Source organism: Macaca thibetana, chromosome 10, assembly GCF_024542745.1.
Source record: "Macaca thibetana thibetana isolate TM-01 chromosome 10, ASM2454274v1, whole genome shotgun sequence".
NCBI lineage: Eukaryota > Metazoa > Chordata > Mammalia > Primates > Cercopithecidae > Macaca > Macaca thibetana.
This window is the reverse complement of record NC_065587.1, coordinates 11,561,382-11,631,627: the sequence shown is the minus strand read 5'-3', so window position 1 is coordinate 11,631,627 and position 70,246 is coordinate 11,561,382. Positions and strand designations below refer to the sequence as shown.

General features: G+C 51.4%; 1 protein-coding gene and 4 non-coding genes across 6 annotated transcripts; all 5 read right to left on the bottom strand.

The window, feature by feature from the left end:
• Positions 1-34,135: 34,135 nt before the first annotated feature.
• RPL3 (ribosomal protein L3) lies at positions 34,136-41,055 on the bottom strand. Of its 2 annotated transcripts, XM_050806290.1 has the most exons (10): positions 40,929-41,055; positions 39,802-39,994; positions 38,794-38,962; positions 38,036-38,171; positions 36,670-36,856; positions 35,988-36,148; positions 35,400-35,501; positions 34,892-34,987; positions 34,442-34,561; positions 34,136-34,236 (listed from the first exon to the last, which is right to left on the bottom strand). In XM_050806290.1, the coding sequence occupies exons 1-10, from the start codon at positions 40,929-40,931 to the stop codon at positions 34,192-34,194; spliced, it is 1,212 nt and encodes a 403-aa protein (XP_050662247.1). In that variant the 5' UTR covers positions 40,932-41,055; the 3' UTR covers positions 34,136-34,191. The 2 variants fall into 2 exon arrangements, with proteins under 2 accessions (XP_050662247.1, XP_050662248.1); XM_050806291.1 differs by lacking the exon at positions 39,802-39,994 and having other exon boundaries at positions 40,929-40,990.
• Positions 35,092-35,184, bottom strand: LOC126929929 (small nucleolar RNA U83B). The gene has a single exon (XR_007717361.1). It is a non-coding gene; the product is annotated as a small nucleolar RNA U83B (small nucleolar RNA).
• LOC126929930 (small nucleolar RNA U83B) lies at positions 36,514-36,608 on the bottom strand. Its single transcript, XR_007717362.1, has one exon. It is a non-coding gene; the product is annotated as a small nucleolar RNA U83B (small nucleolar RNA).
• Positions 38,172-38,226, bottom strand: LOC126929938 (small nucleolar RNA U82P). Its single transcript, XR_007717369.1, has one exon. It is a non-coding gene; the product is annotated as a small nucleolar RNA U82P (small nucleolar RNA).
• On the bottom strand, positions 40,380-40,443 carry LOC126929912 (small nucleolar RNA SNORD43). Its single transcript, XR_007717344.1, has one exon. It is a non-coding gene; the product is annotated as a small nucleolar RNA SNORD43 (small nucleolar RNA).
• Positions 41,056-70,246: the final 29,191 nt, after the last annotated feature.

Below are 70,246 nucleotides of genomic sequence, written 5' to 3'. Positions count from 1 at the left end.
CGGGCATCTCACAGCATCGCCAGGAGGAGTTTGGCACCCCATTGACTCCTCCTGTGAAGAGACCAGAGAGATTAGACCATTACGTTAAAGTCACACAGCCAATGGGCAGGAAGATAAACTGTGCTGTTATTCAGAACCACTTAGACCTGCTTTGGGTTATAGAAGAAATATGCAAATGGGGCCGGGCAAGGTGGCTCACAGCTGAATCCCAGCACTTTGGGAGGCCAAGATGGGCAGATCAACTGAAGTCAGGAGTTTGAGACCAGTCTGGCCAACATGGTAAAACCCCATCTCTACTAAAATTACAAAAAATTAGCTGGGCATGGTGGCGGGTACCTGTAGTCCCAGCTACTTGGAAGGCTGAGGCAGGAGAATCGCTTGAACTTGGGAGGCAGAGGTTGCAGTGAGCTGAGATCGTGCCACTGCACTTCAGCCTGGGCGACTGAGCAAGATTCCATCTTGGAAAAAAAATTAAAATAAATAAATAAATAGAAAATAAAAATACAGCCAGGCACGGTGGCTTACACTTGTAATCCCAGCATTTTGGGGAGGCCAAGGCAGGCAGATCACGAGGTCAGGAGATCGAGACCATCCTGGCTAACATGGTGAAACCCCGTCTCTACTAAAAAATACAAAAAAATTAGCCGGGCGTGGTGCAGGCACCTGTAGTCCCAGCTACTCAGGAGGCTGAGGCAAGAGAATGGCGTGAACCCGGGAGACGGAGCTTGCAGTGAGCCGAGATCGCGCCACTGCACTCCAGCGACAGAGCGAGACTCCGTCTCAAAAAAAAAAAAAAAAAAAAAAAATGGAAAGAAAAATACACAAAAATTAGCTGGGCGTAGTGGCGCAGGCCTATAATCCCAGCTACTCAGGAAGTTGAGGCAAGAGAATCGCTTGAACCCAGGAGGCGGAGGTTGAAGCGAACAGAGATCGCACCACTGCACTCCAGCCCGGGTGACAAAGCAAGATAAAAAAAAAAAAAAAAAGAAGAAATATGCAAATATGGCAAATCCATTCTCACTGGAAAGGAGTCATACTATGCAGATGAGGCTCCCCACTGCTCTCCATCCTCCTCCCTTGCTTCACTTTGCACCCCAGCATCTACCCCTCCAGATGTGTCACAGGGCTACATGTGAATTACTGTCTGTCTCCCGTGAGACAAGGACGGTGTCTGTTGTGTTACCCACTGTGTTATGTTCCCAGCACCTTGAACATAAAATAAGGAGATCATCCTGGATGTTTGGGTGGGCCCAGCATGATCACAAGAATCCCTGGATGTGCAAGAGGGAGGCAGAAGAGCAAGTATCAGGGTCAGAGGGAGTGGGAGCCGCTGTGCGACTGGCTTTGAGGGGAGGAAGGAACCCCAGGCCAAGGAATGCGAGCGACCTCTAGGAGCTGCAAAGGCAAAGGAGAGCCCGTGAAGGCACGGGCCCTGCCCACACCTTGACTTTAGCCCACAAGACCCACTTCAGATTTCCGACCTCCAGAGCTGTAAGGGCTCACATCCGTGTTATTTTAAACTGCTACATTTGTGGTCATTCCTCATGGCAGCCATAGGAAACTGATAGGAAACTAACGCAGTTACAGTGTGGGCTCAAAAACACTTTCCTCTGAATTTACGTTTGTTTTGTTTTGTTTTGTTTTGAACTGAGTCTCACTCTGTCACCTAGAGTGCAGTGGCACCATCACGGCTCATTGCAGCCTCGACCTCCTGGGCTCAAGCGATCCTTCCACCCCAGCTTCCTGAGTGCTGGGACCACAGGCATGCACCATCACGCCTGGCTAATTGTTTTTGTTTTTGTTTTTTTTTTGAGATGGAATTTTGCTCTTGTCACCCAGGCTGGAGTGCAATGGCGTGATCTCGGCTCACTGCAACCTCCACGTCCCGGGTCTAAGCCATTCTCCTTCCTCAGCCTCCCAAGTAGCTGGGACTACAGACATGCACCACCATGCCCAGCTAATCGTTTGTATTTTTAGTACAGAGGGGGTGTCACCATGTTGGCCAGACTGGTCTCAAACTCCTGACCTCAGGTGATCCACCCACCTCAGCCTCCCAAAGTGCTGGGATTACAGGCATGAGCCACCACACCCAGCTACCTGGCTAATTTTATATATAGAGAGAGAGAGATGGGATCCTGTTATGTTGCCCAGGCTGGTCTCCAACTCCTAGGCTCAAGCAATCCTTCCACCTCAGCCTCCCAAAATGCCAGGATTATAGGCATGAGCCACAGCATCCAGCTTGAATTTACATTTAAAACAAATTACTTCCTGAGTGTGAGTTGCTGTTCTAAACGCTTACACATCTCAACTCACTGACTCCTTGTACCCACTCCGCAGGAGCAGCTGTAGTGAGCTCTGCTTTCCAGACGAGGAAACTGAGATACAGTGAGGTGAAGTCCTTCCCCCAGGTCAACCAGCCAGGATCCACAAGACTGTGACTCAAACCCAGGCCATCGGTGGCAGAATCCAGGCTCTTTGTCAGCCACGAAGCTGCCCTGCTTCTATGTATGGACACGTGTGCCATTGCTCTGTCTGTGTTGAGGTGTTTTTTCGTTGTTGTTGTTGTTACTGTTTTTGAGATGGAGTCTCGCTCTGTCACCCAGGCTGGAGTGCAGTGGTGTGATCTCGGGTCACTGCAACCTCCATCTCCCCGGTTCAAGCGATTCTCCTGCCTCAGCCTCCCAAGTAGCTGGGACTACAGGTGTGCACCACCACACCTGGCTACTTTTTGTATTTTTAGTAGAGACGGGCTTTCACTATGTTAGCCAGGCCGATCTCAAACTCCTGACCTTAGATGATCCACCTGCCTCATCCTCCCACAGTGCTGGGATGACAGGTGTGAGCCCCCGCGCCCGGCCGTGTTGAGGTGTTGGAAAGCATGCTTCTCCATTGGTCTGGAGCCCCACCTGGTCAGCACGGATCCAGCCCCCTCTTGTGTGTCCCTCTGTGTGGAGGGTGCTCACAGAGGACTGGCAAGCGTCCAGGACCATTTTTCCTCTTTCACTATGACACACAGTGCCACGAGTGTGTCCATGAGCACGAGGGAGGGTTTCCTAAGACCTGCCCAGGCCGTTCCTCACTGTGGGACCTCGGGGACATCACACCCCCTCTCTGAGCCTCAGTGTCCTCATCTGTTAAATGGAGCATCTGATGGTCCCTCCCTCACAACGAGCTCTCCCTATGCCAAGCTGGTGCCCTCTCCTCTCCTCTTGGCAGGGCCCTGCGGGGGGGCAGAGGATACAGCAGGAGCCTCCACCCTGACACTCAGCTGTGATCAGCGTGTCCGGCCCTGCCTGGCTTGCCCTGTGGAGCTGAGCTCCAGGGAAGGCCCAGCCCAAGCTGCACACGCACCAGGTTCACAGAATGAAAAACCAGTCATGGGTGCTTGGGCTGGGTCATCAGAGCCTCTGAAGTCAGGGGCTCCAGGAGGAAGGATCACAGTGGCACAGTGATGGGGACAGCAGGACATCGAGGAACAGCCTCCACTGGCCACCCCTTGGCTGGGGACTGTGAGCCAGTCACCATCCATGCCGGGCCTCGGAGTCTTCCCCTGTAAAGGAGAACAACAATGACCCCTCCTGGGGTGCTGGGGACCCAGCGAGGGAGCAAGATGTAAACAGAGATGGAAATGACACACTTCCTGGCCCTCAAGAAGCTCAGGTCTGGACACGAGTAAACAGGCCTTGACTTTGCAGAGAGGGGGGCTCCAAGAGGGAGCTGGGATCTCAGAGCCCCACCCCCTCCTCCATCCAGCCTGGGGAACCAGGGACAACTTCCCGAGGAAGGGGCATATGGAACCCTTGCGGCCGTGCAGAAGCCCGGAAATGCCCTTCTGCAGGGGTGGCCATCAGCCCTCCTGAGGTCCGGCAATGACCAGGCCAGGGCAGGAAGCCAGCCAGGGGACTCCAGAGGGGCTTTCTGGGCGGAAGTGGAGGTGGGGTTCCTCAAGGTGGAGAATGAGGTCAGGGCTTGGCCGACCCGGCAGGTGATTCCTCCTGGCCAGCCCCTGGCCTGCTTAGGGAGGCCGTCCCATCCCCAAGCCTGCCCCATCACCAGCCAGTGGTCAGGCCCGGGCTGCCTGATGCCCCCTGTGCTGACTCATGTCCGCCCGGCTGTCCCTGGCTGGAGGGAGGAGGCGGACCCTACTCCACACTTGACCTTATCAGGCCTTGCTGGTGTCCAGCCGCCTGGACGTGGGCAGGGCCTCGGCCTAGCAGGCACGACTCTGGACCTCCCCACCCACTCTCTGCCCTGGTTGGGCAGGGTGTGCATGAGCTCATGGGAGCCCCAGGCGGGGCAGGGCAGGGCAGGACAGGCAGGGCGGCGGCCCAAGAAGGGATGAGGCCAACAGCCTGGCTGGGGTGCCCCCGTGGAGCTTGCCCGGCGGCCCCCTGCCCGGCGGGACAGGGCTGGGCATGGGCTATTTTTAGTTTCCAAGTGGGCCCCAGATGTAGCAGCTGGTACCCTACATTCCTACCATACAGCCCGGCCTGGCACACAGGGCACGTACCCAGTACGAAGGCACACACATGTGGACACACCCATACACAGGAACACTCCTGCAACTGCACGAGCACACACACGATCGTGAACGTGCAGTGGTGTGCACATGAGCATGTACCCACATCTGTGTACAGAGACGTGCTCACTCCACCTGCGTTCACGCAGACACACCAACTGCTATTCACGTGTGTACAAACATGTGCACACCCACCTCCCACAGGCACGCCGATGTACACAGAGGCCTGCACATAAGGCCCACCCAGGTGTACACTTCGGGAGACACCAGCTGGCTGAGGGTCACTCAGTGACATAAGCAGCCCCCGGGCCCCCGCCTGTGTGGGCACACACCGAGTGCCAGCTTTAGAGACTTCCATTCCTTGCTGGCCCTGCTAATGATGCCCTCAGGGAGGTCCCAATCTGGCAGCTGTAAACAGGCAATGAGCACAAGGGAACTCTTGTTCTTTCAGACATAGCACAGAGGGCTGGAAGTGCCCAGAGGAGTGGCAGCCCAGTGCAGGGTGGTCAGGGAAGGCTTCCTGGAGGAGGGGGTCTTTGAAGGAACAAGCAGGGAAGGATCTGCCTGTTTGGATGAACCCAGCTTAGACTGAGTAATTTTCTCTGCTTAGGAAAATAACAACCATGGTGGTAAACCCTTGTCACAGCTCCCGTTACCACACACTTCCTCGGCACCAGGCTCCATGTGCGTCGTCGCATTTCATCCTCATGGCAACCTTATGAGGCGAGTCCTACTACAGTCACCACATGCAGATGAAGCCCCTGAGGCAAAGACGGGCCTTGACACATGGCTGGTGATTCTGACCCCAAAGCCCGTGTTCTTAACCCAGCCTGCAGGCACTGGTGGCGACTTTGTTGGTCATGAAGGGTGTTCCAGTTATCCATTGCTACACTGCAAATGATCCCAAAATTTAGTGGCTTAAAACAAGAGCAATCATTTGTTTCTCTCACAGATCTGCAAGTCAAGCCAGGTGCCACAGGAAGGCACAGCACTGCTCTATGGGGCATCAGCTAGGGCAACTTGAGTGGCGGCTGGAGGTCCCGTTGGCTCTGCTGGGGCTGACAGCTGGCAGGGGGTGGAGGGTCCTCTGTTCCTTCCCACACCGGCCTTTCCATGGGGCTGTTGAGCTTCCTCACAGCATGGTGGCTGAGTCCCAAGAGCTGGGAAGTAGAAGTTGCAGTTTCTTATGGCCTGTTCCAGAAACTGACACAGCCTCACTGGCACCATATTGATCAAGCAACCACAGAGCCCAGATTCAAGGAAAAAGGACATAGATTCCCATCTTTCAAAAAGAGGAGTGTCAAATAATTGGGGGGAGAGCATGTTCTAAAACCACCAGAATAAGAATGGAGGGGACTCCAAGGCAGGCAACCAATATCTAATGCAGAGCCTCCTGCCCTGTTCCAGAACTCAGAACTCCAGCCAGGGCCACGATTCAGCCTAGTGCAGACCACAGACCGTCCCATCCACCCCTGCTCATTCCCTTTACATTTTCTTTTCTTTTCTTTTGCTTTTCTTTCCTTTTTTCTTTCTTTTTCTCTCCCTCTCTCTTTCTTTCTTTCTTTTTCTTTCTTTCTTCTTTCTTTTTTTTTTGAAATGGTCTCACTCTGTCACCCAAGCTGGAGGGCAGAGGCACAATCTTGGCTAACGGCAGCCTCAACCACCCGAGCTCAAGCAATCCTCCTACCTCAGCCTCCCCAATAGCTAGAACCATAGACATGCACCACCACACCCAGCTAATTTCTTTTTTCATGTATTTTTTGTAGAGACAGAGTTTCACCGTGTTCTCCAGGCTGGTCTTGAACTCCTGGTCCCAAGGAATCCACCTGCCTCAGCCTCCCAAAGTGCTGGGATTACAGGCTCTGTTCACATTTGTGTGTGTGTGTGTGTGTGCCAAGCACAGAGGGGTCACTGTGTGTGGCTACAGAGGCCCAGCTGGCCTGGCACCTCGGCTGGAAAGGGGCAGCCTCTGGGTAGAAGAGCTGGGTGCCCAGGTGGGGAAGGCATTTCACTACCCACTGCCAGAGCTCCCTTGGAGCCCCAGAGTTCCAGGCTCCCGGGTCCTATCTCCTCTGCTTTCTCCAAGCCCATTCCAGGGAAACAGAAACCCAGACAGGGCTTGGAGGATATCACTCCTGGGTCCTGAAGTGAGACCCCAGAATAGATGTTCTCCTGAGGTCCCCTCTCCTAAAATTTTATAATTCTGGGATTGGAAGTGTCCCATACTGTAAAATCCAAAAGGCTGTTTCCCTACTTCTCTTTTACTTATTTATTTATTTATTTATTTTGAGATAGGGTCTCGCTCTGTCACCTAGGCTGAAGTGCAGTGGTGCAACCATGGCTCACTGCAGCTATGAACTCCTGGGCTCCCAAGTAGCTGGGACTACAGGCATGCACCACCACACCTGGCTAACTTTTGTATTTTTTTGTAGAGACGAGGCCTCCCTATGTTGCCCAGACTGGCCTTAAACGCCTGGGCTCAAGCGATCCTCCCACCTTGGCCTCCCAAAGTGCTGGGATTACAGGCATGAGCCACTGCGCCAAGCCTCCTCTCCTTCTTAAGATTCTGAGTTTCTGATTTGACTCAATTTAACAGCACCAGTCAAATCGCAAACGGGCTTACCCTTTGACCCAGCAATTCTCCTTCTAAGGAATCTTCCAGCCTCCGGAAATCATCAAGCACGTGCAGAAGAGATGAGGCAAAAGTGTTCACAGTGGCTTCTTGTGTAGCCAAGGAGAACTGGGAGCCGCCCCCACCTGCACCAACGGCCAGAGCCATTTACGGAACGTTTACAGAACGCCGCGTCTGGTATGTGCCTATGAAACTTCTGCATTCAACAAACAAAACTTCTGCATTCAAAATGCCACATTTCAAAACAAAACTTCTGCATTCGGCATGCCACAGTCATGTATGGAGAGCAGAGAAGAACCCTGGAGGGAGGAGCTGCAGACGGAGCAGGGCCGTGGGGCAGGTGGCTACTGGTTTCCTGTAATAAATTACCATACACTCGGTGGTGGAAATAACAGACATTTATTCTCATAGCTCTGGAGGCTGGAAGTCCAAAATCAAGGTGTCTGCAGGGCCATGCTGCCTCTACGGCTCCAGGACAGAATCTTTCAGCTTCTGGGGACTCCCGGGTTCCTTGGCCTGTGGTCACATTGCTCCAATCCCTGCCTCTGACTTCACAGGGCCCTTTCCTCTCCCGGGTCTCTGTTTGCAAATCTCCCATCCCTTTTTCTTGTAGGAACACTCTCACTGGATTTAGGATCCGCCCCAGCCCAGGATGACCTCATTCTGAGATCCATACTCTAATTACATCTGCAAAAATCCTTATTCCAAATAAGGTCATGTTCTGAGGGGCAGAATAGACGTGAATTTTGGGGAGACCCTGTTCAACCCACAACAATGTGGAAGGCCGACGTGTCTTCTCCATCATTTGGTCCTGCTGCAAGGAGGGTGTATTTCTGGACTTGTGTGTTATTTGTGTATCATTTCATGTATGCCTAGTGTTCCATTATTGGGAGTTATTTCTGTCCTACTGCTCAAGGTCATTGCCAAGGTCTGATTGCAAAAGTTTTAAAAATTGCAACCTCAGGCATAAACGGGTTAAATTTTTTTTTTTTTTTTTTTTTTTTTTGAGACAGGGTCTCTGTTACCCAGGCTGGAGTGCAGTGGCACAGTCATGGCTCACTGCAACCTGGGCCTCCTGGGTTCAAATGATACTCCCGCCGCAGCCCTGCTGAGTAGCTGAAACTATAGACACTCGCCACCACACTCGGCTAATTTTTTTAAATTTATTTTTTGTAGCGATGGAGTCTTACTATGTTGCCCAGGCTGGTCTCAAACTCCTGGGCTCAAGCAATCCTCCCTCCTCGGCCTCCCAAGTAGCTTGGATTTCAGGTGTGCACCACCACACTTGGCTAATTTTAAAAATTATTTTAGAGACAGGGTCTCACTATGTTGCCCATTCTAGTCTCGAACTCCTGGCCTCAAGCGATCCTCCCACCTCAGCCTCCCAGAGTGCTGGGATTACAGGCATGAGTCACTGTGTCTGAGCTCATTTTAACTTTTAAAAAGTTCTAAAATCCCAGAAGACAAGTTGTCTTCAAAGATCCTCTGCCGGCCGGGCGCGGTGGCTCAAGCCTGTAATCCCAGCACTTTGGGAGGCCGAGACGGGCGGATCACGAGGTCAGGAGATCGAGACCATCCTGGCTAACACGATGAAACCCCGTCTCTACTAAAAAATACAAAAAACTAGCCGGGCGCGGTGGCGGGCGCCTGTAGTCCCAGCTACTCGGGAGGCTGAGGCAGGAGAATGGCGTAAACCCGGGAGGCGGAGCTTGCAGTGAGCTGAGATCCGGCCACTGCACTCCAGCCTGGGCGACAGAGCGAGACTCCGTCTCAAAAAAAAAAAAAAAAAGATCCTCTGCCTCCCAGGGTCAATGTCTCCAGTTTTCTGGGAGACCCAGGGGGGCCCCTCGGCAATGGGGTGGAAATGAGCAGCATGGCAGAGTGGACACCCCTGACCCCTGCCCGGCTGACCAGGCTGGAAGTTGCCGTGGCATCCTCAGGCCTCCAGGTGGTAAGCCTCCCTGAGTCAATGGCAAGGTGATGGCTGACGTTCCCAGCCTAGCACTTGCTCCGGGTAGGAGCTGGGCACCTTGGAGCATGGCAGGGCCGGGGAGTGGGGGACAGTGGACTGTGGGTTCTGCCTGGCACCAGCAGCCCACTTGCCCATGACAGGCTCCTCAATGATCCTGGGCAGTCACTGATCCCAACCCCTCATTTTTGGTTTTGTTTTGTTTTGTTTTTGAGACAGTCTTGCTCTGTTGTCCAGGCTGGAGTGCAATGGCACAATCTCGTCTTACTGCAACCTCTGCCTCCCGGAATCAAGTGATCCTCCTGCCTCAGCCTCCTGAGTAGCTGGGATTACAGGCACCCGCCACCACGCCTGGCTAATTTTTGTATTTTTAGTAGAGATGGGGTTCCACCATGTTGGCCAGGCTGGTCTCAAACTCCTGACCTCACATGATCCACCCGCCTCGGCCTCCCAAAGTGCTGGGATTACAGGCATGAGCCACCACGCCGGGCCTCCAACCCCTTGTTTTATCAATAGGGAAACCGAGACTGACAGAGAAGAAAGGGCTTGGCCAGGGTCAACTCCTGAATTAGGAACCATGTGGCCTGTCCCACTGCTGCTCAGCAATGACCTCCCCAGCCTCCTCCACACCCGCTAGGGCAGCCCTGGTGCCTCCACCAGAGCGGCTCTTCACTCTCCCCAGCTCACCCTGCTAGGAGAGCAGGAAATGATCAGCCCTGTGCAGATGAGGGAAGCTGAGGCTCAGGCTGGCGAAGGGGCAGTCGGGGTCAGAACCAGTCAGCAGACACTCACTAGGCTCAGATCTCCCCGCCAGTGCCCCAAGGACACAGAGACACCAGACTCCCCCGTGTGCCGCCGCCGCAGGGTCCCACTGGGGCTGGGAGGAGCCCTCCTAGCCCGCCTGGCCTCTGGGGTTCTATCTTCTTTCCTGACAGTGCCTTGCCCCGTCTCCTGCAGGCTGTGCTGTGGCCCAGGGCCCAGGACAGAGCAGGGTTTGCTGGACCGATGACAGTCACATCCTCGCCTGTGTCTGTAAGTTTGGCGGGCCTCATCTGTGTGCCTCCTTGCTCTCACATCAGGGGCTGGGAGACCGGGGTACTGCAGAGAGGGTGCCCTGATCGCAGATACCAGGGGCACTCAACCGAATCCCTGTGGGTGTTGGGTAATTAATTAACCGCTGGGTTGTTTAACGATTAACAGCAGAATGGTGGGAGAAAGGCTTAACTCATGACAGGGGCACGGAAGGGGAGCTTTCCCTGTCCCTGTCGACCCCTGGACTCTGTGACACGGGTGAGGGGGTATGAAGGAGGCTGGCTCTGCACCCCCACCCCTTCTTTCCTGTCCCCCCACCATCCCCAGCCTCTCCTGGTCTCCAAGGAGGGGTTCTGAGCTCACAGCGAGGGGCTGAGGCGTAGAAGATGGGGCCAGGAACTTCCAGGAGCAAGAACCAGCCCCGGTTGGACTTCCCTCCACAGGCACTGGCTGGGCTGTGTGGCCTTAGGCGAGGCACTGCCCACTCTGAACCTCGTTTCAGAGGAGGACACTCACAGCAGGTGGTTGTAGACTGGAGGAGAGGATGTCCGCACTGTCCACGAGCTCGGCGCGCAGTAGGTGCTCAGGACTTCCTCCCGGAGACCCGACACCCCAAGTCTCCGCATTGTGCCCCACTCGTGTCAGAGTCACTCTCCTCCGAGAATAACAGCCAAGTTCATTCGAACCCGCAGGCAGGGGAAAGAGTCCCTTTCTCCAGGGCCAGGTGGGGAAGGTGAGTCAGCTTCCTCACCTGGGCTGATTCACACCCGTGTGGAGTGCGGTGGGGAGGAGACAGAGACTATTCCTCCCTTCACTCTGGGGCAGCCCATTCCAGCAGGCCTGAGCTGGGAGGGGGAGGGATTCGAGATGAACCAACACCCCCAGAGGGGTTGATATGGTCCCGAGGCCCAGAGAGGGGCCAAGATGGATGCCCTCGCACAGCACCCCAGAGGCAACACCACGGGCAGAAAGCCTCGAACCTGCCCCTTTCCCCAGCTGCTCCTCCACCGTTAGGTAACAGAGCCCAGCCCCACCTCCCACCAGCCCACCCTGCTGAGCCGGCCATCGCCCCTCCCTCCAAAGGTGCCCAAGGGGTCAGTGAGCCCGGGTGACTCAGGGCAGGAAAGACCCGTGAAGTCATCCAGCGGCCGGGGCCACCTCCTGAGGCTGTCCTGGCCTCTGGTCTCACCGGCCTGGGAGTTCCCCAGCTGTCTGTTCCCCTGGCTGAAGGACAGAGGCAGCCGTCGGTGTGGACGGAGTATGACCTCAGAGGCTCCCAACCCTTGGCTCGACCCCGTCGGCCCCAACGGCAGGCCTCAGAGGAGCAGGCCCCTGGCCCGCCCAGCGCCTTCCTCGCAGCCCCACCACAGAGAGGATGAAGGAGACGCCTCGAACGCGGTGTTGGCTCAGGGCCCAGGGCTTGGCTGGAGAGGGAGTCAGGGAACATTGTGATCATTTGTATGATCTGCGGGGCACCCACCTGAGCAGCCACAGCTCCATCACTGTGCTTATCAGAAAGGTGACAAACAGTGTTGCCCAGGACCAAAGGCCCCAGACATCGGAGGAACAGGGACACAGGCTCAAATCTGACCTTCTCCATCCTTGAGGCTTGAACCTCTTCACGCCCCCTCTCTGGGCCTCAGTTTTCTCATCTGTCAAAGGGGCTTGTGAGAGCTGCCTGGCCTGGTGGCTAGGAGGACAAAATCAGTGTCCCAGCAGGAAACAGACACGGGGAATGTGAGGAAAAGATCTTAGAGACCTGGTTGAGGGGACCAGATCCAAGCTGTGCTAATGGCAGGAGCTGTTTCCATCCCGGAGCCGAGGGCTCTGACAGCCAGCGAGGGCTGGAGGAGGAAAAAAGGCTGAGAGAGAGGGACTACAGCTGTAGGGGCCGGCTGGGATGAGAAGGGAGCAGGGGACACCCCACTTCGCCCCATGGCCCCCCTGTCTGCAGCACCTCCCAATGGCCGACCCCACTGCCCAGAGAGCCCACTTCAGGGCACAGCCCACAGGCAGGGGGTGAGGGTGGCGGGGAGGGACCTGATGGGAATGCCTTCACAGCCAGTTCTTACTGAGCACAGCCACGGCCAAGCTTCGTCCTGGGCCCTGGGGACACAGTGGTGCCCAAGAGAGCCCAAGACAGCCCGAGATGCCATTCCACAAGGAGAGAAAGGAGTGTGAAGAAGGTGAACTGGGCAGTGAGAGATGTTTTAATCCGAGGAAAACCCTACAGGGCGATCAGAGACCCCTTACACAAACGAGGCCCCGACAGTTGGTGGCACAGGGAACCCTGACACCCGTCCCCATCATTGTTCCAAGGCCCCAGAGAGGTTGCTCAGGCTTGCAGGGGGTGAGGACCCAGGAAGGCTCGGTCGGCCAGTGCCTCCCTGGGCCATTCTAGGCTCTACCCCGCGTGGCGGGGTAGACAGGCTGCCAGCCGAGGGAGCCATGTGCATTCCCAGACAGGCACATTCCGGGGCACATTCCTGCCAGGGAGCCACTCTGCCACCCGCGCCGCCCCGCCTGCTCCCCGCACACAGGGCTCATTGTCTGCCCAGACACTTTGAGCTGCCGCTGCCCCCGGCCTCTGCCACACCCCCACGCCTCCCATTCCCGGGTGGGGCTCCACAAGCCCAAGCACCCCTCTCCCCGTCCCCAGCCCTGAATGGGCACCTGCCATTTTTCTTGGAACCAAGCAAGGATTAGAGGAGGGAAGTGACTTGCCCCAAGTCTCGCAGGCCAAATCCAAATCCAAATCCAAATCCCTGGATCCCCAATTATTTACTGTTCCCTAAGAACCCTTCCTCCTCCTCACCCTATACCCCTGGGCTGAGGGGCACCCTGGCTCAACAGCTTAGACCTTGCCTCCCAAGCACCAGCTGTGGGCCAGGCCCTGTGCCGGCCCCTACAACCCTGCCTCCCTCACGGGTCCCAGCAGCCCTGCTGGGTGTGAATTTCCCCAATATCACACAGGACCAGGAAGCTGACTCAGGGCGGGAAGGAGTTTGCCAAGGCCACCCAGCGAGGAAGCCAGTGAGCCGAGATCCAGCCCGGCCCACGCGCTTTCCACCTCCTGCAGGGAACAGTGCAGGGCAGAGCCTGCCGGGGTGGGAGCGAGGGAGCATCCAGGGGAGAAAGTGGTGTCCAAACAAAGCCTTGAGGGAAAGGGTCCTGCTCCACGAAGGCGGGCTGATCTGCTGAAGCCAGGCAGGCCTTTGTTTGCTCATTCACCCAGCACGTGACTCCAAGCCCGTGGTGTAGACAAGGCACTGGGCTAGGATACAGGTGGGATACAGGTGAGGAGTCTGGACAGCCTGCCTTCAGGGAGATGGGTCAGATAATACGCACTCCCCAGGTCATAAAACCAGGGGGTTGGCTGGGCTCGGTGGCTCACGCCTGTAATCCCGACTCTTTGGGAGGCTGAAGTGGGTGGATCACGAGGTCAGGAGTTCGAGACCAGCCTGGCCAATATGGTGAAACCCCATCTCTACTACAAATATAAAAACTAGCCCGGTGTGGTGGCATGCACCTGTAGTCCCAACTACTCGGGAAGCTGAGTTAGGAGAATGGCTTGAACCCAGGAGGAGGAAGTTACAGTGACCCAAGGTCACGCCACTGCACTCCAGTCTGGCGACAGAGCAAGACTCCATCTCAAAAAAGAAAAGAAAAAAAAGGGGGGCCACTGAGTCTAAAATATCAAGCGCCCCTTCCTTCCCACTCCCCACCCCTGGTTTCCATCTCTCCTTAGCGCTCACGGGGCCGGTTCTAACCCACTTCCATGCCCATCGGTAGAGAGTCACTCTACTGAACTTCCCTGCTAAGAGGCTTTGCAGGCGCTGTTCCCTCCTACTGCCAACACCCTTCCCCCAGAGAGCCTCAGGGCTTCTCCCTCGCTTCCTTCGGGGCCCTGTTCAAACAAGACCACCCTATAAAAATAGCAACTCCATGCCCACCCCAGCACGCAGCACCCATCTCCCCCTCACCCCGCACCCTTCTTCTGGCTCTTCCCACGATCTGATTTCCCACTTAGTTACTTGCTATTCACGTTTAAGATCTGCCCTCCCATCACCCCCGCTAGAATGGAAGGTGTATGAGAGTTGGGATTTTTTATCTGTTTTGCTGTATGAAGTAGATGATGGAAGAATCAAGACTGATGATAAGATTATTTTAACTCAACATACCGGTAAAACCGGCTCCAAGATCAAGACAGAGAATATTTCCGGCCCCAGAAGCCGTCCTGGCTCTCCCTCTGGTCAGTACCCACCCCTGCCCCCAAGGGTAACCACTCTCCCGTCACCAGGAGCCCGCCCGGTCTGGACCTCCGTGTCGGTGAAACCGGCATGTGATTTTTTGCAGGCATGGGCTTTGTGCACTCAGCATGAGTTCCGCCCTTGCCGCTGCCTGTAGCCAGGGTGACCAGTGGGCTTTTACCTTAAGCAGCAGGTAGACAGTGGGGCTGGGGACAGCTGCAGGGATCCAGAGTTCTGGGAGGTGTGACGGACCAGCTGGGCCCAGGACTGGGGTTGGAGGTGAAAGTCAGCAAATGTCAGCTCATCGACGGCATTTCAAGCCATGGAATTTGAGTACTATTGAGCTGGCCATGCCACTGACGGAATCATTTCTTGCTGCTGCAAAATTGAGGGCCACATGCTACAGGTCCTCCTATCCGCTGTGAGGTGCTTGAAGGACCGGTTTGGAAACAGACCCCTATTTCAGAAGCAGAGTTGAGGCTTAGCAAGGGAGAATGACTGGCCCAAAGTCACTCGGCTGGTAGGTTTGAGCCAGGACTCCTCGCTCTGCACTGGAGACCCCTGCACTGCCCTCTGGGTGTGCCAGCTTGGCATGGGGAGGCCGGGCTCACACCCAAATCAGGACATAGCCTATAGTGAGGGTCTGGGTGAGCTGGGAGGTGTTCAGAATAGGAGAGCAACCCATGAAGGCTCCCGGGAGGAAGCAGGCCTGGCGCTGGGCCACCGGAGCCTGGGGCAGGGTAACCCCCACCTGAAGTCACTGTCTCCCCAGCAGTGACATCATTAGCAAGCCAGAATGCGCGGGGCACACAGCTGGAGGACCAGGCAAGCTGAGGCGGGGGCCAGGTGGGCGGTTGCAAATACATCACTAGCCCGGGGGCCAACCCCCATCAGCGACCAATGGCGTCTGGAAGATGGCTGGCTCTCACATGCCTTGGAAACCACAGCGAGAGGCCATCAGGGTGGGGAAGGCGGCCCATCACCTCCTGTCCAAGCACCTCATTTTACAGGTAGGGGAACTGAGGCCCGAGGCGGGTAGTGACTATTCCAGGATTACACGGCAAGTGAGGGGCGGATGCAGGAGAGGGGCCCAGGCCTCCTGCCTCCTAACAGTGTTCTGTCTACCCTCCAAGTTCTGTCTCACCCAGCCAAAGGCCACTCTGCTCCCACACTGCTGGGCTGGGGTGGTGGAAGAGACGGAAGGTGGAAGAAGGCAGGGGCTGTGTTCAGGAGGGGACCCTGAGGCTGTGAGGATGGTCCATGCCCCCAGGGAGTCAGGTTGGTGGAGGACAGAGGGAGCAAAACTCAGAACTCATCTTCCTCCCCAATGTGCTCCTCCCACAGCTCTATCTCCTCACCAGGCCCGGGAGCTGGTGCCTCAGCAATTGCTGCATTTTCAGGAATTTTGCAAACTGGCTTCGAAACACAGCCATGATTAGACATCAAAGTATTTAAACTTACAATTCAGGGCCCGGCGTGGTGGCTCACACCTGTAATCCCAGCACTTTGGGAGGCCGAGACAGGTGGATCACTTGAGGTGAGGAGTTCGAGACCAGCCTGGCCAACACGGTGAAACCCAGTCTCTACTAAAAATACAAAACAAAACAAAACCAAAAACTAGCCAGGCGTGGTGGTGCACACCTGTAATCCCAGCAACTCAGGAGGCTGAGGCAGGAGAATCACTTGAACCTGGGAGGCAGAGGTTGCAGTGAGCCAGTATTATACCACTGCACTCCAGCCTGGGTGACAAGGCGAGACTGTCTCAAAAAAACAAAACAACAACAACAAAAAAAAAACTTACAGTTCAATAAACATTTAAAACTCATCACCCCCCAATTATTTGACCACATTCTCCTATGTATCTATGTTTTTGAGATTATTTACATCTGTGGATCTGTGCTGGGAGATGTGCCCCTCTCCCCAACCCCCAATGCAGGGACTTTAGGTTTCTGACTTGAACTTACCCGTGGTGTGTATGTTTACACCACAGAAATTGGCAAATGTGGCAAGTTAGGGATCTAAGCCAGCCCCCACCCTGCCCAGAGAGCCAGTTGTTAAACATTAACCGGACGGGCGCGGTGGCTCACGCCTATAATCCTAGCACTTTGGGAGCCCAAGACGGGCAGATCACCTGAGGTCAGGCGTTTGAGACCAGCCTGGCCAACATGGTGAAACCCCGTCTCTACAAAAAATACAAAAATTAGCCGGGCGAGGTGGTGGGCACCTGTAATCCCAGCTACATGAGAGGCTAAGACAGGAGGATCACTTGAACCCCAGGAGGCAGAGATTGCAGTGAGCCAAGATCGTGCCATTGCACTCCAACCTGGACTACACATTGAGACTCTGTCTCAAAACAAAAAACAAACAAACAAACAAAAACACTAACCAACATGCCTCTGCCTTTGTCCTGTCCATCCACAAAGCTCTCCCTCTGGATTGTCTCCATAATCTCCCCGCTTCTATCCCGTCCTCCACCCTTTCTCACTTGGACTGTTGCAGCTGCTCCTGGCTCACCTCTCTGCCTCCCCAAGGCCCTTTCTCCATCCAGTAGCCACAGGGTCTCACTCTGTTGCCCAAGCTGGAGTGCAGTGGCATGATCACAGCTCACTGCAGCCTCAATCTCCCAAGTTCAAGCTATTCTCCCATCTCAGCCTCCTGAGTAGCTGGGACTACAGGTGCATGCCACCTTGCCCGGCTAATTTTTTATTTGTTTGTAGAGAGGGGGAGTCTCACTATATTTCTCAGGCTGGTCTTGAACTCCTAGGCTCAAGCGATCCTCCTGCCTTGGCCCTCCAGAGTGTTAGGATTACAGGTGTGAGCCACTGCTGCCAGCCAAGAAAGACCTTTCTAAACATAAAGAATAAATGACAAGGCCGGGCGCGGTGGCTCACGCCTGTAATCCCAGCACTTTGGGAGGCCGAGGCGGGCGGATCATGAGGTCAGGAGATTGAGACCATCCTGGCTAACACAGTGAAACTCCATCTCTACTAAAAATAGAAAAAATTAGCCGGGTGTGGTGACGGCCACCTGTAGTCCCAGCTGTTCAGGAGGCTGAGGCAGGAGAATGGCATGAACCCGGGAGGTGGAGCTTGCAGTGAGCCAAGATTGCACCACTGCACTCCAGCCTGGGTGACAGAGCGAGACTGCCTCAAAAAAAAAAAAAAAAAGTAATAGTAAATGACACAAAACAATAAAACAAAGATGTCGCCCCTTGCTTCAAAGTCCTGCCCTCTCCCTTCCCACAGCTACAGGGGGTCCTGGCTGATCTGTCTTCCTCCAGGCCAGTTCCAGCCTCTCCCCTTCTCCCTGGCCTCTTATTACACAAGCCTCCGCCAAGATGGCTCCTCCAAGAGACCCTCCAGATCCCTGCCGCCCCGCATCTCCCTGTGGAAGCAGCACCAGCCACTTGCTGACCCAGCACCCACTGGTTCGTGTCTTCTCATAAACCTCTCTGCACTTATCTTCCTGATTGTGTCTGTCCTCACGCTAGACTGGAAGCCCCGTGTGGTGTGGGCAGGGCTTCTCTCTGTCCCACTCACGATGTATCTCCAGCACTTAGTGCAGTGCCTGGCACATAGTAGGTGCTCAGTAAATACTTGAGTGAATGAGTCCTCTAGGAAGGCACAGGACTCTAAACCTTTATCATCTGTGCCTATGCAAGGAAAAGAAGGGTTGGGGGCATGGTCAGAACCCATCCCCCGTTCTCCCCCAGCCCACCCCAGCCTGCTCTGCCAGCCCCAGGCCGTGGCTCCCTCCCCAACTCTCCCTCAGTCCAGACTTCCAGCATGGGCCTGGTCCTTCCCACAGCAACCCCTTCCCTTGGGGTTGGTGGGGAACAGGCGGGAGGAATTCCTGGCCCCGAGTCAGAGGAGGTGCCCCGGCAGGCAGGCGGGAGGCAGCGCGCACACGCCAGGGACTGCTCCGAATTCCAGCTCCCACGGGCCGCTGGGAGCCCGCCAGGCAGGGCTGGGGAACGGCAGGAAGCCCCTCCTCGAAGGAGCCGGGAGGGCACCGGAAGCCTACAGCAGGGCAAGGGAAGAAGTTAGCATGGAGACAGGGCGGGAGGGCTGGCCTGATGGCCCACCACTCCCAGCACCCAGATGGCAAGACTGAGGCCTCCTGACAGCAAACTCTGAGCTCCTGACTCTTCCCAGGCCCAAGACCTGAGGCGGCCAGTAGTGCACGGGGAGAGGGTTGGCCATGACCAGAGACCAAACACTCAGGGATGAAGGGGGAGCGTTTGGGGGCCAATTAACAGGAGACCCATGGAAGGAGCCCCAGACTGGCCATGGGGAGTCCTGGGCTACCCTGGCTCTCAGTGGGACCAGGAGGAGGCCCCGCCCTTGGCTGTGCCTGGACGCCCCACTTGCCCAAGGGGGCCCCAGCACGCTCAGCCACTGGGAGTTCAGTGGGCAACAGGAGAGGAGTGTCAGGGGAGGGCAGAGCTCCCAGGAGGCTCTCAGCCAGGCCTCTTCTGGGTCGCCTTCCTGTCCCTGCCCCTCCCCTTCCTGGGTCAGGGCCAGGTGCGATGGGCTCAGGCAGCGGCCCCTCCCCAGCTGTCAGCACTGGAGCTGCCGCCAACACCCACACCAGCACACCTGGCCTGCCCTGTGCCACCCTGCCACCCGGCTGCCACCCCTTTCCCAGCTCCTCCCTGGGCCCCACCAGCTCCTGCGGCGCCCTCAGCCCACAGTGTGGTATCTGAACTCTGGACAGCTGGATCCAGACTTCCAGAACCACAGTGCCTTTGAACTAGAGAATCCTAGAACAACACATTCTTACAACCAGAAAATTCCAGGACCATGGACTACTGGGATATTTTCCATTCTAGTCCCAAGAACTCTTAGAACTAAATAATTTCAGGAATGCATATCTTAACAAACAAAGATCAGACCATGGAAACTAGGTAATTCCCGTTAATTACCTTCTTAATTCCCAAGTAACAATCCCGTTGTCCCAGCGGATAGGAGCCCCGTGTTCTTCACACCACCCAGACTAACAGACACCCAGGAGCAGAGCAAGGCGCCCTGGTTGGGGGCCATTCACAAGGCCTGCACTTTGTGAGCCTGCGCCTGGAACAGAGAAGGCGGGAAGGGGCAGGGGAAGAGAGAGGGCGCTTCTGAGCAAACTGGAGGTGCTGAGGGCCTCTCCTCCAGGACCAGGGAGGCTCCCTCCACCTTGGCCAACAGAGAGGAGCTGAAGAGAAAAACCGCAGTTGATGCCACAGGGTTTGGGCGGCGGGTGTGTGGTCACCGGGGGTGGCAGGAGCTCTCCCCTTCCTGGCGGGAGTTTGGAATTTTCTCCTGGCAGGAAGGGCCCACCCTCCCAGGAATGGAAAACAATCCTTGGCAGCTGGCCCCTGAGGCGTGCAAGGTCTTTGACAATCAAACGCAACTGTCCTCCCTGCCCCACCCCCAGCACAGTGCAGGGGAGAAACCGAGGCAGAATCTCCTCTAAATCAAGAATCTGAATCTTTCCCTGGCGGATTCCAGTCTTCCCCATCTGTGATCGTGGAATGTCAGAGCCCAAGAGAGACACAGGGGCGGGGCCAGGTGAGCCCCTGCCAGGGCAGGTGGGAGCTGAGACCAGAGATGGCAGTGGTTTGCCTGAAGTCACTCAGCAGGCTGAGGAGGTCTCTTATTGGCTCCACTGAGGCTCACTTCCAGGGCCTCTTCCAGGAAACTGAGGCTCACTTCCAGGGCCTCTTCCAGGAAACTGAGGCTCACTTCCAGGGCCTCTTCCAAGAAACTGAGGCTCACTTCCAGTGCCTCTTCCAGGAAACTGAGGCTCACTTCCAGGGCCTCTTCCAGGAAACCTTCACAGGCCACCCTTCCTCAGGCCCCTTTGTCCCTTAAGCCTTTCTCAGCTGCCGAGCCGGGTGCTCTGGCTTTTTTTTTTTTTTTGAGATGGAGTTTCACTCTTGTTGCCCAGGCTGGAGTGCAGTGGCACCATCTTGGCTTACTGCAACCTCCGCCTCCCAGGTTCAAGCGATTCTTCTGCCTCAGTCTCTGGGGTAGCTGGGACTACAGGTGTGCAGCCACCACAACTGGCTAATTTTTTGGATTTTTAGTAGAGACAGGGTTTCACCATGTTGGCCAGGCTGGTCTCGAACTCCTGACCTCAGGTGATCCACCCGCCTCGGCCTCCCAAAGTGCTGGGTTTAGAGGCGTGAGCCACCACGCCCGGCCTCAAGTGTTTGGTGTGAGTGTCTCACCTTCCTGGCCTGGGCTGTGATGGTGCCTTTCCATCAGCCTGGAACCAGATGGAAACCATAAGCTGAGGCCTCCAAGCCCCTGCTCAACCACCTCCCATGGCTCTGCGCTGCTCCAGAACAAAGTCCAGTGCAGCCTGGCACCTGGGGGAGATGGAACCTGTGGCTGCACTCCGGTCTCATCCCTTGGTCTCACTGGGCGTGGGTCTCTCCGAGTTTCTCACAGCCCTCACCCCTCCATTTCTCCCCCTGCAGGCTTGGCCCTCACTGCCCCGTCCCTGTGGCCACTTTCTCTTCTTCCTCTTTCCTGGCCTCTTCAGCCTCCCCTGAGACCGCCTTCCTCTGGACTCCCTGCCTGGGGTGGGACCCCTCCCCAGCCCTCACACCACTGCACAGCACTGACGGCCTCTCCCTCTGCCTGGCGCCCCCTCCCTGAGGCTGGCCTGGGTCTCACTAACACTGGATCTTAGACTGATGCCCCTGGTGAATGTGAGCTGAGGGCCGACTGTGGGTATCAGCCGCTCAAACGCCTTCATTCATCAAATCCTGGCAACAACCGGAGGTGGCCTCTCGTCTTAGCATCTCCGATTTTCAGACGATGAGACTGAGGCACAGTGTGTTTAAATCACTTCCTCAAGGTCACTAATGAAGCCGTGGAGCTGGGAATGGAACCCTGAAAGTCCGCTCCAGAGTTTACACGCATCCTGTCCCATTAGGTCACCCTGCCCCAGGGGAAAAGGACAGAAGCACCCAGCCCCACAGCTCTGGGGAACCCACATCCGGAACCCCTGGGCCAGAGACCACCTAGCTCTGCCCCCCGAGGCTCGGAGAGGTCCCTGGTTCCAGAATCCACTGCCCCCCACCCCACAACATACGTGCACACAGACAGACATACAGACACACGAGTCACACACAGACCCAGACACAAGCCCTGGGCCCCGGACTGGCTGCAGGAAGCACGCAGCTGCCTGAGCTTTTTTCACTTCAGCTTTTCCTAAATTTGCTTTGAGGAAGTTGCTGCCGCCTTGGAGTTCTCCCTGGTCTCTCACGCGCTCCAGACCACATCTCCCCCACCCTCCCTTTTCTGGAAGCCTGGAGAACAGAGACCCAAATAAAGGGCCCTGACCTAGCGGGAGTGGGGGAGACACGCAGTGACCATGACACAGAAATGCATCCTGCTGCCGGTGGCAGACAACAGTGCCTGGAACAGAGCAGGCAGAGCGGGGTGCGGGGTCAGGAGCCTGGGGCAGCAACGTTGCAGCTGAGAAAGTGGCCTCTGCAAATTTCTAGGGACGTGCATTCCAAGAATCGGGGAGAGCCAGTGCAAAGGCGCCCAAGGCGGCGGCCAGCCTGCGGCGTTGCAGGAACAGAGAGGAGACCAGTGTGGCCGTGAGGCCTGGGAGGAGCGGGTCCTGGGCACTGCGGTGGCCTGAGCTCTCACTCTGCATCCAGCCGAGCTATGGAGGGTGTGCAGCAGAGGCAGGGTGCAATCGACGGGGGTTTGTTCGACTCTGGCTGCCGGGTGGAGGATAGATGTGAGCGTCAAGAACAGAAGCAGAGCTGGGCGCTGTGGCTCACGCCTGTAATCCCAGCACTTTGGAAGGCCAAGGCAGGTGGATCACTTGAGGTCAGGAGTTCCAGACCAGCCTGGCTAACATGGTGAAACCCCGTCTCTACTAAAAATACAAAAAAAAAGTAGCCAAGTGTGGTGGCAGGAGCCTGTAATCTCAGCTACTCTGGAGGCTGAGGCAGGAGAATCACTTGAACCCGGGAGACTGAGGTTGCAGTGAGCCAAGATTGCGCCACTGCACTCCAGCCTGGGCAACAGAGGAAGACACCATCTCAAAAAAAAAAAAGAAAAAGAACAGAAGAGGGAAATCAGGCAGAACGCCAGAGGGGCTGGGGCACTGCTGTTCCACCAGGACCAGGCGGCCCTGACCATCTGGGTGACCCTGGGCGAGTCACCTCATTCATTCTTAGTTTACGTGTGCCTTCAGGGAATGGGTCTTTCAACAAACGTTCGTTGAACTCCTATGATGTGCTCAGCACCGTGCTAGGTGCAGAGGGTAGAACAATAGCAAGACAGACACAACCCGGGACCCAAGGAGGTCACCTCCTGGCTGAGAAGATGGACATGGAGCACAAAGTGGGGAGGGAGAAGCAGAGAGTGCAAAAGAGCAAACATCAGGCAACCCTGATGCAGGTGGGGGTCAGGGAAGGCTTCCAGGAGGAGGTGACATTGGAGCCAAGCCCAGAAGGGCAAGTTGGGGTGGAGGGAATGGCATTCCAGGTAGGGAGAATGGCCACACAGGAGCTCTGAGCATTGGCCTTCCGCTTCCCCAAGGGGCTTCCTCTCCTCTCCCTCCCCAGGTAGACGAGCCCAGAGGAGCCTGGCTCTGGAGCCCAGTTTCTTCTGTTAAATGGGGGTGACCTTTGTGCCTGCCGCCCCCTTCCCCAGGTGTGAGGAGCAAATGGACCACGCGTGACAAGGGCAGGTGCAATGCCTGGCTCATGGGGCACGACAAGCTATGAGATCCACTTCCCACGCCCACCCACCCATCTAGGATGGAGAAGTGAGCCCCCTGGGATGATGTCCGATGGAGGATCTCGGGGAAGGCCTCCCACAGCCCACCCACAAATCTCTCCCTAACTCACTGCCTGCTGTGCCTGAAGTCTCTCTCACAAACTCGTTCCGAGGTAGGAGGTCGGACTTGACTCCAGAGGCACAGCTCAGACACTGGACCAAATTGAGGACTAGCTAAAACAGGTCGGGGGAAGCACCTCCCCCTAAGACACGCCCACCAGTGTGCCATATCAGTTTACCATTGTCATGGCAACACCCAGAAATTGCCAACCTTTTCCATAGCATTGACCTAACAACCCAGAAGTTGCCCCCTTGTCCTGTAAATTTCTGCATAACCCACCCCATCATTTGCATATCATTAAAGTCGGTATAAATATGAGGGCAACCCTGCTTCTGAGCTGCTGCTCTGGGCCCACTGCCTATGGGGTAGCCCTGCTCCAGGAGGCGTGAGACCTCTGCGGCTACTGTACCTCTGCTGCTTCAGTAAAAGGTGCTGTTTATCACCACCTGCCCGCCCTTGAATTCTTTCCTGGGAGAGGCCAAGAACCCTCCCAGGCTAAGCCCTAATTTGGCTAGCCCTTTCTTGTCCTGCATCAGTCAATTCCTTGGCATCATGAATGTCCACCCTTCTTATTCGGGTTAGCCCTGGCAGGGCATCGCTCAGCCTTCACAGCTCAGCTCAAGCCCCCCTCTTTCAGGAAGCCTTCCCTGATTGCTAGAGCCCACAGCATCTCTCTTTGTCAGTCTTTTCGCTCTGCACTGACCTTTGGCCTTTGGAGTCCCAGCCTCAGAGCTGAAAGGGCTCTCAGAAATTGTGCAACCCTGCCCTCCCTGAGCCTGAGCCCTCATGCCACAGACAAGGAAACTGAGGCCCAGACAGGCCTCACCAAGCCTGCACCATGAGTTCTCAGGGGAGCTGGGACAGGAGGTCACCCAGTACCCAGCCCGGTCACTGTCCACTATGCCACACAGCCAGTGCAGGTTGGGTTTGCCATCTCTTTCTTTTTTATTTTATTATTATTATTATTATTATTATTATTATTTTGAGACACAGTCTCGCTCTGTCACCCAGGCTGGAGTGTAGTGACACGATCCCAGCTCACTGCAACCTCCATCTCCCGGGTTCAAGCAATTCTCCTGCCTCAGCCTCTTGAGTAGCTGGGATTACAGGCACCCGCCACCATGCCCGGCTAATTTTTGTATGTATTTTTAGTAGAAACGGGGTTTTGCCATGTTGGCCAGGCTGGTCTCGAACTCCTGACCTCAGGTGATCACCTGCCTCGGCCCACAAAATGCTGGGATTACAGGCCTGAGCCACCGCGCCTGGCCCTATTTGCATGTTTTTAATGAATTATAATATCCTTCACACATGCTGAAAGAAGGGAACAGCTATCTTGCTGCAACGTGGGACTTTCTCTGCAACTTGCCCTTTTTGCTCTGCACCGAGAGGTCCCTCCGCGAGGGGCGCCTGCAACTCCAGCTCCACTTGCACTGCTGCATGACGCTCCCACTTTGAGGAGACAACAACGCTGTGCATGATGGCCTCAGGGCCAGTGGACTTTTGGATGATTTCCAGGCTCGTGCTATTGATCAGGTTTTTAAAGATCAAAGTGTAATGGCTAGGTGTGGTGGCATCCATCTGTAATCCCAGCACTTTGGAAGGCCGAGGCTGCAGAATTGCTTGAGCCTAGGAGTTTAAAACCAGCCTGGGTGACATAGTGAGGCCCTGTCTCTATAATTTTTTTAAAATTAGCCAGGCATAGGGCTGGGCACAGTGGCTTACGCCTGTAATCCCAGCACTTTGGGAGGCTGAGGCGGGCTGATCATGAGGTCAGGAGTTGGAGACCAGCCTGGCCAATATAATCAAACCCATCTGCACTAAAAATACAAAATTAGCTGGGTGTGGTGGCACATGCCTGTAGTCCTAGCTACTTGAGATGTTGAGGCAGAAGAAGTGCTTGAACCCAGGAGGCGGAGCTTGCAGTGAGCTGAGATTACACCACTGCACTCCAGCCTGGGCAAGAGAGCAAGACTCTGTCTAAAAAAAAAAATAAAATTAGCCAGGCGTGGTGGCATGTGCCTATAGTCCCAGCTACTTGGGAGGCTGGGGCAGGAGGATCACTTGTGCCAGAAGGTCGAGGCTGTGATGAGCTAGGATTGCATCACTGCACTCCAGCCTGGGCAACAGAATGAGACTCCATCTCAAAAATAAAAAATAAAAGAAGGTCAAAGTCTGCCAACTCCTGAATTCAAGGCCTCGTGTAAGACAAGCTCACCCGAACAGGGGTTTCATAGGAGGGGCCAGTAGGTGCTTCATTCGTCCCTCTGTCCCAGTCTCTTCCACCTCCCAGTTCTTCACTGAGCACCTACTGTGTGCTGGACCCTGCTGGCTGGCAGGCCTGCCGAGGCAACCCTGAGACAGAGGCTGGGGAGGGGCTATGGTGGGAGGGCAGCAGCTTTGCAGCTCCAGGTTGTTGCTGCCAGATCACCCTACTGCCCAAAGAAGCTGGAAATCTGAGTTCTGTGTGAAAGCTCCTGACTTGTAAAAGTCAGCTCCCCTTAATTGTCTTTTGCAGCTCTCAGGACCAAATAAAGCATAACTGCAAGCTGGGCTGGCCCTTGAGCTACCAATTGCCAGCCCAGACAGCTCTTTTCCATGCACCACACCAGGACTGCAGACAAGGACACCGAGGCACAGCCAGGAGGAAGGACGACTCTGTTGGTCCCGCACCGCAGCGGCACAGCAGCCTGGGATGAGCTGGCAGGCTGCAGCCGCCTAGTGAGCAGCCTTGAATGCCTGTTGGTGCTTAATAAAGGTTGGTAACGGTGACATATGAATACAATTGACCCTCGAGGCCGGGCACAGTGGCTCCCTCCTGCCATCCCAGCACTTTGGGAGGCAGAGGCGGGTGGATCACCTGAGGTCAGGAGTTCAAGACCAGCCTGGCCAACATGGCGAAACAGCAACTCTATTAAAAATACAAAAATTAGCTGGGCATGGTGGTCTGTGCCTGTAACTCCAGCTACTTGGGAGGCTAAGGCAGGAGAATCTCTTGAACCTGGGAGGCAGAGGTTGCAGTGAGCCAAGATCTCGCCACTGCACTGCAACCTGGGCAACAGAGCAAGAACCTGGATCAAGAAAAAAAAAATATACAATTGACCCTCAAACAACACGGGTTTGGAATTGGAGTTTCCACTTCTTTTTTTTTTTTTGAGGCAGAGTCTCACTCTGTCGCCCAGGCTGGAGTGCAGTGGCACAATCTCGGCTCACTGCAAGCTCCGCCTCCTGGGTTCACGCCATTCTCCTGCCTCAGCCTCCCCAGTAGCTGGGACTACAGGTGCCCGCCACCACACCCGGCTAATTTTTTGTGTTTTTAGTAGAGACAGGGTTTCATTGTGTTAGCTGAAATGGTCTCGATCTCTTGACCTGGTGATTCGCCCATCTCAGCCTCCCAAAGTGCTGGGATTACAGGCGTGAGCCACCACGCCTGGCCTTCTTTTTTTTGTTTTTTTGAGATTGAGTCTTGCTCTTGTTCCCTAGGCTGGAGTGCAATGGTGCGATCTCAGCTCACTGCAACCTCCACCTCTTGGGTTCAAGCGATTCTCATGCCTCAGCCTCCCAAGAAGCTGGGATTACAGGTGCGCACCACCACGCCTGGCTAATTTTTATATTTTTAGTAGAGACGGGGCTTCACCATGTTGACCAGGTTGGTCTCGAACTCCTGACCTCAGGTGATCTGCCTGCCTTGGCCTCCCAAACTGCTGGGATTACAGGTGTGAGCCACTGCGCCTGGCTTTTTTTTTTTTTGGTAGAGATAGGGTCTGTCTATGTTGCCCAGGCTTATCTCCAACTCCTGGGTTCAAGTGATCCACCTGCCTTGGCCTCCCAACATGCTAAGATTACAGGCATAAGCCACTATGCCCAGATTATTTTAATAACGTTTTCTTTTCTCTAATTTACTTTAAGACTATAGTATATAATACACGTAACACACAAAATATGTGTTAATCAACTGTTTTCACAGTCAACAGTAAGTTATTGGTAGTTAAGGCCAGGTGCAGTGGCTCACACCTGTAATCCCAGCACTTTGGGAGGCTGAGGCAGGCGAATCACTTGGGGTGAGTTTGAGACCAGCCTGGCCAACATGGTGAAACCCCATCTCTACTAAAAATACAAAATTAGCCAGGTGTGGTGGTGGGCATCTGTGATCCCAGCTACTCGGGAGGCTGAGGAAGGAGGATCTCTTGAACCCAGGAGGCAGAGGTTGCAGTGAGCCGAGATTGCGCCACTACACTCCAGCCTGGGTGACATAGCAAGACTCAGTCTCAAAAAAAAAAAAAAAAAAAAAAAAAGTTATTGGTAGTTAAGTTTTAGGGGAGTCAAAAGTTATACATGGATTTTTTACTGCATGGGGGGTCACTGTCTCAATCCCCGCATTGTTCACGGGTCAGCTGTAAACAAATGTGCAATGTGGAACCAGGGAAGCTGCTGAGGCGGGAGGTCCTGCCTCTGATTAAATGTTATGTGAAATGCTGGGAATAGTGGTTCTCAGGAAGCAAGAGTGAAGCACTGGGCATTGGGCTGGATCTTGTGTCTGTCACTCCAGACCCTCTGTCACTCCAGACCCTCAAGCCGCCCTTTCACCCACTGCTCTGTGCCCCAGGATGCTGACCTCTGGGGACTATATCAACCCAACTCCCTTGCCACTTCCAGCTGGGTTCAGCCATCGGCATCAACAGCAGAACAGAAGATTAGGGTCAGTGCTGTGTTGGTAAATGCCTAACAAGCAACTCCCTGGAGGAACGGCCCTGATCTCTAGTGTCTGCCTATTTCCCTGGTGTAAATACTCCCGCTGCAGGTGGAGATGGTGTCACAGATGGACAGGGGATGACATGGTATCTTTATGGGTCCTAGTGTTGCCATGCCAGTGTGTCCATAGGCCTGGGCCATGGGGGAAGATGGCATGGCGTGTCAATGTCCAGGTATGTTCCCAGGTGCTGGCATGGGGATGAGCTGGGGCTTTCACGCCAGCTGGTCCTCCTCTGTGCTTGGATCCCCATCTATCAAGTGGGGGTGACAGGCAGCTCCTTGCTGCCTCCTGTTGAGGGGTTTCTGTGCAATAAGGCACACAGTCCTGCCTGGCCCAGTGCCTGGGGCCAGTGAGCCTTCAGTAACAGCGGCCATGGTGGTGACCATTGCCTGGGTCCCTGCTCATGCCCCTGGCTGGCTGACCAGGCTCAAGGACGGCCTGGGGTGGAGGCCTGCTGGAGAAGCCCACTGGGGAGGAGACAGTGATCAGTAGAATGGGGAAGTTGGCAAGGCAGCTATCTTTAGTGCCTTCCCTCACAGCCGTTTTCCTCTGCCGGGCTAAGCAGGACTCTGGTGGGGACTGGGTGGGAAGGGGTCACTTCTCCATAGTCACATGAAGCCCAGTGACCTGGAGGCCAGCTGTGCAGGCTCAGGGCCCAGCGAGGGTGGGGCTGGCTGTGGTACTGGGCTCCAGGAGACGTCATCTGTAAAGAAGCAGGAGCCCATTGTATGAGCCTTGGAGAGGGTAGGGGGCCAAGGAGCATTGGGGGCCGCAGTGGCTGCTGGGAAACATTGTCCCTCCAGTCCTCACCCAGAGCCTTCCGAGCCCTCCTCCTCAAGGTGTCCCTCCAGTCCTCACCCAGAGCCTTCGCAGCCCTCCTCCACCAGGGCAGCGTGGTGTGATGGTTGTGCACTCGTGTCTGGAGCTGGATTTTATATCCCTGCCTCCCCACTCCTAAGAGTCTGACCTCAGAGACTGTGACTTAACCTTGCTGAGCCTCAATTTCCTCCCTGTGAAAACAGAAGTGATACCAGGTGCCATGGCTCACACCTGTAATCCCAGGACTTTGGGAGGCCGAGGCGGGTGGATCACCTGAGGTCAGGAGTTCAAGACCAGCCTGGCCAACATGGTGAAACCCCGTCTCTACTAAAAATACAAAAATCAGCCAGGCCTAGTGGCATGCACCTGTAATCCCAGCTACTCAGGAGGCCAAGGCACAAGAATCGCTTAAACCCAAGAGGTGGAGGTTGCAGTGAGCTGAGATTGCGCCACTGTACTCCAGTCTGGGTAACAGAGTGAGACGCTGTCTCAAACATAAATAAACACATAAATAAACAAATAAGGTTTATGGGCTGGGCAAGGTAGCTGAAAGCCTTTAATCCCAGCACTTTCCAAGGCTGAGTGGGGAGGATTGTTTAAGCCTAGGCATTTGAGACCAACCTGGGCAACATGACAAGCCCCAGTCTCTACAAAAAAATACAAATATTAGGACAGGCGCAGTGGCTCACGCCTATAATCCCAGCACTTTGGGAGGCCAAGACGGGTGGATCACAAGGTCAGGAGATCCAGACCATCCTGGGTAACACAGTGAAACCCCATCTCTACTAAAAAATACAAAAAAATTAGCCGGGCATGGTGGCGGGTGCCTGTAGTCCCAGCTACTCAGGAGGCTGAGGCAGGAGAATGGCATGAACCCCAGAGGCGGAGCTTGCAGTGAGCCGAGATTGCGCCACTGCTCTCCAGCCTGGGCCACAGTGCGAGATTCCGTCTAAAAAAATAAAAAAACAAAAACAAGTATCAGTCAGGTATGGTGGCACACACCTGTAGTCCCAGCTACTCAGGAGGTTGAGGTGGGAGGATTGCTTGAGCCCGGGAAGTCAAGGCTGCAGTGAGCTGTGATTGCACCACTGCACTCCAGCCCTAGGCGACACAGTGAGACCCTCAAAAAATAAGGCAGGTCTTAAAGAGTTGAGTACAAACCTTGGCACACCGTAGATGCTCAACAAATTAGCCCTCTCCTTCTCCCTTGAGCCAGCATTCATTGGCTTTACCGACCCCTAGTAGCCTAGAGTGAGGGTGGAGAGATGCCTGGGCTCACATCCCAACCCCACCAATCATGCAGTGTCCCTGCGCAAGTTATTCATCCACAAGCCCCAGTTTCTTACTGTAAAATGGGATCATAACAGAACCTGCCTCAAGGAGTGAGCCGGATGACTTTTCTCTGTGTGAAACGTTCAGTGCCTAATACAGAGCAAGATGCTCACAATTATCGCCGCCTGCCGTCCTGGGCACCGCCTTGACCTGTAAGTGCTGCCAATTGTGGGTGAGCGGCTGGTGAGGTTGGGCTCTGGATGGTTCCTGGATGCTCCCTTCCTTCCTCACTCTCAGGCCTGTGGAGTTACCGCAGCGCCCCCATATCTGTGGTTTCACTTTCCTTGGTTACAGTTTCCAGCAGCCAGCCACGGCCTCTGAAAATATTAAACAGAGAATTTCAGAAATAATTCATAATTTGACATTGCATGCCATTCTGAGTAGGGTGATTAAATCATGCAGCGATGAGAGTGACTCATTCCTCTGTCCAGTGTCTCCACACTGCAGGCATTCCCACCCGTGAGTCACTTTGTAGCCCTCTTGGTGATGAGAGAGAAAAAGCCTAATCCACAGAGGGTTTGGTACTATCCGCGGCACCACTGCGGGTGTTGGAGGGTAGGCTCACGGATAAGGAGGGCTACTGTAATCTCCTGCCTCCTGTGAGGTTTGCATCACGTCTGGCGTGGGCTCCTGAGACTGCTCCTGAAAGGGAAGGGGACTTTGGGCTCCTGGGAACTACCCGGGAGGCAGGGCAGGGGGACCCCCAGAAGCTGCAGCAAGTAGCTGCATTCTCAGCTACAGGGCTGAGAACCAAGGGGAGGAGGATGAGCTGCCAGCTGCATGGGGCTGCATCTGGGCAGGGGGACAGAGGCAGGGCAGCACAGCCCCCGCCAGCAAGGCTGTCAACGAGGATCTAGGCAGAGAGCAATTTGCAGTGAGCCCACAAGGTGGCGGCCAGCTGCCCACCCCTCCGCACCCTGTGGCCATCCCCAGGTGAGCTGAGCGAAGTCCCTGGCTCCGTCACACCTTTTAAGGCAAAGGCAGCTCCTGCCACCACCTCCCTGTTCCCACTTGCTCAGAAATTCCCAGCAGGTATTTTTTCTTTTTTTCAGGAGGAATGGAATGAGACTTCTTGTTCTGTCACCACAGGATTCCGGCAAGGCCTGTCTAGGGGTTCTGGTGAGAGAAAAGCGTGACAGGAAGTGCATGCCAGCAGGCACTTGGAGATGTACCCTCGGTGACATGCACAGGCACGGCAGCCACCCCACCCACCGCAGGCCTCCGCTCGGGACAGCCGGGCACACGCACAACACAGACGAGGCCCAGAGATGTGGGGACCCCCAACAAACCGACTCCATGCTGGGCAGACAGGAGATCCAGCTGGGAATGAGCCCACATCATGACGCGCCCCCCTCAGGAGCTCATACCCAAGCCCTCAGGAGCTCATACCCGAGCCCAGGAGCCTTGTCCCGCCCCAGGGCCTTCGCACTCGCTGTTCCCTGCCGGGAGTGAGTGTTCCAGCACAGGGCTCCGCGGGCAGGATCCTCCATACTCTTCAGATCTCAGAGAGGCCTCCCCGCCCCCACCCACATGACTCCATCCCAGTGACCTGTTTTATTTCCTCACAGCCATCTTCACTGCTAAACTGCCTTGCTTTTTTCTTGACAGGATCTTGCTCTGTGGAGCACTCCAGGCTGGAGTGCAGTGGCACAATCATGCATGGCTCACTGCAGTCTTGACCTCCCAGGCTCAAGCAGATCCTCCCACCTCAGCCTCCCAAGTAGCTGGGAATACAGGCATGCGCCGCCACACCCAGCTAACTTGTAAATCTTTTGTAGAGACAGGTCTCACTATGTTGTCTCAAACTCCTGGGCTCAAGCAATCCTCCCAAAGTGTCCCAAAGTGCTGGGATTACAGATGTGAGCCACCACACATGGCAGGCAAGGATGGGCTGTGTGGCTGTCTACAGCAAAGACTCAGCCCCTAGTCAAGCCAGGCTGCCCCTGAGAAAGGCTTTCTGTGCACTTGGGCACATGTGGACAGGTACAGGTGTGACGCCAGCCTCCACTTGCAGCCTGCAGGTGTGTCTGTGTTACCGGATGCCTGTGTGTGTGTCCTGAGCCTGGGGGCAGACAGGCATCCCCCCAACTGAGTACGGAGCCCTGGAGAGGCAGCAAGGCTCAGCCAGGACATCTCAGACCAGCAAACCCTTTCCTATCTGGGCTGGTGGGCAGCAGGGCTCCAGGCCCAGCCTAAGGGATGGGGAAGGGAGGGGACAGGCTGGGACCCCTGCCCACTCATCATCCCCACCAGGACGAGATCGAACCGGGGAGACTGACAAGAGGCAGCACCCAGGAGACCAGGCAACCAGGTCTCACACCTGGCCCTGCCACTAAGGTGCCTGGTGGCCTTGGGACAACAGGTCCCGACCCATGCGGGGCATCCGGAGACTCTGATACAGAAGGGAACCCTGCCCAATCCAAAACCCCTAGCAGCGCCCTCTTGCAGGGCACGTGCCGCACACTCACCCCCTGGTGGCTCCAACCTGAAGTGCAGCTCCAGTCATCCCAGGCTGCAGAGCCAAGGATGGGAGGGGCTGCAGGAAGGAGGGTTGTGCCTTGAGACCAACTGCCCCAAGTCAAGCTCAGAAGGGGCTGGAGACATGCGGGGTGGACACACATGTGGGGAAGGTTCCTGCTGCACACACTCAACTCTGGCCTGCCCCTGCCTCAGGACCCACATGGCACTTAACCGCTCTGCACTTGGATGACTTCAAGACATTTTAGTGCCCCACCCCGTACCCTCACGTCCACAGGGAAGCAGCGACAACTTGGGCATCTTCCCAGCTGTTCTCCCACAGTCCCACACACACCGAGCCCACAGGTGCACGCTGATCCTCAGATCCCAGCTATTGCCAATCCATCCAAATAAACAGACTCAGACATGCAGTTAGGGCCCAGGTGACTGGCAGGCCTGCCAGACACTCTGCTGGGTGGACAGTCAGCTGCCACAGCTGGGGACTCTAGCCACAAATAACCCAGGGAGGGCTGGAGTACAGCAGTGCCTGCACACAGCCACAGCATCTGAAGCTGAGGGACCAGCTTTGATGGCATCAGGGCACCTGTATTCCATGCCCCGTCCCGGTAGAGCCTAGGTGCAGCTTGAGCAAAGATGGGGAGTCAGCAAGTGGGTCCAATCGCCAGGGTCTGTGCTGGGCTTCACCCAGCTCACCCGGCTCCAGGCCAGGTCACAGGGGTCAGTCCAGAGCCCGGAGGCTTCCTTCAGCTTACAGCAGCAGCCACACCCCAGCATCCTGGGCTCGAGGCTGAGGGCAGCAGGCACTCAACATGCAAGTCAACAAAGCAACTAAGTCCCATGCCCGGGGGCTGGGGTAGAGGGGCCATCTCCAGTGGGGACAGGGACTGAACCAGCCAAGTCCCAGAGGGCGGATCCCAGCCCAGAGGGAACACAGCCCTCTACCACACGTTCCAACTAGGCTTCCAACTAGGCTTCCAGCTGCCGAGCCCTGGCAAGTTCCTTAACCTTTGTGCCTGTGTTCATGCTCTCCCAGTACCAGACTTGGGGTGCAGATTACAAAAGAACCTCAACAAGCCTTAACTGGAAGACACCCTTCCCTGGATTAATTTAAAACCAAATGAACTTTTTATAGACAAGTAACAGACCCAGGGTCTGCCTGCACATCAGCATCAAAGGCGCCGGGGAACTTCCAGGCCTCCTGGTCTCCTTCCCCCCTCCACAGCACTAGCTTCACCCAAGCTGTGCAAACAGCAGAGACCCAGCTGCCTCGCCCTGGTGACAAACATTTGCACAATGCCCACTGCTTCAGGCTGGCTTTCTACAGCTTGGCAGCAGAACCAGGTCCAGCTTTTACCTCCCTCCAGGGACTGAGGGTGGGGGACAGAGTAGGAGGCCAGAGGGCAAACCCAGTGTAGCTAAGCCTTGGGGAGCACAAGGCACCTCGGGGGCCCCCATCTGCCTCCCCAGTCCCAGCCGCTCTGGAGAAAGAGGCAAGATATCAGTGGAAAATAACTTTTATTGAGACCCCACCAGCTGCAAAATCTGCTCCTCGCATTAAGCTCCTTCTTCCTTTGCAATTCGGTCTTTCTTGAGTGGTCCCTGTGGGGAGAGAGGCAGTGGTCAGAGGGAGAAGATGGCAGGCGACAGCAGATGCCCACTCTAGAGGGGACCAAGACTCCGGGCCAGTCTCCACAGCCACAAGAGAGGCCCAAGGCATCAAGACCACCCCTACCCCCGGTGGAGCCAAAGGCTGGCGGGGGCCAAGTCACAGCACCCAGCGAGGGGGGCAGGCAGAGGCGCTCACCATGAATGCTTTCTTCTCTTCCATGGTCTGGAAGCGGCCATGGCCAAACTTGGAGGTGGTGTCAATGAACTTAAGGTCAATCTTCTCCAGAGCCCGCCGCTTCGTCTGCACCAGCAAGGACTGTGGGCCAAGAGGGGAAGGGATTTAGGATTACAAGAGACAGGCTTTCCTCAGAACTTGGTTCACAGCGCCCCTGCATCTGGGAAGCCACACCATCAATTCAGCGCCACACCCCCGGCCCACCACCCAGCAGATGAGGACACACTCAAAGAAGCAAACAGCCCAGCAAGGCCAGACTGGGAATTTCCTCATTCCAGGACTTCAAAGCCAGTGTGAAAGGACTGCCAACACCCTCTCCTTCCTTTCCTCTGCCACCAGGGCCACCAGCGTCTGTGGCCTTGGGTCCTCCCTCTACAGGAACCCCCCACGACCAGGCAGGGCCCGCCTCACCTTGCGGAGGGTGAGCACCCGCTTCTTGGTTCCCACCACACAGCCTTTCAGCATGACAAAGTCATTGGTCACTTCACCATAGTGGACAAAGCCACCCTGAAAACAAGACCATCGGATCAGCACAGGCCCAGCACCAGGCACAAGAGGGGACTGTTGTGCACAGATGACCCCTCCAGATTCAGGCCCTCTCTGACCACAGGGCTGTTCTCAGAAGGAAGGCAACAAGGAACGGTTCCGCAGTCTGTCTCGGGCGCTGTGCCCAGCGCACATTCCAGGCCTCATCACTGAGCAGCTGAGCCTGAGACCCCACTTCTCACCAGCCAACCCCAACGAGTGGACTCGAATGACAACATGCCACTTACAAGGAACACAGCTAAGTGCTGTGCTGGCTTCAGTTAACAATCCTGCTGACAGCCCCTAGGGAGCAGCCTATCCCCAAAGACACGAGGACCTCACCCCACAGAAGAGGCCTGGGGTGGCCTCATAGAGCAGAACACCCATTACTTACCAGAGGGTTGATGCTCTTGTCAGACAGGTCATAGTCAGTGGAGGCATTGTTCTTGATCAGCTTGCCATCCTTGATAAGGTAGCCCTGGCCAATCTTATAGATCTGAATGAACAAGAAGGGCGTAAGGCTGGGGCATTAGGGACAAATAAGCCAGACATGCCAGTGTGCTGACCTGCAAAGCTCTCTAGGAAGGCCGCTGAGGCCTCAGTCCCAGTCCCAGCGTATCCCAACTTCAGAGCAAAAAGGTGGCTGGCTCTCCAGGTTCCTTTCTGTGAAGTGGCTGGGGTAAAACTAAAGATCCTGCTGTACAACATAGGAGGCCTGTCACACCACTGGTGGTGGGATCAGGGACCAATAAGGCTAGTATCCCCAGCCACACCAAGTCAGCCTCACCACAGCCACTTTACAGGCTGGCACCTTACAAACCATCAAGATGGGCCAGAACTGACCCATGAAAAGCGAGTCACTGATGTATGTCCACATGATGCATAAGCTACAGTCCATGAAGCAGCGCTGACAGGCACAGAAACCCCAGCCTCCATCACAAGGTCATCTTCCCACCCCCAGGGACCACTCTCAGAACCTCACCTTCTTATTGATCTCAGTGCGGTGATGGTAGCCTTTCTGCCCAGCACGTGCCACAGAGAAGGCCACACGAGCAGGATGCCATGCCCCAATACAGGCCACCTTGCGCAGGCCTCGGTGGGTCTTGCGGGGCAGCTTCTTGGTGTGCCAACGACTGGTGACCCCTGGAATGCATACACATTACTGCACCTCAATGCCAGCACCTCCCACTCACCCCTTCCTCCTACTCAACAATTACCAACTATGGCTGAGTCATCTGAGGGGTGATGAGATTATTTCATGTGCATTACCCACAGATCTCCCCTGTCAAGGTGGATAGGTTCTGGGGGTATAACCCTGAACTCAACTGTGAATGGGCGCTTTTTAAGGCATCCATTAGTTTAAGCTCCCCCATTCGCAGGGATTGACAGACATAATTCCAAGCTCCCCTTTGCAGTTATCTACTGAGCTACAAAGAGCAAAGGGTCCAGGAACATGGTAAGAAGTTGTCCCCTGGCCCTCTGCTATCCCAGCCACTTCTGACCACAAGGCTGTTCTCAGAAGGAAGGCAGTAGAGAATGGTTCCACAGTGTCTGATTCGGGCGCTGTGCCCAGCGCTCATTCTGAGCCTCATCACTGAACAGCTGGGCCTAAAATCACTTCTCCCCCAGGTTTGCACAGCAATGCAAGCTGCTGCAAAGCTCACCTTTGTAGCCTTTGCCCTTGGTGACCCCGATGACGTCGATCATCTCATCCTGCCCAAACACTTGGTTCACAGGTACCTGCTGCTCGAGCCTCTCGCGGGCCCAGTCCAGCTTCTCGGCCACGGTGCCTCCGTTCACCTGGATCTCCATCAGGTGGGCCTTCTTCTGGCGCAGAGGAAGCAGGCGCATCTAGGAGGAGGTAGACACAACTCAGCTCCAGCTGCCAGTGCTCCTCCCACAGCAGAGGAACTACAGCTCCATGCGGCTTGATTGATGTCAAGCACACAGCAAAAAGCCAGTTAACTCTGAACAAATCACTGAACCTCACAAAGAGGAAAGAACTTTCATTTTTGCCAACAGCAACAACTTAACTTTGGATTCTGGTGCCTGAGTTACTGTCAGGATGAGCGGACAGGGCCCACACCACAGGCAAACAACCAGATCCCAGCACCTACCAGCCCAGTGTTCCTGTAGCTGTCCTTTGGGTCAGTTCCCCTGGGGTATTGCAGTAGTTTTACCTCAGCTACCTACACTTCCCCTAGTGACAAGCCTGCTTTTGAGACAGCACAAGCTCTAAATAAGAAAATCCATCACCGGACGCGGTGGCTCACGCCTGTAATCCCAGCACTTTGGGAGGCCGAGGCAGGTGGATCATCCGAGGTGAGGAGTTCAAGACCAGCCTGACCAACATGGAGAAATCCCATCTCTACTAAAAATACAAAATTAGTGGGGTGTGGTGGCGCATGCCTGTAATCCCAGCTACTCGGGAGGCTGAGGCAGGAGAATCGCTTGAACCTAGGAAGCAGAGGTTGTGGTGAGCCGAGATAGGGCTATTGCACGCTAGCCTGGGCAACAAGAGCAAAACTCTGTCTCAAAAAAAAAAAAAAAAAAAAAAAAAAAAAAAAAAAAAAGCATTTAAGCATAAAGCGTTCACTCAGGAACAGCCCAGCAATGTCCTGACAAAATTTCAATGGTGGACATGCACTCTAATCTGTGGTGGCCCTCACCACATGGGGTTGTGCTCAGCACTTGAAAGGATAACCTGTAACAGGACAGCAAGAGACACCCACTCTAACCAAGTCAATAAAGGGCCTGCTCAGCTCACAAACTAGGTTTCCAGGAAAGCAGCCAGTACCTCACAACCAACTTTCAGGCAGGCATTTCAGTGTCACTGGTGAGTCACCAGTTGGGTCAGCCAGTTGAATTTTAAAGGGGCATGGTTCCCTTGCTAAGGGCCAGTAAGGACACAGTGCCCTCTGCTGGCAAGGGAGAAGCCTACTCACACACATGGGGGCACAGGATCCCTATGATCACATAGGTCACTTTTACTAAGTGGCAGGCCAAGCCACCCTGGGGAACTGCACTCACCTGGGTGTGGGCAATGACACGGATGACTTGGCAGTACTTCTTCATGCTGCTGAAGTCCTTCTCCAGCTGCTTCTTGCCATCCTCATCCTGCCATTTCTTGCAGTACTTGGTAAAGGCCTTCTTCTTAGATTTATGCCTTCAGGAGCAGAGTAGAGTTGGGGAGGGGGCCGGGTGCAGGCCTTCATCACCCCTCGAGGGGTGAGCGGAAGACACACTGGCACCGCGTGGGGATGGGGCTCATTGCCGGCTTCTAAGGAGCCTCTTCCACCGGCAAGCGGAGCCTGGATGGAGCTCATCGGGCAGAGCCGAGCGGAGCTGAGCAGAGGTCCACAAGGTTAATTTAAGTTACAAACATTCAAACAAAATTCTTGCTCCTGGGTGCTAGAAAGCAAGCTTTCTGCCTTGGGGGAGCACCCATTCAGTGATGGAGGAAATGGGACACTCCAGCCAGGGCCAGAGGCCCTTGCCACCCCTATAGGGGTTGAATTATCCTGCTACCTCTCATGGTTTCTAGTTGGACTCCTCAACCAACTGGGTCCTCAGCCACCACCCACTAGCCTGGACTCAGAATGAGGGTGTCAGCTCCCAGCTGAAGCCCGATGGCTGGCCAAAGTCTGATCGCAGGTATTTTTCTGTTCAAGAGACAAACTAAACCCGAGACAGCAGCTCCCTGCCTGCTACAGAGCTGAGAAACCATGCACACACTGCTCCCTGCTCTCCAGCTCCCAAGCTAGGGACTGCAGGGCCTCCTCCCTCACCAGTTCTTATAGAAACGCCTCTTGCATTCATCACTGATGTGCTCAGCGAAGACAGTCTTGAATGTCCGGAGGCCTCGAGGGGTTTCCACGTAGCCCACAATGCCCACAACCACCATGGGTGGCGTCTCCACAATGGTTACAGCCTCCACCACCTCCTTCTTGTTCACCTCTGCAAAGAAAGCAGTAGTCAGACTTGGCAGGAGCCCAAGCAAGGGGTGTAATGTTTTCTAGGAAAATGCAAAATGCCCATTTAGGCCGGAAGGGCAACTGGGCCCCACACCTGCAGTCTGGACACTCAGGGCTGTCCTTACTACCTACTTCTCATTCAAAGTGCATTTATGTTCTTTAACTTAAAAAATATCAGGACCCTAGATAACCAAATACCTGTCCAGCTTCAATTCTCTTCTACAGAAACCTCTGAAGGCAGACAAGATTTGCTATTTATCTGGAAAATTCAAGTGTCCTAAATATAACTGGGACACAGAAATAGCTCTGAGCTCAGTTTAGAGTCAATATCAATTGTCTAACGTTAATGTCTCCATGGCTCAGCAACCAGTGCTGTTAGACATCTCTAAGTAGAAAACACACAGGTAAGTGGCCATTGTTCAAGCTTTTAGGCGAAATGCACGTGAACAAGTAAAACATGAATGAAGCACTTCTTATTCCAGCCTCAGCAGCTCCAACCCCCCATACTAGTGTTACTTCTCTTTGCTAAGGCTCCTGGCAAATTTACTATGCTCTGAAAGCAATACCCCACTCCGCACCTAAAGCAAACAGTGCCGGTCATCTGTAGCCTTGGAATATTCCCGCACCTAAAGCGAACAGTGCCGGCCATCTGTAGCCTTGGAATATTAGTCTTGAGGTTGTCCGCTGTCACAGAAGTTCTGACAACCTGTAACTCCAGCTTAAAAAAAAAAAGTCTGCCCTCTGCTAACAGCTTGACTCCATCTCTGCGGTTTCCCTCCCCCTCCACTCCTATCCCCCAACTTTCAGGAGGCCTGTACATACTAGATCCTGGCCTGTCGACTTCCCGCACGATGTGGGTCATGCCAGCCTTGTATCCCAGGAAGGCTGTGAGGTGGACCGGCTTAGACGGATCATCTTTAGGGAAGCTCTTAACCTTCCCGCGATGCCTGCTGCTGCGCTTCCGAGGCAGGAAGCCGAGCGACCCATGTCTGGGAGCCGAGAACTTTCTGTGAGACTGGGGGGGAAAAAAAAAATCACCGTCAGCACCAGACATCCAGCAAACCGAGTAAAAAGATAATTATCTCCTCCAGGCTCGCACATGTCAAGAATGTTTTTGTATTCAACAAAATTTAAGCTGAATCTAATTTCAAATCCTCTCAACCTGTAAGAAAACGAGCCATCCGTTTTTTTCTCTAACACCACACAAAAATACACTTAGTGACACTAAAAACTGCTCAACAGGCAGCTTTATGTGCCAATTAGCAAGGTTTTGACCACTAAAGAAAGGCACTCCAGGGACAAATGCTGGGTAGCAGCTAACCAATACGACGCTATGGGCTGCCTCTAGCGCCCGGACACTAACTACACCGATACACGTAGGCCGGAGAACTCGGCAGAGCCAAATCAGAACATGACAATCAGCACACAGTTTCTGTCCGCCCGTCAATAAGTTCATCATCTGTGGCTTCTGGGAGCTCCAGAGGCCTTCGGAGTGCACAAGCGGTCCTAGATATTTCAAGAGGACTCCACAACATTCTCCTCCCGCAAGCTTCTTTACCTCCCAATGAGAACGGTGCCGAGAACCCCCACCCAAGGTCCTCCTATCCAGACAAGCTGCTTATGGGCCCTAATCCCAACTAATGATGGAGTTGGTGAGATCGAAACTCAGCAATGACTCATGGCTTTAAAAATGCCGGGCCTCCAAGCCTGCTCCCACCCTTACGGCCTGTCTCTGGCCGACCTGCAGGCCCAAAGCCAGTCCTCCAAGCGCTCTTCTCCACAAGCCTCTCGACTTTCCAGAAAATAGGCCTGACTGAGGCCCCCGCTGGGTCGCCTGTGCCCCTAGAGCAAGCCCCCGGCGCCGGCCAAGCTGGGATGGCGGCGATGCGTCGCGGATTCAGCCGTGCCGACGCCGGTGACAATGAATCGGACGCCATTACAATACATACCATCACGCCATCAAATCCCGCCGGTAGAGGTCGACTTGTTGTCGGTGTCCGCTATATAAAGTCAGATCTGGCTCCGCCCCTTCCGGCGTGCGAGCGCGCCCCCGCGGCAGACGTCGGGTCGGGGGGCACGTACCGAGCGCCATTTCTACGCATGCTCTTCCGCGCCTAACTTTCGTTCCGAGGTGGACGTCAGCTTCTGAGACCGAAATTAGACACTACGGCGAGGGGTCGGGTTCAAACTTAATGAAAAGCCACGGAGACGCGGGCTGAGGGTTTGGTGTGCCACAAGTCTACGGCGTCCGGCAGCAGCCAAATTTGATAATAATGAAGAAAAATGGCTGCGTCGCTTTTCTTCCTGTGATATGCAGCTATCTCTGGAATTGGCGAGGAAAGACTGAAACCCTTGTTTCCTGGCTCCGACGCTGGTTTTGCCGCGACACCAACTTGCCTTTAATACCTTTAATCTCGGGCATCCTTCCCTCAAGCCCTGTCTCTACCATTTCTCCCATGCTAATGCAGTGGCCTGCACTTGATTCTGAGAGTCTCAGGAGCGTCCCAAGCCTGCGGAACGGCCTCACGACCTCGGGTCATGCCGAGTCCAGCTGCCCAGCCTCCCTGAGCCCCACGCCTTCCAGACCTCTGCATCAACGAGGACTTTCGCTGATCTCCGCTTGGGCTCCAGGGTAACTCGGGTCCTGACCGATTCCCTGCCTACAGGCTCCTCCCTTACGAATCTTTTTTTTTTTTTTTTTTTTTTTTTTGAGACGGAGTCTCGCTCTGTCGCGCAGGCTGGAGTACAGTGGCGCGATCTCGGCTCACTGCAACCTCCGCTTCCGGGGTCACGGTTCAAGCAATTCTCTTGCCTCAGCCTCCCGAGTAGCTGGGATTACAGGAATGCGTCCGGCTAATTTTTTTTTTTTTTTTTTTTTTTTGTATTTTTAGTAGAGACGGGATTTCACCATGTTGGCCAGGCTGGTCTTGAACTCCTGACCTCGTGATCCGCCCGCCTCGGCCTCCCAAAGTGCTGGGATTACAGGCGTGAGCCACCGCGCCCGGCCCCCTACAAATCTAAGAATCAAGTATCTCGTTACTTTACAAGGATCCCTCGTCGTTTCCTCGGAATTAAGCATCAACTTCAGCGGCCGCGGAAGACGCTCTCCTAACCGTCTACTTCAGCCTCATGGCTGAACCCTAGCACACGCTCTCATATCACCTTCTGCTTCCTCCGTCCCACCCTGTCATCTTTTATTCTGGGCCTGGCCTTCGCTCCCACCGTGATTTAAAAAACATTCTCTCGGCCATAATCCCAACAATTTGGGAGGCTGAGGCAGGCGGATCACCTGAGGTCAGGAGTTCTAAACCAGCCTGGCCAACCTGGCGAAACCCCGTCTCTATCAAAAATACAAAAATTAGCCCGGCACGATGGTATGCGTCTTTAATCCCAGCTACTTGGGAGGCTGAGGCAAGAGAATCGCTTGAACCCAGGAGGCGGAGGTTGCAGTGAGCTGAGATTGCCAGTGCATTCCAGCCTGGGCTACAGAGCGAGACTCCGTCTCAAAAAAAAAAAAAAAATCTTAATCCTCACACCATCCCCAAAGGACATAACTGATAGATCTTCAATCCATTATTAGAAATCCTGGGGGCCACATATGTTTCAAAATTCAGCATTTTTTTAGTTTTAGAAAGGTACTATGGTGCACCCACTGTATATTATGTAATCCAGTACTCTTTAAAGAAAAACAATATTCTGTAAGGAAACATGAATATTCACATTGAGTGGGATAAATATAAATAGACTCACATCAGTTCAAGGCTGACTTTGCTGCCCAAAAAATGCATCAGTTTACTTTTTGCTGCCAAATAATTTAAGAAGCGTTTTAAAATTTCAGGATACAGGCCGGGCACGGTGGCTTATGCCTGTAATCCCATCACTTCAGAAGGCCGATAGGGGTGGATCACCTGAGGTCAGGAGTTTGAGACCAGCCTGACCAACACAGTGAAACCTCGTCTCTACTAAAAATACAAAAATTAGCCGGTTGTGGTGGCTGCACGCCTGTAGTCCCAGCTACCCCGGAGGCTGAGGCAGGAGAATTGCTTGAATCAGGAGGCAGAGGTTGCAGTGAGCCGAGATTGCACCACTGTGCTCCAGCTTAGGTGACCAATCAGGATTCTCAAAAAATAAAAAAAATAAGGCCAGGTGTAGTGGCTCATGCCTGTAATCCCCAGCACTTTGGGAGGCCAAGGTGGGTGGATCACCTGAGGTCAGGAGTTTGAGACCAGCCTGGCCAACATGGTGAAACCCCGTCTGTAGTAAAAATACAAAAATTAGCCAGGGGTGGTGGCGGGCACCTGTAATCCCAGCTATTTGGGAGGCTGAGGCAGGAGAATTGCTTGAACCTGGGAGGTGGAGGTTGCAGTGAGCCAAGATCATGCCATTGCACTCCAACCTGGGTGACAAGAGCAAAACTCAGTCTCAAAAAAAAAAAAAATTCAGGATGCAAAGGATTATAACCTACCTATATGCCCCCTTTTTACGTAGAAAATTAACTTCCATCCAAGAGGTTAATAACTTGACAAAGTCACATAATTAGTGAAGGACAGAGCTCAAGTCTATCTGACTCCAGGTTGGGTTTTCATGGCATCAGACTCAGGGATCAATAACCTCATTGGAAAAGGGGCTTTGGAATCCTGAGCAAGAAGAAATTCTTACTGCAGGCCTGCTCTGTGCTGGGTCCTGCACCAGGCTGCGGTAATATAGAGGAGAATAAGATGGCTGCCGTCACAGACCAAATAAGACAATTTAAAATTGTAATGAAGGTTCCAAAAGAAGCAATGCCACTAAGGGTCCTGGGCAAACTATTGTCCCTCAGGAATTCCCTTTCCAGTCAAGAGAGAAGAGAGCATCAGTAGACCTGAATTGCCTTGCCAGCGTACAAGTAGCTCACTAGGTGTAGGGTAAACGCACCTAATAGCAATAACTTAAGCATACCCTTAGAATGACCTTGTATGGCAGATGCACCTGAATGTGTGTTCCAAGCTAAGGAATCTGGGAATGGCCAACCCGAAGACTGGTTCCTTGTCTGTGAGGAACACCTGAGGCCCCAGCCAGTCGTGTGGAATACAGACTGTACAAGGGATTGAGGCCCTGAGTTCCGGGTTAAATGAAGGCTACCAGATAGAGGTAAGGGGAAGGTGTTAAGTGAAAATGCTGTATAAACTGCATGCTGTTTGTAACTGCATGCTGTTTGTAACCAGCTGAATTGCTGAACCAGGAGAATTGCTTGAACCCAGGAGGCGGAGGTTGCAGTGAGCCAAGATTACGTCATTGCACTCCAGCCTTGGCAACAAGAGTGAAACTCCGTCTCATAAAAAAAAAAAAAAGTAGGGATTCAGCACAACACTGGGTTAGGCCTCAGTTTCCTTATCTGTCAAATGAGGAATTCGTTCATTCATTCAACAAATATGTACTGAGCTTACTTTGCCTAGCCCCATACAGGGCTCTGCAACGTGCAATAAAACAGAGGTGGGGTTGGGGCCCCTGCCCTGGAAGAGATCAGTCTACCTACATCATAGCTATGAAACAGAGGCCTGTGCAAAAAGGACTGATGAATTCCCCAATTTATGGGGAGGGTCATCGGGGAAGCCTCTACCAAAGAGATGTCATTTGAACTCGGCCTCAAAGGATTTTTATTTGTCAAGCAAAAAGGGCAGCTCTCCAGGCAGTAGGAACAATGTGTGCAAAGGCAGAGAGGATAAAAGACAGAGGATAAAAGCCTGCAGGACTAGCTGTGATTTGGCACAGCCAGACTAGAAGACAGTGGCAGGAGGCCAGTTTAGGAAGATACGTAGGGTTCAGACCTAAAGTCTCCAGCTGGAAAACATCATCCTGAGGCCAGTGGAATGCATTGAAAGCCTGTGAACACCTGTGCACTTATTTTTATTTTTATAATGAGATAGGCTCTTGCTATGTTGTCCAGGCTGGTCTCCAACTCCTGGGCTCAAATGATCCTCCTGCCTCAGCCTCCCAAAGTGCTAGGATTACAAGCGTGAGCCACCATGCCAGGTCAGCACCTGTGTATTTTAGAAGAGTGAATTTAAGGAGCTGGCTAGATTAGGAGAGGATGGAAGGAGTTTTCACTGTTCCGTGTAAGCCACCAAGATAGGCAGCTGGCAAAGGGCACCGAAGGTGAATATACAGAAGAAAGGGGTGAGTGACCAGGCATGGTGGCTCATGCCTGTAATCCCAGCACTTTGGGAGGCTGAGGTGGGCAGATCACAGAGCCCAGGAGTTCCAGACCAACCTGGCCAACATGGAGAAACCCTGTCTCTACTAAAAATACAAAAATTAGCCAGGCATGGTGGTGCAGGCATATAATCACAGCTATTTGGGAGGTTGAGGCTCAAGAATCACTTGAACCTGGGAGATGGAGGTTGCAGTGACCCAAGATCACACCACTGCACTCCAGCCTGGGCAACAGAGCAAGACTCTGTCTCAAAAAAAAAAAAAAAAAAGGCCGGGCGCAGTGGCTCAAGCCTGTAATCCCAGCACTTTGGGAGGCTGAGACGGGTGGATCACGAGATCAGGAGATCGAGAGACCATCCCGGCTAACACGGTGAAACCCCGTCTCTACTAAAAAATACAAAAAATCCAGCCGGGCGAGGTGGCGGGCGCCTGTAGTCCCAGCTACTCGGGAGGCTGAGGCAGGAGAATGGCGTAAACCCGGGAGGCGGAGCTTGCAGTGAGCTGAGATCCGGCCACTGCACTCCAGCCTGGGTGACAGAGCAAGACTCCATCTCAAAAAAAAAAAAAAAAAAAAAGGGAGGGTAGAAGAAGAAGAAGGAAGAAGAGGAAGACAGAGAGAGAAGAGAAGGGAGGGGAGGGAGGGAGGAAGGGAGGAAGGAAGGAAAAGGACGGAAGGAAGGAAGGGAGGGAGGGAAAGGAGGAAAGGGAGGGAGGGAGGGAAGGACAGAAAGAGAGAGAGAAAAAGAGAGAGAGAAAGACCGGGCGCAGTGGCTCACGCCTATAATCCCAGAACTTTGGGAGGCCGAGGCAGGCAGATCACCTGAGGTCGGGAGTTCGAGACCAGCCTGACCAACATGGAGAAACCCATCTCTACTAAAAATACAAAATTAGCCAGGCATGGTGGCGCATGCCTGTAATCCCAGTTACTAGGGAGGCTGAGGCAGGAGAATCGCTTGAACCTGGGAGGCAGAGCTCGCAGTGAGCCGAGATCACAGCATTGCACTCCAGCCTGGGCAACAAGAGCAAAACTCTGTCTCAAAAAAAAGAAAGAAGGAAGGGAAGGTGACAGGAGGGGAGGGGAGGGAGAGAAAGAAAAGGGAATGAATCAGATGTTGAGACTGGACAGACTCTGGAGACTATTTTTATGAATCAAGTTGGGTGGGACAGGAAGCAGCGAGTATGGCAGTCAGGATGTCCACTTGGGATACTGGGCATGTGGTGTTATTTTAGAAGGAAGAGTTTGATTTCTATGTGTAGGGATGGATTCATTTATGGGGTTAACTATATCCTTTCTCCTTCCAAGTACAGATGTAAGGCTACATACCAAAACATATGTAATTCACCAAGGTAAAAGTAAGGACATGGCCGGGCACGGTGGCTCACGCCTATAATCCCAACACTTTGGGAGGCCAAGGCGTGTGGATCATGAGGTCAGGAGTTCAAGACTAGCCTGACCAACATGGTGAAACCCGGTCTCTACTAAAAACACAAAAATTAACCGGGCGTGGTGACGGGTACCTGTAATCCCAGTTACTCTGGAGGCTGAGGCAGAGAATTGCTTGAACCCAGGAGGTAGAGGTTGCAGTGAGCTGAGATCTCACCGCTGCACTCCAGCCTGTTGGCCAGGCTGGTCTTGAACTCCTGACCTCAGGTGATCCTCCTGCCTTAGCCTCCCAAAGTGCTGAGATTAGAGGTGTGAGCCACCATGCTCGGTCTAGTCTTTGGTTTAAGGGAATGTTGTGGCTGGTTCGATCTTCTATCCAGACCACTCAAACTTTCTCCGTATCAGCAATAAGCCAGTTTCACTTTCTTATCTCTCATGTACTCATTGGAGTGGCGCTTTTAATTTCCTTCAAAAGCTTTTCCTTTGCGTTCACAACTTGGCTAACTGCTTAGTGGAAGAGGCCTAGCTTTCGGCCTATCTCAGTTTTTGACATGTCTTCCTCATTAAGCCTAATCGTTTCCAGCTTTTGATTTAAAGCAAGAGACATGTGACACTTCTTTCGCTTGAACACTGAGAGGCCATTGTAGGGTTATTAACTGGCCTAAATCCAGCCTGTCTCGGCTGTTGGCATGCCTTCCTCACTATGCTTAATCATTGTTAGCTTTTGATTGAAACTGAGAGACAGGACTCTTCCTTTCACTTGAACACTTAGAGGCCATTGAGCAGTTGTCAGCTGGCCTAATTTCAGTACTGTTGTGTCTCAGAGAATAGGGCTGCCCTCAAGAGGAAAAGAGAGAGAAATGGTGAGTCAATGGAAGAGTCAGAACACACACATTTATCAATTAAATTCACCATCTCGGGCCGGGCGCAGTGGCTCACACCTGTCATCCCAGCACTTTGGGAGGCTGGACAGATCCCTTGAGGCTAGGAGTTTGAGACCAGCCTGACCAATATGGAAAAACCCCATCTCTACTAAAAACACAAAATTACCTGGGCGTGGTGGCACATGCCTGTAATCCCAGCTACTCGGGAGGCGAGGCAGGACAATTGTTGAAGCAGAGGTTGCAGTGAGCTGAGATCGCACCATTACACTCCAGCCTGGGCAACAAGAGCAGAACTTTGTCTCAAAAAGAAGGAGAAGGAGAAGAAGAAGAGGAGGAGGAGGAGGAGGAAGAAGGAGGAGGAGGATTGTTGAAGCAGAGGTTGCAGTGAGCTGAGATCGCACCATTACACTCCAGCCTGGGCAACAAGAGCAGAACTTTGTCTCAAAAAGAAGGAGAAGGAGAAGAAGAGGAGGAGGAGGAGGAGGAGGAAGAAGGAGGAGGAGGAGGAGAAGGAAGAAGAAGAAGAAGAGGAGGAGGAGGATGAGGAGGAGGAAGAAGAAGAAGAAATACTGCAATTAATTTACACATGGCTGTACAATTGGTTTTTCCACAGCCAGGACGATATCTTCCTACTGGACAGAAAGTATTTGCATGGGCAGAGATGCAGAGATATGGTTTCTTTGCAAGGCTATCCTTTATCTGCGATGTCCAAGAGACAGGATCTCGCTGTCTTGCCCAGGCTGGTCTTGAACCCCTGGTCTCAAGTGATCCTTCTGCCTCAGCCTCTCAAAGTACTGGGATTGCAGGCATGAGCCACTGTACCCAGTCAAGAAGAGCCTTTAAGCAACACAGAACTAGATAATCCCTGAGGGTTCCAGCATGTCATTGAAAGGTTAGCCAGTAATCTCTTTTGCCTATCTCAAGTCTTCCACTTTTCCCTAAATTGTGCTCTTCAGATTTCATCTTCTATGTGATTCTTCAGGAGGCTTTCCCAGGCACGTGATCTCCTAAACCTTTATCCCTCCCCTCATCAATCCTTAGCTATCTCAGTTTGTTCTCAGAGCACTTCTCTCCCGCTGTAGATTTTATTTATTTATTTATTTATTTATTTATTTTTTGAGACAAAGTCTCGCTCTGTCATCCAGGCTGTAGCTCAGTGGTGTGATCTCAGCTCACTGCAACCTCTGCCTCTGGGGTTCAAGCGATTCTCCTGCCTCAACCTCCCGAGCAGCTAGGATTACAGGTGTCCACCACCACGCCTGGCTAATTTTTGTATTTTTTGTACAGACAGGGTTTCACCACATTGGCCAGGCTGGTCTCAAACTCCTGACTTCAAATGATCTGTCCACCTTGGCCTCCCAAAGTGCCGGGATTACAGGTGTGAGCCACCATGCCAGGCCCTCCCACTATAGATTTTAAATTGTCATTGTCAGCTTCTCTAGAGATGGGGTCACCTCTCTTTTTCTTTCGCCCGGCACCAAGCACATAGCAGGGCTGCATAAGTCTTCGTGGATGAATGCAGGAGTGATTATGTTGATCTTTGTTTGTTTGTGTTTTAGATGGAGTCTCACTCTGTTGCCCAGGCTGGAGTGCAGTGGCGGGATCTCTGCTCAAGCGACTCTCCTGCCTCAGCTTCCTGAGTAGCTGGGATTACAGGCATGTGACACCACGCCCAGCTAGTTTTTGTATTTTTAGTAGAGACAGGATTTCACCATGTTGGCCAGGCTGGTCTTGAACTCCTCACCTCAGATAATCCACCCGCCTCAGCCTCCCAAAGTGCTGGGATTACAGGGGTGAGCCACCGCGCCCGGCTATGTTGGTCTTTTGGATGCATAAATATTGTCAGTGAGACCCCAGGCTTGGCACCCCCTTGGTCTTTCTAAACTGCATCTCTATTTAGATGGGGCACAGCCTTTTCTGCCAGAATATTTAATGGTACAGTTTTTTGTCCTGGCCCTAAAGTCTCTGGGAAGGAACCTCCTTTTTTTGCTCTCCCCAAACACCATGCCCTATGCCCCCAGGATTTTACTAGTTTGACCAGTGCACCTAATATCCATCTGAGTCTTTCTTTCTTTTTTTTTTTTTTTTGTTTTTTTGAGATGGAGTCTGGTTCTGTCTCCCAGGTTGGAGTGCAGTGGAGTGATCTTGACTCACTGCAAGCTCCGCCTCCCGGGTTCACACCATTCTCCTGCCTCAGCCTCCCGAGTAGCCGGGACTACAGGCGCCCGCTACCACGCCTGGCTATTTTTTATTTGTATTTTCAGTAGAAATGGGGTTTCACCATGTTAGCCAGGATCGTCTCAATCTCCTGACCTTGTGATCCGCCCACCTTGGCCTCCCAAAGTGCTGGAATTACAGGCGTGAGCCACTGCGCCTGGTCTTTTTTTTTTTTTTTGCACGTATTTATTTTATTTATTTATTTATTTATTTATTTTATAAATTTATTTATTATTATTATACTTTAAGTTGTAGGGTACATGTGCATTACGTGCAGGTTTGTTACATATGTATACTTGTGCCTTGTTGGTGTGCTGCACCCATCAACTCGTCATTTACATCAGGTATAACTCCCAATGCAATCCCTCCCCCCTCCCCCCTCCCCCCTCCCCATGATAGGCCCCGGTGTGTGATGTTCCCCTTCCTGAGTCCAAGTGATCTCATTGTTCAGTTCCCACCTATGAGTGAGAACATGCGGTGTTTGGTTTTCTGTTCTTGTGATAGTTTGCTAAGAATGATGGTTTCCAGCTGCATCCATGTCCCTACAAAGGACACAAACTCATCCTTTTTTATGGCTGCATAGTATTCCATGGTGTATATGTGCCACATTTTCTTAATCCAATCTGTCACTGATGGACATTTGGGTTGATTCCAAGTCTTTGCTATTGTGAATAGTGCCGCAATAAACATACGTGTGCATGTGTCTTTATAGCAGCATAATTTATAATCCTTTGGGTATATACCCAGTAATGGGATGGCTGGGTCATATGGTACATCTAGTTCTAGATCCTTGAGGAATCGCCATACTGTTTTCCATAATGGTTGAACTAGTTTACAATCCCACCAACAGTGTAAAAGTGTTCCTATTTCTCCACATCCTCTCCAGCACCTGTTGTTTCCTGACTTTTTAATGATCGCCATTCTAACTGGTGTGAGATGGTATCTCATTGTGGTTTTGATTTGCATTTCTCTGATGGCCAGTGATGATGAGCATTTTTTCATGTGTCTGTTGGCTGTATGAATGTCTTCTTTTGAGAAATGTCTGTTCATATCCTTTGCCCACTTTTTGATGGGGTTGTTTGTTTTTTTTTTTTTTTTTTTTTTTTTTTTTTTTTTTTTTTTTTGAGACGGAGTCTCACGCTGTTGCCCAGGCTGGAGTGCAGTGGCGCGATCTCGGCTCACTGCAAGCTCCGCCTCCCGGGATCCCGCCATTCTCCTGCCTCAGCCTCCTGAGTAGCTGGGACTACAGGCGCCCGCCACCGCGCCCGGCTAATTTTTTGTATTTTTTAGTAGAGACGGGGTTTCACTGTGGTCTCGATCTCCTGACCTTGTGATCCGCCCGCCTCGGCCTCCCAAAGTGCTGGGATTACAGGCTTGAGCCACCGCGCCCGGCCATTGATGGGGTTGTTTGTTTTTTTCTTGTAAATTTGTTTGAGTTCTTTGTAGGTTCTGGATATTAGCCCTTTGTCAGATGAGTAGATTGCAAAAATTTTCTCCCATTCTGTAGGTTGCCTGTTCACTCTGATGGTAGTTTCTTTTGCTGTGCAGAAGCTCTTTAGTTTAATTAGATCCCATTTGTCAATTTTGGCTTTTGCTGCTGTTGCTTTTGATGAAGTCTCGCTCTGTCGCCCAAGCTGGAGTGCAGTGGCGCGATCTCGGTGCACTGCAACCTTTGTCTCCTGGGTTCAAGCTATTCTGCCTCAGCCTCCCGAGTAGCCGGGACTACAGGCGCCCACCCGCCAACATTGCTGGCTAATTTTTTTGTATTTTTAGTAGAGATGGAGTTTCACCATATTGGCCAGGCTGGTCTCGAACTTCTGACCTCAAGTAATCCACCTGTCTCAGCCTCCCAAAGTGGTGGAATCACAGGCGTGAGCCACCGCGCCTGGCCCATCTGAGACTTTCTTTCCTCTGGTGTAAAGTGTAAACAAACACATTTAAATCAAGGGGTTACTCGTGCATTCATTCAACAAATATAGAAAGAGGTCCCATTACAGGCCAGATTCTGTTATATTCATTGTATAATTACATAATGAATATATTCACTATATAGTTATAATATTCACTATCTCAGTCAATCTTCAAAATCCCCTAAAACAGTGCTTCTTAAACTTTTAATTTTTATTTTATTTTGAGGCAGAGTCTCACTCTGTTGCCCAGGCTGCAGTGGTGCAATCTCCGCTCACTGCAACCTCTGCCTCCCGGGTTCAAGCGATTCTCCTGCCTCAGCCTTCCAAGTAGCTGGGATTACAGGCACCCATCACCACACCCAGGTAAATTTTTTTTGTATTTTAGTAGAGACCGGGTTTCACCATGTTGGCCGGGCTGGTCTCAACTCCTGACCTCAAGTGATACACCCGCCTAAGCCTCCCAAAGTGCATGGATTACAGGCGTGAACCACCGTGCCTGGCCCATCCCTGCCTTTCTTTACCTACGTCTGTCTTGGTAAATTATTTTACCACCAGAGACACCAGCCCCAGCCAGTTGCACAGGGGATGAAAGTTAATTTCTGTTCACCAATCCATTCATTCTCCCTGGTAATCCTTTATTGAGAGGCTCAGTAGAATTCCCCTTCTCCCCACTTCCATAACCTGTTTTGCCAGGATGGTAACAAGCTTCTGAACCCTGTTGGGCAAGGTAGAAATCACTCCGTGGTTCTCCCATGTACACATCAAGAAGATGTGTATGCCTTTTGTCCAATTAATCTGCCTTTTTTGGTTTCTTTGAGACAGCATGTTGCTCTGTCACTCAGGCTGGAGTGCAGTGGCGCTATCATGGTTCATTGTAACCACGAACTCCTGGGCTTAAGCAATCCTCCCACCTCAGCCTTCTGAGTAGCTGAGACCACGGTGCCCACCACCATGCCCAGCTAATTAAAAAAAAATTTTTTTTTGGTAGAGCAAGGTCTCCCTCTGTTGCCCAGGCTGGTTTTGAACCCCTGGCCTAAAAGGATCCTCCCTGTTGGCCTCCCAAAGTTCTGGGATTACAAGTGTGAGCCACCGTACCCGGCATGATCTGCTTTCTGTGAGTTAATTCTTCAGGGAAACTTCATATGGGGAAGGGAGAGCATTCCCTTGTCCCCTGCAATACACACTTAATCCACAGGGTGTGTGCACAGTCCTCCTTACATATGTTAAGTACAGCCTAAAGGTTTTCCTTTTTTTTGAGACAGAGCCTCAGCCTCCCAAAGTGCTGGGATTACAGACGTGAGCCACAGTGCCCGCCCATGAAAAGATACTCAAGACACATCATTAACTTAAAAAAGCAAGTTAGGGAACAATACAAATGCTATGATCCCATTTATTTAAAAATTAGAGACATAGCTGTTTAGGAAAAAAAGGTGTTTCTTTCCCTACATTAGCTAAAGGAAAATACTGGCGTTTCCCCCCTCCCCCCCATCGCTGTGCTGCACAAATACCTCTGGTCACTTCACTTCTTACACCAGATGGGGGAGCTAGTGGGGGCATTCTTCCTACATCAAGCGATTCTCCGGTCCTCTGCAGACACCAGCTGGGTGTACACTACAATTCAATTCCGTTCTATTAGCTGGGGCCGGGCGCGGTGGATCATACCTGTAATCCCAGTGCTTTGGGAGGTGGAGGCAGGAGGATTGCTTGAGGCTAGGAGCTCGAGACTTTGCCTCTAAAAAAAAAACTTCATAAAAACCCTGTCTCTAAAAAAAAAAAAAAAAAAAATTTATGGGCCGGGCACAGGGGCTCACGCCTGTAATCCCAACACTTTGGGAGGCCAAGGTGGGCGGATCACGAGGTTAGGAGTTCGAGACCAGCCTGGCCAACATGGAGGAAGCCTGTCTCTACTAAAACTACAAAATATATATATATATTATTTTTATATAAATTTATATAAATATATATATATGTACTAGCCAGGTGTGATGGCGGGTGTCTGTAATCCCAGCTATTCGGGAGGCTGAAGCGGGAGAATCGCTTGAACCCGGGAGGCGGAGGTTGCAGTGAGCCGAGATCGCGCCACTGCACTCCAGCCTGGGCAACAAGAGCGAAACTCTGTCTCAAAAAAAAAGACCATTTTGCCTTTTAGTGCGTACGCCTGAGCCCACTCACCCAACTACCCAACTCCGTTTTTTTGTTGTTGTTGTGATTGTGTTTTTGTTTTGTTTTGTTTTGCTTTTTTGTGAGATGGAATCTCGCTCTGTCACCCCGGCTGGAGTCCAGTGGCATGATCTCAGCTCACTGCAACCTCTGCCTCTTGGATTCAAGCGATTCTCAGCCTCCCTAGTAGCTGGGATTACAGGAGCCCGCCACCACACCTGGCTAATTTCTGTATTTTTAGTAGAGACGGGGTTTCACCAGGTTGTCCGGGCTGGTCTTGAACTCCTGACCTCCTGATCCTCCGGCCTTGGCCTCCCAAATTGCTAGGATTACAGGCGTGAGCCACCATGCCCAGCCCCAACTCCTGAGATCTTTTTTTTTTTTTTTTTTTTTTTTTTTTTGAGACGGAGTCTCGCTCTGTCACCCAGGCTGGAGTGCAGTGGCCAGATCTCAGCTCACTGCAAGCTCCGCCTCCCGGGTTTATGCCATTCTCCTGCCTCAGCCTCCCGAGTAGCTGGGACTACAGGCGCCCGCCACCTCGCCCGGCTAGTTTTTTTGTATTTTTTAGTAGAGACAGGGTTTCACCATGTTAGCCGGGATGGTCTCTCGATCTCCTGACCTCGTGATCCGCCCGTCTCGGCCTCGCAAAGTGCTGGGATTACAGGCTTGAGCCACTGCGCCCAGCCTAACTCCTGAGATCTTATCGGGAAGCTGCTAGTTACCAGCTTCAGGTATTTTCTGTCTATTGGAAAACTGCCTTTTCTTGGTGCCACTGCAACCAAGGTTTTTTTTTTTTTTTTTTTTTTTTTTTTTTTTAATTTTTGTTATCCCATACTTAAATACTAAACCAATTATTTTATTTTATTTTATTTTATTTATTTTTTGAGATGGAGTTTTGCTCTTGTCACCCAAGCTAGAGTGCAATAGCACAGTCTTGGCTCACTGTGACCTCCGTCTCCCGGGTTCAAGCGATTCTCCTGCCTCAACCTCCCTAGTAGGTGGGATTACAGGCACACACTACCACACCCGACTAATTTTTGTATTTTTAGTAGAGATGGGGTTTCACCATGTTGGTCAGGCTGGTCTCAACTCCTGACCTCAGGTGATCTGCCCACCTGGGCCTCCCCAGGTTCTGGGATTACAGGCGTGAGCCACCACACCCTACCATAAACCTGCTTGTCTTGTATTAAACTGCGTTTTGTTCTTGTAGTCTGTCCCAGCCCTAAAAGGGTTGAGATGGATCTCACTCTATTGCCCAGGCTGAAGTGCAGTGGTGCTGTGGCAGGCCAAACCTCCCTGATACTCACACAGAGAAGCCTGCATAGCACTCCAGTTACCCAGACAAATTTCCACAGTGCTGCTTTAACATTGAGCAAATAGTTAAACCTAGGGAAATCGGTGCCCAAATATCAAAGCTAGAAATGAAACATATGATCAATAGGAACCTTGCAGGGGCTTCTCCCTAACCTGGAGCACGTCAAAATAATAGACAGCCTTACATTCCTAGTGCCAGGACCTGACTTAGGTCAACTAAATCTGAGGTGAGTCAGGGTAACAGAGGCAGCTGTTTGAATGGATTCACCGGAGAGCCTAAGGCAGCTCTCCAGACCAAGCTGTAAAACAGATAACAAAGAAGGAATCACTCTGGTACCACAGTAGATAGGCCTTGAAGATACTTGGGCCCTCACAGCTTAATTGGACTTAAAAAACGTTTCTCTGTCTCTGACCTAGTTGAAACAAAATTAGTTACCTGTAGACTTCCGCCAGTGCTATACTGCAGTTAGGCACGTAACCCCAACCTACATAAACACTAAGAAAATTGTAACACTTTGAGTTGTTCTGGTGGCATTATCTCCCACCTTCTCCCTGTATCCAGTTACAGCAAGAAATTCCCTTCTTTCCTAGTTTGTCTGCTTCCTGTTACTGGGCCCGAGAAAACGCAGCCAGACCCGGCCTGTTTCTGAGGACAGTGCAATCACAGCTCACTGCAGCCTCTACTTCCCAGGCTGAGGTGATCCTCCCACCACAGCTTCTCGAGCAGCTGAGACTACAGGCACAGACCATCGCACCTGGCTAATTTTTTTTTTTTTTTTTTTTTTTTTTTTTTTGAGACAGAATCTCACTCTGTCGCCCAGGCTGGAGTACAGTGGCACGGTCTCGGCTCACTGCAATCTCTGCCTCCTGGATTCAAGCGATTCTCCTGCCTCAGCCTCCCAAGTAGCTGGGGTTACAGGCGCCTGCCACTACGCCCAGCTAATTTTTTGTATTTTTAGTAGAGACGGGGTTTCACTGTGTTGGCCAGGCTGGTCTCGAACTTCTAACCTTGTGATTCGCCCGCCTCAGCCTTCCAAAGTGTTGGGATTACAAGCGTGAGCCACTGCGCCCGGCCATTTTTAAATTTTTTGTAGAGATGGGGTCCCCCTATGTTGTCCAGGTTGGTCTCAAATTCCTGGGTTCAAGCAGTCCTCCCACCTCAGCCACCCATAGTGCTGACATTACGGGTGCGAGTCAATGTGCCTAGCCAACATTGTTACTTACTAGCGAAATATTTAAAAATAAAAATAAAAGTGAACTTCAAAGAAAATCCAAAACAAAGAAATCATCTGGGCTTTTTCAAAATATAGATACCACCCCAGAGCCTGCTGAGTCAGAAGCTGGGGGAAGAGGAAGCACAGGCGTTCTATAAAAGATTCCCAGGTAACTCAGATGGGCACGCCTGGTTAAGCACCATGCAGCTAGGGAGAGTTTGGGCAAATCGTTTAAACTTAATGTCCAAGTAATTGCGAACCAAATAGCTCTTCTGGGACATTAACAACTCACATTGGGAGACTTTGAGTGAGTCCTTTCCTATCTCTGGGCCTGAGTCCCTTCTGGAAAGTGAAGGGGCTGGATGAGAATCTCTTTAATGGATGGCCTGAGACTCCTTCCACGTACTTACCTTTTAGAATTCTGATGAGCTGTGTTTCTTTTTCTTTCTTTTTTCTTTTTTTGAGCCCGAGTCTTGCTCGGTCTCCCAGGATGGAGTGCAGTGGCGCGATCTCAGCTCACTGAAACCTCTGCCTCTCGGGTTCAAGAGATTCTCCAGCCTCAGCCTCCTGAGTAGCTGGGATTACAGGCGCACGCCACCACGCCTGGCTAATTTTTGTAATTCTTTAGTAGAGACGGGGTTTCGCCATGTTGGCCAGGCTGGTCTTGAACTCCTGACCTCAGGGGATCTGCCCAGACCGGTATGAGAGTACAGGAGGATTGTTTATTTTAGGTACGCACCAGCTCAGTGGGCTCACATCCAAAAAGCAGAGCCTAGATCAAAGATGCAGCAGGGTTTTTACAAGCTGGCTTACAAAAGTAAAGCAAAAGCAGCTAATCATACGATAGGTCAACATAATCTATAGCATAGCATAACTTGTGGCCTTGCATAGCAGGTGGCCTTGTAGCTGCATTGAAAGAAAAACATGAACTGGCTAAATACAGACATTTGTAGAACATAATCATGCTTAAGAAACCAGGGAAAGGAGTAACAGTAAAAAAAATTTGTCTTTCTTTTTTTTCCTTCAACCTTACTCTGGAGAGGAGGTGTCTGGAGCACACTCCTCTGGCCTTGGCTTCTCAAACAGTGTTATCATATAACTGTCCTTGAAGTGCGCTTGCTGTTCTTTCCTTTCCTAGGCAGAGGAAAACGTGTTATTTTCCTTTTAACCCTTGCTTTGCCTGTTACTTTTCTTAGAGTGAATGAATGCATATTTGTTTTTAAATTTCTGCCTCAGTAGTATTGTTACGGGAAAGGGGTCCAGTCCAGATCCAGGCCCCAAGAGACGGTTCTTGGATCTTGTGCAAGAAAGAATTCAGGGTGAGTCCACAGAGTAAGGTGAAAGCAAGTTTATTAAGAAAGTAGAGGAATAAAAGAATAGCTACACCATAGACAGAGCAGCCCCAAGGGCTGCTGATTGCCCATTTTTATGGTTATTTCTTGATTACATGCTAAACAAGGGGTAGATTATTCATACCTCCCTTTTTAAAATTTTTTATTTTTTACCTTTTATTTATTTATTTATTTAAGATGCAGTTTTGCTCTTTCACCCAGGCTGGAGTGAAATGGCACAATCTCGGCTCACTGCGATCTCCACCCTCCGGGTTCAAGCGATTCTCCTGCCTCAGCCTCCCAAGTAACTGGGATTATAAGCACCTGCCGCCATGCCCAGCTAATTTTTGTATTTTTTTTTTTTTTTATTTTTTATTTATTTTTTTTTTTTTGAGACGGAGTCTCGCTCTGTCACCCAGGCTGGAGTGCAGTGGCCAGATCTCAGCTCACTGCAAGCTCAGCCTCCCGGGTTCCCGCCATTCTCCTGCCTCAGCCTCCCGAGTAGCTGGGACCACAGGCGCCGCCACCTCGCCCGGCTAATTTTTTGTGTTTTTTTTTAGTAGAGACGGGGGGTTTCGCCGTGTTAGCCAGGATGGTCTCGATCTCCTGACCTTGTGATCCGCCCGTCTCGGCCTCCCAAAGTGCTGGGATTACAGGCTTGAGCCACCGCGCCCGGCCTAATTTTTGTATTTTTATTTATTTGTTCTTTTCGAGACAGAATTTCACTCTTTTTCCTCAGGCTGGAGTGCAGTGGTGCGATCTCAGCTCACCGCAACCTCCACCTCCTGGGTTCAAGGTATTCTCCTGCCTCAGCCTCCTGAGTAGCTGGGATTACAAGCATGCGCCACCAAGCCTGGCTAATTTTTGTATTTTTAGCACAGATGAGGTTTCTCCATGTTGGCCAGGCTGGTCTCAAAATCCCGACCTGAAGTGATCCGCCTGCCTCAGCCTCCCAAAGTGCTGGGAATACAGGCATGAGCCACCAAGCCTGGCCAATTTTTGTATTTTTAGTAGAGACAGGTTTTTGCCATGTTGGCCAAACTGATCTTGAACCCCTGACCTCAGGTGATCCACCCGCCTCCCAAAGTGCTAAGATTACAGGCGTGAGGCACTGCGCCCAGCCTGTTTTTTTTTTTTTTGAGATAGAGTTTCACTGTTGTCACCCGGGCTGGAGTACAATGGTGCGATCTTGGCTCACTGCAACATCCGCCTCCCTGGTTCAAGCAATTCTTCTGCCTCAGCCTCCCAAGTAGCTGAGATTACAGGCGTGTGCCACCACACCAGTCTAATTTTGTATTCTTACTAGAGACAGAGTTTCACCATTTTGGCCAGGCTGGCCTCAAACTCCTGACCTCAGGTAATCTGCCCGCCTTGGCCTCCCAAAGTGCTGGAATTACAGGCGTGAATAACCATGCCTGGCCATGCCTCCCCTTTTTACATACCATATAGGGTAACTTCCTGTCGTTGCCATGGCATTTATAAACTTTCACTGCGTTGGTGGGAGTATAGCAGTGAGGACCACCAGGGGTTACTTGCCATCTTGGTTTTGGTGGGATTTAGCCGGCTTCTTTACTGCAGCCTGTTTTATCAGCAAGTTCTTTATGACCTGTATCTTGTGCCATCCTCCTATCTCATCCTATGACTTAGAATGCCTTAATCATCTGGGAATGCAGCCCAGTAGGTCCCAGCCTCATTTTACCCAGCCCCCACTCAAGATGCAGTTGCTCTGGTTCGCACACCTCTGACAGTTTTGCCTTTGGAAGGTGGAGCCTTTGGGAGGCCCTTGTGTATGTAATTAGTGCCCCAGAGAGAGCTGCCTTGCTCGCTTCTACCGTGTGAGGATACAGTGGGAAGGCACCAGGTGGGAATTAGGAAATGGGCCTTAGTAGATGCTGAGTCTGCTGGGGCTTGATCTTTGACTTCCCAGCCTCCAGACCTGCAAGAAATACATTTTTGTTGCTTAGAACCCACCCAGTCTATAGTATTTTGTTATAGCAACCCAAACGGAATAAGATTGTTATTAAAAACAAGACACCCAATGACTGCCCTCCTGATAAACACAAAGGAAAAGCAGAAACTCATCCCTTTGTAATCTCCAATTGAGTCAGTCGAGGATTACCAAGAGATGCTAAAACCACTGAGTGAAATACAGGTGTTAACCACCGTGCCCAGTCAATACTCTATAATCCCAACACTTTGGAAGCCCAAAGCAGAAGGATTATTTGAAGCCAGGAATTCCAAACCAGCCTAGGTAACATAGAAGGCCCTGTTTCTACAAAAAAATACAAAAAATACAAAAAATGACCCAGGTGTGGTGGTGTGCACCTGTAGTCCTACCTACTGAGGAGATTGAGGTGAGAGGATTATTTGAGCCCAGGAATCTGAGGTTACAGTGAGCTATAATCTTGCCATTGCACACCAGCCTGGGCAACAGAGTGAGACGCTGTCTATTAAAAAAAAAAAAATATATATATATATATATCACTTTTAAAGTCAAAGTTGGACATGGGGAGAAAATTCTCACTTTAAATATAATGATGGAAGTAGGTTAAATGTGAAAGGATGGAAAAAGAAATATCGTGAAAACACTAGTTTTACAAAAGTGTTTACTAGTTTTAAAAAGTGTTGCACTCTTTTTAAGAGTGTGGCTGGACATGGGCTCACGCCTATAACCCAATCACTTTGGGAAGCCAAGTCAGGATTGCTTGAGCCCAGGAACTGGAGACCAGCCTGGACAACACAGTAGGACCTCATCTATTTTATTTTATTTTATCTTATTTTATTTTATTTTATTTTATTTATTTATTTTTAGACCGGGTCTCACTCTGTCACCCAGGCTAGAGTGCAGTAGTTGCGATCTCTGCCCACTGCAACCTCCACTTCCTGGGTTCAAGTGATTCTCGCACCTCACCTTCCCAAGTAGCTGGGATTACATGTGTGCCCCACCACACCCGGCTCATTTATATATATATATATATATATATTTTTTTTTTTTTTTTTTTTTTTTTTTTTTTTTTTTTGAGACAGAGTCTCACTCTGTTGCCCAGGCTGGAGTGCAGTGGCCAGATCTCAGCTCACTGCAAGCTCCGCCTCCCAGGTTAACGCCATTCTCCTGACTCAGCCTCACGAGTAGCTGGGACTACAGGCGCCCGCCACCTCACCTGGCTAGTTCTTTGTATTTTTTAGTAGAGACGGGGTTTCACCATGTTAGCCAGGATGGTCTCAATCTCCTGACCTCGTGATCCGCCCGTCTTAGCCTCCCAAAGTGCTGGGATTACAGACTTGAGCCACTGCACCCAACCTTATTTTATTTTTTAATCCTTCTAAAAAATAAGGAAGAAAGAGTGGCTGTATTAATATCAGGCAAACTAGGTCTCAGAACAAGTCAAATTAGCAGGCATAAACAGGGACACTACCTAACAACAAAAGGGTCAATTCACCATGAAGACATAACAATCCTAAATGTGTATGTGCTAACAACAGAGCTTCAAGATATATAAAGCAAAACACTGACAGAATTAAAAGGAAAAATGCACAAATCCACAGTTACAATGAGATGACAACACTCCTTTTATAGCAATTGATAGAAAAGTAGAAAAAAATACTAGCAAGAATATAGAAAAACTGAACACCATCAGCTACCAACTGGATCTGATGGGCGTTTACAGAATACTCCACAGTAAGTAGAATACACGTTACTTTCAAGTGCACAAGCAAAACAGAATACACATTGTTTTTATGTGCATATGCAATATTCACCGAAAATGGACCATGTCCTGCCTCATAAAACAAACTTCAACAAATTTATTTATTTATTTATTTTTGTGTTTTTTTTGGAGATGGAGTCTCACCCTGTCACCCAGGCTGGAGAACAGTGGTGTGATCTCAGCTCACTACAACGTCTGCCTCCCAGGTTCAAGCCATTCTCCTGTCTCAGCCTCCCAAGTAGCTGGGATTACAGGTGCATGCCACCATGCTAGGGTAATTTTTGTATTTTCATTAGAGACAGGGTTTTACCATGTTGACCAGGCTGGTCTTGAACTCCTGACCTCAGCTGATCTACCCACCTCTGCCTCCCAAAGTGCTGGGATTACAGGCATGAGCCACTGGGCCCAGGCAACAAATTTTTTTTTTTTTTTTTTTTTTTTTTTTTTTTTGAGACGGAGTCTCGCTCTGTCACCGAGGCTGGAGTGCAGTGGCCGGATCTCAGCTCACTGCAAGCTCCACCTCCCGGGTTTACGCCATTCTCCTGCCTCAGCCTCCCGAGTAGCTGGGACTACAGGCACCCGCCACCTCGCCCGGCTAGTTTTTTGTATTTTTTAGTAGAAACGGGGTTTCACCGTGTTAGCCAGGGTGGTCTCGATCTCCTGACCTCGTGATCCACCCGTCTCGGCCTCCCAACGTGCTGGGATTACAGGCTTGAGCCACCGCGCCCGGCCAGGCAACAAATTTAAAATAACTGAAAATATATAAATAATGTCTTCCTACCAAATGTTAAAGCACCAGTTATCAGAGTGTGGGTTGCAGACTCCTAGGGTTCCTGAGATACTTTCAAGCAAACCGCAAAGTCAAAATTATCCTCACAATAATAGCAAGATATTATTTGTCTTTTTCCCTGAGTTGACATTTAAACTAATGATGAAAAATAATTATAGGTAAAATTTCTGGCTCTGTACTATGACAAGGCAGTGGCACAAACTCCATATGTGGTCATTATGTGCTTCACCTCCCTGCTCTAAAAGTAGAAAAAAAAAAAAAGACACTTTTACTTAAGAGTGTCCTTGAAGCCAGGAGTAGTGGGTCACAACTGTAATCTGTAATCCCAATCCATTGGGAGGCCAAGGCGGAAGGCTCACTTAAGGGCAGGATACCAGTCTGGTCAACATAGCAGATCCTGCCTCTACAAAAAAATTAAGAAATAAAAATTTAAAAATTAACCAGGCACGGTGGCACATGCCTGTGGTCCCAGCTACTCAGGTGGCTGAGGCTAGAGGATTGATTGAGCCCAGGATGTTGAGGCTGCAGTGAGCTGTGATAGCACCACTGCACTCCAGCCTGGGTGACAGAACGAGACCCGACTCTAACAACAAAAAGAAAAAAAGAAGTTAAAATGGAGAAAATTTTAAAACCACAGTTTGGCTATCAGTTGTTCTTTCAAATAAAAACGATGCTACATTTGGCTGGGCGCAGTGGTTCACACCTGTAATCCCAGATACTGCACCTGTGGTCCCAGATACTCAGGAGGCTGAGGCAGGAGGATCGCTTGAGCCCAGGGAGGTTGTGGCTACATTTAGCTGTGATTGTGCCACTGCACTCCAGCCTGGGCAACAGAGTGAGACCCTGTCTCAAAAACAAAACAACAAAATTACGTTACATTTTGAAAAAACCCAACTAGTTCAGCTCAAAAATCAAACAATTGCATCAGTGGATAATCAAGTTCACATCAACCGTTCAGTATGCCACCCAAGGAGGCATATGTGTGTTTCCCATTTTGTAACACAGATGTTAAAAAGTCCTGTTCCTGGCCAGGCAGAGTGGCACACGCCTGTAATCCCAGCACTTTGGGGAGCCAAGGCGGGCAGATCACCTGAGGTCAGGAGTTTGAGTCCAGCCTGGCCAACATGGTGAAACCCCGTCTCTACTAAAAATACAAAAATTACCCAGGCATGGTGGCGGGCACCTGTAATCCCAGCTACTCGAGAGGCTGAGGCAGGAGAATTGCTTGAACCCGGGAGGCAGAGGTTTCAGTGAGCTGAGATCATGCCACTGCACTCCAGCCTGGGCAATAGAGTGAGACTCTTGTCTTTAAAAAAAAAAAAAATTAACCGGGCATGGTGGCATGTACCTGTAATCCCAGCTACTCAGGAGGCTGAGGCAGGAGAATCGCTTGAACTCAGGAGGTAGAGGTTGCAGTGAGTCGAGATCGTGCCACTGCACTCTAGTCTGGGAGACAGAGCAAGATCCATCTCAAAAAAAAAAAAAAGACCTGTTCCCAAGGTTGAGATTTAACTAATAAGTTTTATCGTTATATCAAGGACATCACCTCCATTTAATTTTTAATTTAAATTTTTTATTTTTTTTTAACACACAGGGCCTTGCTTTGTTGCCCAGGCTGGAGTGCAGCGGCACAAACATGGCTCACAGCAGCCTCAAACCCTGGGTTCAAGCAATCTTTCCACCTCAGCTTCCCAAGAAGCTGGGACTACAGGCGTGTGACACCATGCCCAGCTAATTTTTTTTTTTTTAGTTTTTAAAATTTTTTTGTAGAAATGGGAGTCTTACTATATTGCTTAAGCTGGTCTCGAATTCCTGGGCTTAAGCAATCCTTCTGCCTCGGCCTCCCAAAGTTGTGGGATTAGAGGTGTGACCACTGCAGCCAGCCTTAATTTCTAATATGGTAAGTATTGATAGCTCTTTGGGGTTGTTCAATAATTTTTTTTTTCTTTTTTTTTGAGATGCAGTCTCACACTGTTGCCGGACTGGAGTGCAATGGCATGATTTCGGCTCACTGCAACCTCCACCTCCTGGGTTCAAGAGATTCTCCTGCCTCAGTCTCATGAGTAGCTGGGATTACAGGCGCCCGCCACCACACCTGGCTAATTTTTTGTATTTTTAGTAGAGACAGGGTCTCTTCACTACCTGGTCTCGAACTCCTGACCTCGTGATCCACCTGCCTCAGCCTCCCAAAGTGCTGGGATTACAGGTGTGAGCCACCATGCCCGGCAATAATTTTTTAAGGTATAAAAATGTCCAGAGACCAACAAGCTCAAGAACCACTGCTTTAAATACATAAATGATAGCAAACCATTTATATTATTTCAAAACTACTTTTTAAAAAATTTGACACAGAGCATAAGCTCTATGAGGCAGAGGTTTTTCTTTTTGTCTTGTTCATTGTGGAAACTAAGTCCCTAGAACAATGCCTGGAACATAGTGGGTGTTCAATAAATACTGATCGAATGAATAAAGAATTATATTTTGGATTTTATCCATTCTGATACATGGACCTCAAACTCGTTCTACTGTTCAGTATTCTATTATTCCTGAAGATGAAAATATCACAATAACAATTCTCCTATTAATGAACATTCATGAACATTTGTTCATAATTTTTCATGGACATTTTTATACACAGATAAAGAGTTTCTTCAGGGTATATACCTAAGAATGAAACTGTAGTAAATAAATCTTCTGGCCGGGCGTGGTGGCTCATGCCTGTAATCATGGTACTTTGGGAGGCCAAGGCGGGTGGATGACAAGGTAAGAGGATCAAGACCATCCTGGCCAACATGATGAAACCCTGTCTCTACTAAAAACACAAAAATTAGCCGGGTGTGGTGGCATGCGCCTGTAGTCCCAGCTACTCAGGAGGCTGAGGCAGGAGAATCGTTTGAACGCGGGAGGTGGAGGTTGCAGTGAGCCAAGATCCCACCACTGCACTCCAGCCTGGGTGACAGAGTAAGGCTCCATTTAAAAAAAAAAAAAAAAAGTGGTCTCCGTTCTTTTCCACCAGCCGAGTTTGAAAGTTCCTCTTGCTCTACAGCCTCAGAATCTAACATTTTCACCCATATGGTGGGTAGAAAATGGTATCTCATGATGGTTTTATTTTTTATTTGCCTGACTACTAATAAGATTGAACACTTTGTCATGTGTTTACTGGCCATTCTTAGGCCCTGTCTTCTGAAATGCCTGTTCATTGGCCAGGCACGGTGGCTTCTGCCTGTAATCCCAGCACTTTGGGAGGCCAAGGCAGGCGCATTACTTGAGGTCTGGAGTTTGAGACCAGCCTGACCAGCCTGGTGATACCTTGTCTCTACTAAAAGAAAAAAAATACAAAAATTAACTGGGCATAGTGGCGTGCGCCTGTAGCCTGTAGTCCCAGCTAATCAGGAGGCTGACACAGGAGAATTGCTTGAACCCGGAGGCAGAGGTTGTAGTGAGCCAAGATCATGCCACTGCACTCCAGCCTGGGCGACAGAGCAAGAGCCTGTCAAAAAAAAAAAAAAAAAGATTTGCACTCAATTATGTCTTCTCTATTCTCTATCACACGACCTTTCCTTGTCCCCACATCATAAAAATATTCTATCATTCCCTCTCCTCTCTCTTCTTTCTTTTCTCTCTTTCTTTGTTCACGGTAACCTGTCTCAAGGCATTACATCATTCTGATTACCCAGCTCATTCTTCAGCTCTATCCATCTTACTGTTTTCTCCTCCTATTGCATTCTTTATTTCAATGTTTATATTTTCCATTCTTAATATTTCTACTTGATTCTCTTTTATTATTTCATGTTCTTTTATTTATTTATTTATTTATTTATTTATTTAGAGACAGAGTCTTGCTCTGTTGCCCAGGCTGGAGTGCAGTGGTACGGTCTCGGCTCACTGCAACCTCCATCTCCTGGGTTCAAGCAATTCTCCTGCCTCAGCCTCCTGATTAGCTGGGACTACAGGTGCCCGCCCCCATGCCCAGCTAATTTTTTTGTTTTGTTTTGTTTGTTTTTTAATTTGAGACGGAGTCTCGCTCTGTCGCCCAGGCTGGAGTGCAGTGGCCGGATCTCAGCTCACTGCAAGCTCCGCCTCCTGGGTTTACGCCATTCTCCTGCCTCAGCCTCCCGAGTAGCTGGGACTACAGATGCCCGCCACCTCGCCCGGCTAGTTTTTTGTATTTTTTAGTAGAGACGGGGTTTCACCGTGTTAGTCAGGATGGTCTTGATCTCCTGACCTCGTGATCCGCCCGTCTCGGCCTCCCAAAGTGCTGGGATTACAGGCTTGAGCCACCGCGCCCGGTCTTTTTTTTTTTTTGAGACAAAGTCTCACTCTGTTGCCCAGGCTGGAGTGCAGTGGCACGATCTTGGCTCACTGCAACCTCTGCCTCCCGGGTTCAAGCGATTCTCCTGCCTCAGCCTCCGGAGTAGCTGGGATTACAGGTGCATGCCACCATGTCCGGCTAATATTTTGTGTTTTTAGTAGCGACGGGGTTTCACCACGTTGGCCAGGCTGGTCTCAAACTCCTGACCTCAGGTAATCTGCCCGCCTCAGCCTCCCAGAGTTCTGGGATTACAGGCGTTAACCACTGTGCCTGGCCTTCTCTATTTTTTTTTAAAGGAATGTTTTTAATGTTTCCATTGAGTATACTCATTCTGCAGGAATTTTGTAGATAATCTTTATTAAGTTGAGGATTATTTTTAGCTTAGTAAGAGCTTTTACACTGAGTGTACTGATTTTACTAAGTACTTTTACTGCATTTACTAAGATGATCATATAGTTTTTCCCTTCGAATCTATTCATATGATAAATTATATTTATAGATTTCCTAATAATGAACCAAAACGCATTTCTAGGATAAACTCAATTTGTTTATAATGTATTATATTTTTATACATTCCAGGATTAAGTTTGCTAATATTTCCTCAGCATTGTTTGCACTGACATTCATGAGTGAGATTGGTCTGAACTTTTTCTTAATTTAAACTAGGATAAAACTAGGAAAATATTCCTTTTTTTTTTTTTTTTTTTTTTGAGACACTTTGTTGTTTAGGCTGGTTTCAAATTCTTGGGCTCAACTGATCCTCCCGCCTCAGCCTCCCAAAGTGCTGGGATTACAGGCATCCACCGTGCCATGCCAAGACTATTAAAATTTCAAGGTACTAGGGAGCAACAGTTGTTAGGGAAGCTGTGCCTTCAGGACGCACTCATTTCTCTGGGTTCGTGCCTTCCTGCCTTCCTGCCTTTTTGTTGTCCATTCATTTTTTCCCCCTAGCATTTACAGTTTTCAGCTATCTAGACTTCCATATGGCTAGTCTTGTTCTTTTTTTTTTCTTCATAAAGATTCTTTCTTTGAGGATTCCAAACATTTATTTTAGTCTTTTATCTTTCTATAAATTCATCTCATCTGCAGTTACTTCATTTTCTTTTTCTTTTTTCTTTTTTTGAGGTGGAGTTTTACTCTGTTGCCCAGGGTAGAGTCCAGTGGGACGGTCTCGGCTCACTGCAACCTCCATCTCCTGGGTTCAAGCAATTCTCCTGCCTCAGGCTTCCGAGTAGCTGGGACTACAGGTGCCCGCCACCACGCCCGGCTAATTTTTGTATTTTTAGTGGAAATGGGGTTTCATCACGTTGGCCAGGCTGGTCTCAAACTCCTGACCCCAGGTGATCCGCCCACCTTGGCCTCCCAAATTGCTAGGATTACAGACGTGAGCCACCATGCCAGGCCTGCAGTTACTTCATTTTCTGCTTATTGTGATTGGTGAATTTGCTGCCTCTCAATTTCAACAAGGCTTCTGAAGTTTGGGTTGCAGCCTCATTTGCAATGGCAGGGTTTTGTTTTTCTTTACCCTTTCCCTTCCCTGTGTGCTCACCCTCCCCCTCCAGCCGAGTTACTCCTGCTTCCACCAGGCTTCCAGGAACCCATCTCACAATGATGTCTATGGCCCCTTCCCATGGGCACACTGGGGACACTGCAGCCTCAGTGGCAGATTCAGAGGGAGGTTTGTTTCAGCATCCTGTGGGCTGCCGAAATGTGTCCTTCCCTCGCTGAACCAAGCACTTTGTCTAAGCCAGAGTCCCAGGCAGAGATCCCCTGCAGTTTTATTTTTTGCTTCCATTCCCGGTAGTGGAGCGCCACCCCTGTTGCTGGCTTCAGGCAGGAGGCTGACTTGGCTTCTGTCTCTTGTGGAGCATTTTAATCTCATTACCCTAAAAAAGCTGAAGATTTGGTGGCTGTGTGGACCCAGTACCCAAGTGCCCATGGCTTCAGCCATTTCCCTGCTTTCATCTCCATAGAGTTGCTCATTTTTGAGCATGGCTTCGTCTGTTTAGTTTTGCCTTATGTTTTATCTGCAATTGCTTTGGGTAACATGCAGAAGTTTCTGTTGACTTATTAGGCTTGTTATGTATTCCATTGCAAATGACAAATTAACACTTAGTGGCTCAAAACAACAGTCATTATATATATACACACGCACATATATATATATTTAAGGCAGAGTCTCACTCTGTCACCCAGGCTGGAGTGCAGTGTCATGACCTCGGCTCACTGTAACCTCCGCCTCCCAGGTTCTAGCAATTCTCCTGTCTCAGCCTCCTAAGTAGCTAGGACAACAGGTCCTGCCACTATGCCTAGCTAATTGTTTGTGTTTTTAGTAGAGACGGAGTTTCACCATATTGGCCAGGCTGGTCTCAAACTCCTGACCTCAAATCATCCACTGGCCTCAGCCTCCCAAAGTGCTGGGATTATAGGCATGAGCCACTGTGCCCTGCCTGTATATTATATTATATGATATTCTATTCTATTATAGTCATGATACGCTTCATTTGGGCAAGGCTTGGCTGGGTGATTCTTCTCTTCAAAGTGCAATCAACTGAGGTCACTTTTTGGATTCAGTTGGTTACACGAGTTAGTCCTGGGAGCTCAAGATGCTGGTGCTGATGGCTGGAAGGCTGGAATCCCCTGGGCCTCTTGGCCAGAGTATTTACATGAGGTCTTGGTGGTCTCAAGACTTCTTTCATGACAGCTCAGGACTCAGGTTCATGGTAACCTGTCTCAAGGCATCATTCTGATTACCAAGAGATGATTTCCAAGAGATGAAAATTGAAAGCAAATATTTTCTTAATGCCTGGGCCAGGAAAATGGCCCAATGTTGCTCGGTTAATCAATCACAAGCCTCCCCATATTCAAAGGGAGGAGTTTCAAGGAATTTGTGGCCATATGTCACCTGCTACCCTTGCTTATTATTATCTACCCCCCACCCCCCAGGACTTTGAGATCCTTTAGGGCAGAGACCATGTGTAATGTCACTGTTGGATCCCAAGGGTCTTCAATGACCTGGCTCAAGTGATGTAGGCTTGCCACCAACTAGATCCTGTGTGTACTCCCTTCATCCCTTCTTTGAAAAAAGAAGGCCGGGCGCGGTGGCTCAGGCCTGTAATACCAGCATTTTGGGAGGCCAAGACGGGCGGATCACGAGGTCAGGAGATCGAGACCATCCTGGCTAACACAGTGAAACCCCGAGTGAGCCGAGATCCGGCCACTGCACTCCAGCCTGGGCGACAGAGCAAGACTCCGTCTCAAAAAAAAAAGAAAAAGAAAAGGGAATAGGATTGCTGGGTCATATGGCACATTCTTCAGTCAACTGAAACACACTGCCAAGCAGCTCTCCAACTAGGTACCACTGGTCAATGTTTATTATTATTATTATTATATGTTTGTTTTTTTGAGAGGGAGTCTCGCTCTGTCGCCCAGGCTGGCATGCAGTGGTATAATCTCTGCTCACTGTAACCTCCACCTCCCAGGTTCAAGTGATTCTCTTGCCTCAGCCTCCCAAGTAGCTGGGAGTACAGGTGCACACCACCACACCCAGCTAATTTTTGTATTTTTAGTAGAGACGAGGTTTTGCCATGTTGGCCAGGCAGGTCTGGAACTCCTGACCTCAGGTGATCCGCCCACCTCGGCTTCCCAAAGTGTTGGGATTACAGGCGTGAGCCATCGCACCCAGCCCCGTTGGTCAATTTTGAAGATTATCATTATGCTGGGACTGGTGGCTTACTCCTCTAGTCCTAGCAATTTGGGAGGCTGAAGAGGGCCAACCCCTTGAGCTCAGGAATTCAAGACCAGCCCTGGCAACATGGCGAGACCCCATCTCTACAAAAAATAGAAATTAAA

Excerpts from the sequence above, each read along its gene's own strand:
- RPL3 (XM_050806290.1), bottom strand. Across the intron at positions 38,963-39,801 it reads AGTCGACAGGCCAGGATCTA|AGGTGAACAAGAAGGAGGTG; the intron begins GTATGTACAGGC and ends CTTTCTTTGCAG. Across the intron at positions 38,172-38,793 it reads AGGCGTTTCTATAAGAACTG|GCATAAATCTAAGAAGAAGG; the intron begins GTGAGGGAGGAG and ends CTGCTCCTGAAG.